This window comes from Parasteatoda tepidariorum, chromosome 5 (genome assembly GCF_043381705.1).
Source record: "Parasteatoda tepidariorum isolate YZ-2023 chromosome 5, CAS_Ptep_4.0, whole genome shotgun sequence".
Classification (NCBI taxonomy): domain Eukaryota; kingdom Metazoa; phylum Arthropoda; class Arachnida; order Araneae; family Theridiidae; genus Parasteatoda; species Parasteatoda tepidariorum.
Genome location: NC_092208.1, coordinates 31,286,788 through 31,358,876, shown reverse-complemented (window position 1 = coordinate 31,358,876; position 72,089 = coordinate 31,286,788). Strand labels below are relative to the sequence as shown.

Genomic DNA, 72,089 nt, shown 5'->3' with positions numbered 1-72,089 from the left:
TAAACAAACAATTTTGAAAAAAAAATCACAGTTCTTCGTAAAAAAAAAAGCTTCTATTCATTAAAATTTACAAGTTCTACTTTTTTAAAGTTTCTATAGAAGGTGTTATAAAAGTTTGAAAACGAACAAATATCTCGAGAAATATACATTGGATCGAAAAAATGAAAAATGATGTCAATCAATATTTTAAAAGTCATTCAATAATTCTAAACTCGATTTTTTAACTTTAAATATAAACCTCTATTTTTTATTGCTGGTTTTGATTCTCCAGAAAAAATTAACCCTATTTGAGTTTAAGGTTTATGCATTTTGCTTCCCAGATGGCGCTGTAACCAAAAAAAAATTAAATGGGGTACAAGCTGTTTAAAATGATGAATCTCAAGACTAATCGGTTTAGATAAAAATACATGTTAAAAATAATTTTGTATCGATTTTTTAATTTTTTTTCTTTCAAAAAAGTATACAGAAACATTTTTGGTTTTATTTATTTCTATTTTCAATCTTGAGAAGGCGTCACGAAAAGATAGACTAAGAAGATTAATATAAAATCGTTTTTTTTTTAATTGATTTTAAAAAAAAATACCGATATAATTTTATTTTTATTTTCAAACTGAGGGGCCCCGAGCTACCACCATTTTAAACAGTTTTCACTCTTTTTAATTTTCTCTTAAGAAGTGCCATATGTGAAGTAAAATGCGAAAAAACTGTAACTCAAATAAGGTTAGTCTTTTCTGAAGAATCCGAATTTGCAACAAAAAAAAGAGGTTTATAGAGATTTCAGTGTTGCATCCGGCCTTAGAATATTAAATCGATGGTGTTCTATTACTTCGAAATTTAATTTTTTCCCTTATTTAACAGCGTTTATAATGTAGGAACGCTAACTTCGTATCACCAAGGGATGCAGCAGATGGTTCCACCATGCAGACAGGATGAGCTCTATTAAATTATTCAATCAATAAAGGTACTTAGAAAAAATCACAGCTCCCCTCAAAAAATACAAATTGCAAGCTCTACTTTTTAATTATTAAATTTTTAATTAGCGTGGAAAAAAGTAATTGAAATCTAATAAACTGAGTTAACATTGTTGTCGAATTTACGGACCAAAAATGAAAGAACGTAGAGAAAAATTGTAACTGTTTCATAAAGGGCAGTTTTTTTAATCATAAATCTCTTCATAACATGCTAAATCGTACTCACCGAAGCGATTCACTAAAACAAACAGTCCGTGCCTTAAGTCACTCATGCATATAACTCTCGAAGAGTAATAACTAATTATGAGATTTTCATATTCCAAAAGAAACATATTTTATTTAAGTTACATCCTTCTTCAAAAAATGATACAATGTAGTCGTTTGCTAGACACGATAATAAATGATAAAAGTCAAGGGCTCAGAATTTATTAAAGAATGAAGTATTTTCAGAGAACTTAAAATGGACGATTGACTGTTTGAAATTAATTTTAGTAAAAGCGGGAATACTTTTAATAACTATTATTAAACCTAAAGGTATTGTAATTTAATACAAGTATTAATTTTATTTTTTAATTTATATTGAAAATTATTTGTCAAACAAACCTTGTAGAGTATCATAAAATAAGATAACGTAAAATGATTTTATTATTTTTTTTAATTGCTTCAACTTTATAAAAAAAATTTTTTTCTTTCCAAACAAGAAATAGATGTTGACAAAACAAGGATAGAAATGAGTTCTTTAACTTGAGGGACATGAGTGCAACAAGTAGCTGTAATAAATAAGTTTTAGGGGTCAGTATCACATTCATTATAGCTTAAACGGGTCCACTTCTTGAAACTTTTTCTATTAAAAATGCAGCAGTTTCGTTCTTAATTATTTCTATATTTAAACTTAGAATATTAAACATACAGAATTTTTATTTGTATAACTACATTAGGAAAGTTTTTTTTTCTTCTGATGAATGAAATTTTTCAACTGATGTTAGATACTTTAGTATTGCTGATTTCAAATCTGAAATCAGTTTCTCTCTCCAAGATAAAGATTTTTTTAAAATGACATTTTTATTTTGTCGAAATGTGCAAGTTTAACGACGTTATATAAAACTGGGAGGGGGGCAGCGAAAATATTGTGACAAACGTCTAGGGGAGAGGGTATATTACCAGAATTAAAATTGCATAGAAACCCATACCCGGAAATGTCGTCATACGCCTCTAGGGGAGCCTCTCTATTATGATTTGTTCCTTCGTTAGCAATTGAACAGATTCTAATAGGGGAAGTGCCCATAGCCGCGCATGACGACATTTCCAGGCATGGGCTCCTATGCAATTTTAATCCTGATGATGCGTCCTAACACCGCTAGAATTTTACCGCAACATTTACGGGGGCTTCTTGTGCTATATAATATTTTTAAACTTGTAAATTTCCACAAAGAATAGATTAAAAATGCCACTTAAAAAAATTATAGCTTTAGGAGCAAAATGTATTTCAATTTTGAAATCCCAACAGCCGAATTAGGCAAGATCAAGTATTTGTATTAACGCCGTAAAGAAAATTGTTCCCAGTGTTAGTAAGAAACATACACAAGTTGTTCCAAAATGTTCTACGATGTGTTTAGTTTTCTTAAAACATAAAAATTTAAAGAAATAAACGTTTTTTGTATTCGGTGTAACTGAAAACCTTATACTTTAATATTAATAATTTGCAATACACTTAATTCAGAGAACAAAGTGCGTAATTTTCAAGATTTTCTTGTCTTTTAAGAAAAATTGGCTTTGATCCATAAAACTGAAGAATAAAATGGAAAATTTAATAAAAATACGAAGAATTCAAAATAGAAAATAAATTTTTTTTTTTCTTCTTTATTTTATCTTTCAATTTAAAATAGCATTATTTATTATTATCTTGGTATTTTAATAAGGGTCATAAATTTATTTCCTTAGATACAAGAAAATGCCCTTAAAATAAAAAAGAACCACTAGGTTAATAATGGCAACTATTCTACCATTGAAAACGATACTATATATTCATGCGTCCAGATGCTAATTCTTAAAAAAATATAAAAATATATTGTGATTAACAGTTACTTATTTTTGATTAAAATAAAATTGAATTTCGATTTCCAAATTAAATAAGTATCTAGAAAAAGTAATTTTCACTTGGTTATTAAGTTAATTTACTTTTATATTCCTTAATTAATTTAATTTAATTCGCTTAAAGCTTAATGCTTTTAATTATTAGAATTTCATTATTGTTAACTATAAAAAATCAAACTTCCTTATTTCTTAAAAAAAATCACAGCTTCAAATTTTCTAATTTTATTTACTTACTTTAATTACTTTACTTACTTTACTTACTTTTTATTTACTTACTTTTTTTATTTACTTACTTTATTTACTTACTTTACTTTTTCTAATTTTATTTAACTAATTCAGCATTATTTTTTTTAAAAAAATCTATAATGTAATGTCCAATTATTCTTGATTCATACTTTTCGTAGTAATGGCTGTTCTACGAATTCCATCAATATTTTTCTCAGAACTATCTCTTTCAGCTTCTACTTAAAATGTAACTTTTTTGCAAGTTTATACAAGTTAAAAAACATTTCTCTGCGTACATAAAAGATAATATAAGAGCTCATTTAATGCATAGTTTTAAAGCTGTGTTTCATTCCATTTACAATATTTAAAATGCTTCAACGTATAATCTAAAACTTTATTTATAAATTACAAAAACTTTAATTTTTTAAATTTCATAAATTTATTTATCCTTTCTAAAAATTATTATAAATGTGTAGGTCCTTTTAAAATCAAATATTCATACAGTTTTATTACATATTTACTTTTAAATTTTCTCTCTAAACAGTAGATGGCAGCACAATAATTTCTACGTCGTTAGTTCCTAATACTTCGAAACATTTTCGATGCTCAAGACCATGATAGTACCGTAGAAATGAACTGGACTCCGTAAATTCCATTTCTATTAGAACTGGTTTTAAATTTTCTTCATCTAAACTGAAAAATGTTCTCTTTTTTTATCATTTAAAACATACATATTACAGAAACTTTTTATTAAACTAACTATTTAAAAAATTTGATTATTGATTTAAATTTTTTCTTATTTTCTTTCCGTTTGTTCAAAAGGTTTTATTTTTAAATAAAATATAATTATTATAATTATGATATTAGACTGCGATTGCTTTAAAAATCAAAATTCTTACTAAAATGAATGGATTAATTTTATTTTTAAAAATTAAAAAGATTTTTATTATTATTTTTTTTTTAAATTTTACTTTCCATAAAATTATTTCGTTCATTTCTTTTTTAAATTAAAATAAAAACTTTTTCCAACTGAAAAAACTAAATTTTATAAATATTTTTTCTTAGTATTTATTTATGTCAGTTATAAAAGAAAAACGAACGTTTATCAGGAGAAAAATTAAAAAAATTCTTTAAATAATTTTCCCAACTATATATATACGTATATAAACAAACACAAATGTTTTTAAGTAAAAAATATTCATACAAATTAAGATTTTTATAAATAAACTAGTGGGCTGTGCCCCCTGCTCGCTAACGCTCGCCAACCCCCGAAAATTGCTACGCAATCTTATATAGTTTGCTTCGCACACCAAGCTCGCTTCGCTCGCTACTAACTTAGGTACATTGCAAATGCACAAAATTCTAAGAATTCAAAACAATAATTCAAATCCATATAACAACTTTTTTTTAAAAAAAAAATTACATCTTTTTAGTAAATACTAAGTCATTAAAATAAATTTGAATTCAAATAAATGACATGTAATTCGTTAAACCTATTAGAAATGTGCTATAGTATAAAATCTTAAGATAAAATTTCTAAAACTGATATCTCTTTAAAAAGGTTAAAATTTTGGCTATAATTAAGTCTATTAAAAATTTAAATAAGAGAAATTGCAATGGAAAAACCCTGCATAAACAAAACATTGAATTTCGGAAGAAATCTCGTTTGGTGAGAATGCTCTCTCTTGTCAAAAAATACAAAATAAACTGACCTCAAATAAAACTCCAAGGACTTCGAATCAAATAATTAAGGAAACTACTATCACGTTTAATATAAAAGGAAGATTTATTAACTAAACAATAAAATTACAGCATCGCAGTTCCAAAAAACAAATCTCACACTCACTCAAAAAAACAATTTACCTTCTAATTAGTCACCATAGCAACCACAAAACTCTTCTCGTTACCATCTATAAACTGATATATAATAAATAAATTATTTAACAAAAAATACGATGCGCATAAGCACATAATATTTTACACTCTGGTTATTTCAGTTTCCGTTTTTAGAAGCGCTATATGTTGAGCCACCCAATCTAGATTTGGCATGTGACATTTTTAGCGGCAATTATTGGTTGATTTTCTAGCGTTGCCATTCCGAGAGTTGTAATGAGGCTTTTTTTTATCGCCGTGTAAGAGAAATATATATATAGATTGTCTTGAATTATTCACGTGTTTCATCTTAAAATATTTTTTAATTTACAAACGAAAAAAAAAAAAACTTGTTTCATATTAGATAAAAGAAACTACCCTACAGACGAATAAGACAGAGCAGAAAACGTCAGCAAGAACTAAGAAGACTCTTCAGAAAGGATGGTTTGTGAGACCTATTAATTACAAGACGGATATCTTAACGCAGCATTTCCTAAAGTTGTGGCTTTTGTGTACCCTTTCTAAATTTTTCATAACGCTGTGTACCATGAATAAGAAAAATTTTATTTTTTGCTATAAAAAATTGCACAAAAGTTAAAACACCACTAATTAGTAACTGTTAACTCTGCAAAAATAGTCAATAGAAAAATACGTAATACAGTAAGGAACCGATTATCCGGAACGATCGGGACCATTGCTATTCCGGATAACTGGTTTTTCCGGTTTTCTGAATCACTACAAAAAGCCGTTTTTTTATTGTTAAACTCCACTAAAAGAAAATATTTGGAAATAATCTTAAAAAGAAAAAAAAACGATGAAGTAATACGGAAATGATTACTTCTAAAATGATGGTATTGTAAACATCTTTCAAAAAAGAAAGAAAAATCCTAAAATCTTATGAGGAAAAAAAAGTTTTTTTTTTTAAAAATGGCGGGAAAATTTATCGAATTTTGTTCCGGTTTTTTGGTTTTCTGATTTCCGGATAACGGGTTCTGCACTGTAGTAAATTTTCATGGATAGCTTTCTTTTTAAATAAAATTTTTTGAAATCTTCGTTTGGTGCAAGCTATTTCGTATAAGAACGCGTACCCCCGCTAAACTGTTCCCGTACCCCTGGGGGTACGCATAACACACTTTGTGAAACGCTGTCTTAACCATTGCACCACTCCTCCATATTTATTGAGTAGATTATTGATTAAATGTTAAATGAATGAAACCTTTGGTGATCTTATCTGAACACAAAAGCTGCATTTCGCAAAAATTTTGTTTAATCTTGTGTTTTCTTTCATGTGTTTGATTTTAAGTTTGGTTTCGTTTCTATAAGAGTTTTGCAGATTCATACTTTTCTGTCAATTTCAACATTTGCATTTGTTAATATCGCATTCGCAGAACCGTGATAAGCTTAAGCTGTTGTCCAAAGTAGAGGGTCGCAAAATTTTATATGCTGATTAGTTACCCTGCTGATTACCATAATGTATATTGCTTTCTATTTCTTTTAAACAAGTATTTATTGTGTATGCATGTTTTTTATTTTATGACTTTTTCATAGTTCGTCGCGATTTCGAAATTGATTGTTAAATGAAAATATATTCAATTACCGAAAATGATTTAACATTCATAATTCGTTCATACTTTTTAAATGTTTTTCTTGCAGTTTTTTTCCCTCAATTGCTTTGAGTTGACACTTTTTTGGCCAGATACTATCATGAAAACTACCATGTCTGTTAATGCAACTCAATTTTTTTCTCTCACATTTTCAAGAGCTACTTTCAACAAGACATTAATTTGATAATGAGTAAATTCAAATTTTTAGAAGAAAAGCTTGTAAATTCCTATTTATGCCTGCGATCAAATTTTTAATTTTTATAACCAGATAGAGTAACAGATACGACTTTTTAAAGAATAAAAATTTAAGAAACTAAATATTACTAAAAATTCTTAACTAAACATAATGCTATGTTTCCAATAATTTAAACTGCATTGTTCAAAATGATTTCTAGATTATCTTTTTAATGGTTAAAAAAAATAGTTTGAGTTTTAAAATTTGTAAATTTTTATTTTCCTATTTTTGACAGTCATGCTCTACTCAAAAGCGAAAAATATAGTTCAATCGAACCCTGTTATTGCGAATTGTCTGCGGAATCAGCAATAAGTTCACTGTGAACGNCTTTCATCCCTTCAGTGGGTCCATAAATGAGTACCAAGCATGTTTGGGAACTAAACACTGGGGGTTCGGCGGACCACCTGACCGGAACATCTACTCCTGCACACCAGAGCCCAAGGTCAAGAAAACTGAGATGGGCACAGTAGGCCTTGGCCCTCTATGGGCTGTCGCGCTACTGAGTTTAGTTTAAATATTACTAAAAATCCTTAACTAAACATAATGCTATCGTTCCAATAATTTAAACTGCATTGTTCAAAATGATTTCTTGATTATCTTTTTAATGGTTAAAAACAATAGTTGGAATTTTAAAATTTGCAAATTTTTATTTTTCTATTTTTGCCAGTCCTCCTCTACTTAAAAGCGAAATATATAGTTCAATCGAACCCTGTTATTGCGAATTGTCTGCGGAATCAGCAATAAGTTCACTGTGAACGATGCTTCACTATATCCTAATTATCAAAAAAAAATTTTTTTTTTAGCATAAGATAGTAGGAAACAGTGATTACGACGTACATAATTATTAACTGACTAAATATTTATCAAATTAAATAGGATACTGGCTTGATTAATTTTTACATTCTATGGAAGAAATTAGCGATTTTCGATTGACTACGATTCTATTTAAATATAGTTCACCAATTTTCGTATCAACAGTTTTATTTTATTACCGTCGTTGAAGAGTCGACCCAATTTTTTGGGTTTACGACCACTAATGTTCAACTCCGTAGCTATGTAATTTTAAACCCAATCCAGAAGACAAAGGAACTCCTGAATAAAGTAATGGGAGAAATTTGCCTTCATGGAGGACTTTTTGATGGAACTAACCAGCATTTGTGTTACATGGAGGGAAAAACAACAAAAACATCCCAAGGTTAGCCTGGCGGCACGGGGAATCTAACCCTTGATCCGTCTACCACTGAGGATATTTTAAGTCAGCAGCCCTGTGGCAGAATCGCGGCGACACGGCGACAATGTCGCAGAACGTTACAGAGTTCTCGCAGAAAGAATTTTTCTTTAGAAAGTAAAAAATTTTGGTTTTCTCTCTGCAAAAATTTTCGAATTTTTTTTCTTTAAAATTATATTTAAAAGATTACTTTTTTGAGCATCGGAAGGGAAAGGAATGTTCGTAATTTTTCGATTCTTATTTGTGAAAAATAAAGAATATTGAAGCAAAAAATTTCTTTTCGGCAGAAATTATTTTTCCCTTCCAGAGGGGAAGAAATGATTAATTTTAGCATGAATGATTAATTTCAACGTGATTTTTTTATTACGCACCTTACAAAATGTGACAATATCGCCCGAGATGATTAGAAGAAAAAAAATATTGCATATTCATTTTTAAAAAAATACATACAATTTTATTACACCCAAATAGGCTTTTCTTTGTGAATACAACGTTTCTGTTACTTTAAATTTAATTAATAACATATATATTAGTTATTGTTAAAAGTATCTTGCAGAAAGATATTAGTGCTAGAGAGGTTTGTTGCAGAAAGCCACAGTGTGGTCGGTGCAAGCCAGATGCGGAATTCATATCGACCTGTCATCCCTGGGATTCGAACCCGGTTTACCTCAGTGGAAGGCGATTGCTCTATTCCCTGAACCATTATGGCTCCGTAGCAGCAATTAGCAAAAACCCATTATTTTCCAGTTCTCAATTTCTGCAAGAAAAAAATTTCAGAATATTTAACGCTTATTTCACTTCGGGAAGATGCCATACGGCAGGGAAAACTTTTCATTGCAAATTTTTGTTTACCTCCTTAACTAAATTAAAGTATAGAAAAAATTACTTCAGGCAAACCTAGAGTAATCGATAATTCTTCAAATGCTGAAAAAAAAAATTCAAAATATTGGAAGAGAACTTCCTCATTGCGTAATTCTAGGTTATCTTCTCATAATTTATTTTCCTTTCGATATTTTAAAAATTCTATTCAGTATTTCAAACATCATCTAGGTTTGTCTGAACTCACTTTTTCTATACTATAAATTTTAAATTACTTTTGGAAGTTAAGGTTGTTGTTAATTTACGTCGAACTAGAGCTGTACAATGGGCTATTGGTGACGGTCTGGGAAACATCCCGGAGGATGATCCGAAGACATGCCATCACAATTTTGATCCTCTGCGGAGGGGATGGCACCCCCGCTTCGGTAGCCCGACGACCTGCACGCGAAGTCGAGCACTTTACGGTAGAACAGTTTAACAAGGACCAATACCGCACACCCTACGCAGGCTGATCCAAGTGGTCACCCACCCGCACACTGACCGTAGCCAGTGATGCCTGACTTTGGGAAACAAATTAGAATGAAGCGAGTTAAGGAAGTGACATAGTTTTAAATTTAGGATTCTACCTTCTTGGTTGAAGGTTCTAAAATTTATCCAAAGTATTCGACCTATCACTTACTGACAGCTAAATCAGAATTGAGTGTCTCTACTCTAGAGAATCATGGTCATGTATGACACCATTCATAAGTAAAGTAGTCTCCGCTGCGAGTTGTGGTGGCTTAGGGGATAGAGCATTCGTCTTGCAATGGGAAGAACCGGGTTCGAAACCAAGCGATGGCTGGTCGATACGAATTCCGCATCCGGCTCGCACCGACCACTATGCTGATGTAAAATATTCTCAGTGCAAGAAGGATCATGGGTTTGAGTCCCCTAGCTATCAAGCTACCCGTGGGAGGTTTTTCTCTGCATGTAACGCAGATACGGGTTAGTTCCATCAAAAAGTCCTCCTTGAAGGCAAATTTCTCCCAATACCTGATCTAGGAGTTCCCTTGTCTTCTGGATTGAGTTCAAAATTACAAGGCTACGAAGTGGAACAAAAAAAAAAAAAAAAACTAAGTCGTAAACCCAAAAAATTGGGTCGGCTGTTCAATGACAGTTATGAAATAAAATATTTCGCTGCTTAGTAATGAAAGAATGTGACAACTTGGAAATTTTCTGAGCTAGGGAAAGCGAAATGTGTTTTTTTTTTGAGGCTGGTAGCATAGAAATTATTGCAGGCTTTGAGTATTTATCTAGATGTCAAAGATTTTATATTTTAATTTGTGGAACTTGAACTTGTGAAAAATGGCTGGTTAAAAAACAATGTCACGCTGATTGGATTCTTTAAAGCGCTTTTTCCAGAATAAGCTGCCATTTTTAAAGCTTTGCAATTTTTATCTTTAAATTTAATATATTTTTATTTCCTGATTATATATTGTTAGAAAAATCTTTATGTTTTTTTCGTAAACTTTTTGCGTTTCATTATTTTTAAAGCCAGAGTTTCTATTCATATGACCAATGTGATGATTTTATTATAGAATTTGATTCAGATGAATTAAGACTCGATACTAGGAGAGAAAAAGATTGCGTAGAAAAAAATATCCACAGTTCTCTCTTCTGAATCTAAAGTTCCTTTATTTTCGGAATTTGATTTTTCTCAGAAGAATCAGTGTCCTTATCTGCTCAATTAAAATTTCTTATGTAAATAGGAAAAGAAACTTTTTTATTTAAATTTTGTGGTAAATACATACACCTATAATTATAATTACAAAGAATCTGTTCAGAATATAGAGTCAAACGCTTTGAGAACGCAATAGATTAAGTAGGGAGTTCTGTAATCACCACGTTTAATACTTACAATTTTTAAAACCAGTGTCAATAANCACACTTGTGAGAATAAAAACATAACATCGAAATCGATTGAATGCTGCTTTGTCGAAAACCATCCCCTAATTCAATTTATTAATTAAGGAAAAGCAGCAGCAACCTTCACATTAAAAATTTTAATTTTAAAAATTTTGTATACTATTAAAATAATAAAATTAAATGTTTTCTAATAATTGATGTTTTTAGCAATTATTTTTTTCACAGGGGGGTGATCCGCGACTTCTTAAAAATTTTTAAAAGGGGTCCATTACATCAAAAAGGTTAAGAAACACTGATTTGGAAGCTACGGGTTAGTTTCAAAGGAGGACGGGTACATTGTTAAACAAGCCGTCCTCGGGGACGGGTAAAATTTCTGGTTTTTTTTCGAGCCCTGAATTAAAGTATAGAAAAAATTACTTCAGGCAAACCTAGAGTAATCGATAATGCTTCAAATGCTTAAAAAAAAAAAAAATTGAAAATATCAAAAAGCAAACAAAATATTGGAAGTGAACTTCCTCATTGCGTAATTCTTGCTTATCTTCTCATAATTTATTTTCCTTCCGATATTTTAAAAATTCTATTTAGTATTTCAAACATCATGGTTTATTCTAGGTTTGTCTGAACGACAAATTTTAAATTACTTTTGGAAGTTCAAGAGAATTTGCGATGAAAAGTTTCTTCCGCGGTATAGCATCCATTTTTGTACTTTAGTTTAAAAGCGAAGAGAAAGTAGAGTTATTTCACGCTATGTAAAGAAGGACCATCTTTTGCAATTGTAACTTCTGCAAATTTAAAGTTAGAGTAATGTTAAAAAAAAAATAATTCAGGAAATGAAATTATACTTTACTGTAAACGAACTTTACACTGTAAACATATAAAAGAACATTGGTTAAATAGGGAGCACTGAAAAAATTTAATTACAACCATAAGTTAACTATATCCCAAATTCGTTATTCCGGGTTACGACTATAAAGAAAAAAAATATTTTCAACTGATTGTTAGAACACAAGCATCGCGTTTAAAGCATGTTAGTTGGTTATTTTAGTGTTGTCCAACTGTTTAACAGGCTTTATTTAATCATGATTTGAAACAAATGAAGCGAGTTAAAGAAATGACATAGTTTTAAATTTAGGATTCTAACTTCTTGGTTGAAGGTTCTAAAAGTTTTCCAAAGTATTGGACCTATCACTTTCTGAGAGCTAATTGCACCGACCACTTTGCTGATGTAAAATATTCTCAGTGCAAGACGGATCATGGGTTAGAGTCCTCTTGGCAAACCGTGAGAGGTTTTCCTCTTCATGTAACGCAAATGCTGGTTAGTTCCATCAAAAAGTCCTCCTTGAAGGCAAATTTCTTCCATCTAGGAGTTCCCTTTTCATCTGGATTGAGTTCAAAATTACAAGGCTACAAAGTTGAACCCAAAAACCGAAGTCTTAAACCTAAAAAATTGGGTCGGCTGTTCAACGACGGTTATAAAATAAAATACTTCGCTGCTTTGTAGTGAAAGAATGTGATAACTTGGAAATTTTCTGAGCTAGGGAAAGCGATTTTTTTTTTTTGAGGCTGGTAGTATAGAAATTATTGCACGCTTTGAGTATTTATCTAGATGTCAAAGATTTGATATTGTAATTTGTGTGAAAATTGGTTGGCTAAAAAATGACAATGTCACGCTGATTAGATTCTTTAAAGCGCTTTACCCAGTATAAGCTGCCATTTTTAAAACTTTGCAATTTTCATCTTTAAATTTAATGCATTTTTATTTCCTGATTATATATTGTTAGAAAAATCTTTATGTTTTTTTCGTAAACTTTTTGCGTTTCATTATTTTTAAAGCCAGAGTTTCTATTCATATGACCAATGTGATGATTTTATTATAGAATTTGATTCAGATGAATTAAGACTCGATACTAGGAGAGAAAAAGATTGCGTAGAAAAAAATATCCACAGTTCTCTCTTCTGAATCTAAAGTTCCTTTATTTTCGGAATTTGATTTTTCTCAGAAGAATCAGTGTCCTTATCTGCTCAATTAAAATTTCTTATGTAAATAGGAAAAGAAACTTTTTTATTTAAATTTTGTGGTAAATACATACACCTATAATTATAATTACAAAGAATCTGTTCAGAATATAGAGTCAAACGCTTTGAGAACGCAATAGATTAAGTAGGGAGTTCTGTAATCACCACGTTTAATACTTACAATTTTTAAAACCAGTGTCAATAACTAAATTAAAAAATGTACAACTGGGATTTCAATATAAATATTTAAACAAGGTAAATATAAGAATTCTATCAAAATCTTATGAAACAATTCCCACCAGCGCCAATATAAAATCATATAGACATTTGTTGCCAGGTCATTACTAAATGCCATTAAAACCATATGTATTGAAAACAAATTTGCTGCTTGAAATATTTATATATTCTATCATTAACATTACCGTATTTTCTTAGAAAAATATCAAGACTAAAAAAACAACAGTTTCTTATTTAATTTAAGGACAATAAAAATATTTTTGAACTATAAGATATTAACTTCAATACTTTAATTTTAACTGCATGCCAAAATACGAAATCGGAAATTTATCAGTCGAGTAACAACTAGTTTTTTTTGCATAAAATATTAAAACGATTAGTATCAAACTACATATGAGAAGTATTAATAAGTTAATACAAACAAGTATTTTAGCGAAATTATTTATGAATAATTTAATTTTCTATAAAGACTCAAGCAAATATGCAAAAGTTGAATAAATGGTAGGAAGGTATAAGATACTTATGATCAATTCCCCGATAATAAGTTGGGCACATAATATCTTGTTAATTAGAACGTCAGAAAGAAATATATAAAGACGGACACCAGTGTTACATCTACACCGAAGGGTAAATTGCAGGAAATTTATTTTATGCCCTTCAAATATTGTGTGCAGGTGATTCTGGCAAATCTAACCTCATTATTTTAAATGTATTCTTTCAAATGTAAATTAATAATTTCAAATTTAGGAAGGACATATGAAAATAAAAGGTAATTAAGTTCATTACAGAAGCATTCTGCTGCCTGAGTAGTATTCTACATACCACTTAAACAGTTCTTTTGGTGAAGTTCGAAACATATAAAAAAAGAAAGAAAACTTATAAATTCAATAAATTTTAAAACAGAATTTACTCATTTAAAATCAAATTCTTTTAATAATAAAAAACTCAAACAAACAAACTTGATATGATTTTTTACTGTACAAAAGAAATTTACAATTCCTTTTTACATAATGATTTCATAGATTTGACATAGGTAATTATAGGACACTTAAGCTCACTCATATTTCATAATTCTTACAGTATCAATTTTACATCTTATCGCATTTGCTAGACGAACACAAGAAAATATTGATTACAAATGGTCCCGAAAATTGAACTTACAACATTAGTGTCTTAATTAATTTATATACAATATATTACTTTAAATCAGGAACTATGTATAAATAATAATTGAAAGATTAACATAATGAAGATAACTCATTTCCAAACTTTAACAACACCATCTTTTGAGGCTGATATGACAAGGTGCTGGGAGGTTTGAATGGTGGAAATAGCACTAATGATGTCATAGTGTCCGGGTTGAGGAGTTTCTGGGTAACGACGGACAACCACATCTTCTGAAGATGTTTTTCCACTCGAAGATGAGTTCTTATCTTTTTCATTTTCTAATGGATGATGTTCACATAATACTTCCGTTCCATCAATCACTCTAAGACTGAAAAATAATTGACAAATAATGCATGGATAAAGTACAGGATGTTTGCAATAAATACAGAAATATTTGCAAATAATACAGGATGTTATAGTATTAATTACAAGATATATTATAATATTTAAGGATGTTTGCAATTACCTACAATTAAATTGTATTTATAGAAATGAATTAAAAAAATATACACATTAGTGCTCACACAATAATATTTAAAAGAGTAAACAATAAAATTTTTTAGAATATTACCAATTACTATTATAAAAAGCATGTATAAAAATATCATAACATATTTTATTGCCAAAAGAAAAAAGAAAGTTTAACATGGAAGAAGCTCCTATTTCTACCAGGCAATCAAATGTTTTAATGTTTATCATCTAGTCTTCCTTCCTCGTAATTCAGATTTTGATAATATTATTCATTTTTTCCTTGCTCAAAAAGTAATTTAAGATTCCTAATGCATAAACCTTTTTAGTTTCTGTTTTAACTGGATTCTAAAGAAGCACATATAAAGGTGTTTGATGAAGGAACACCCTGCTTAAATTATATCAGGGTTATTTATGGTTTAGTAGTTTTAATACCTTTTAACATTGAGCTTGTTTTAAATAACTTATACATCAAAAACTTTTATTTAATCTTTAAGAACACATTTGTGGTTATTAATAATATAAGAAAATTAGAGGCACATTTTATACACCAACCACCTTCAAAGTAAATACAGTGACCTATTGTTAATACAAGAAAAAATTCAAGTAAAATTAACAAAATATTCTAAATTAACCAGTGTAATTAAATTGAATGCAGATAACATTAATGTAATTAAATTAAATGCCAATAAAAATGTAGTGAAGTAATATCTAATTAAAAGGTAAAGAATTAAAATAAAAACAAATGGAAAATTCACCAACATTTGCATTTTTGAGCAATAATAAAATTTTAACTTTATAACTGTCTTTATGGTTTGCTTATTAAAATTTTTAACCGTGAGATCTTCTATGCTAATTTTTTGAAAACTTTAAGCAGTAGTAAACTTTTTGCTGCAAAGAACAAGGTTTCTTTTATTTTATTGTATGCAAAAATAGCACATAGAAAGAAAAATTCTGCACTAATTTGCCCAACGTAGAATTATCATGATAAAGTTAGCTTTTATAAGTGTGTTTATTTTTATATGAATAAAAATACCATAGGGTAGAAAGAACCAACAAATTTTAATTCTTTTAAATTAAAACCAATTTTATAACTGAGAGTTATAAGTCATATGTCAGAAACAGGATTATACTTCAATTAATGGCTATTTTTTTTATAATTGGCATCTCTGTACATACCATCCAAGTTCTTTTAGGTTAATAAAAATTTAAGATAACTACGAACATCAATGATATAACAATACTTTGAAGGCTTTATAGCTGAAACCGTTTAATATTTTTAATTAAACATTCTAGAATACTTATACTTTTATTAAAATTTCTGGAACATTTCATATTAAAATTTTTTCTTATAGTTTATTACATTTAAATGTATCAATTTTATCTATATATTATTTTGAAATCTTCATTAAAGTTTTTAAAATATTTTTCTGAAAAAATTTTTAGTAAAATTTTTAGAATACGCACACTATTAACATTATTCTGCAGAAATGAATGACACCAAATACAAAGTCTGAATTGGATGATGATAACATAAAAAACGAAAATCAAATGAAGCATTTACATATTATGTCTGGATGACTATGCGTGTATACTGTATAAAAGCTTGAGTGTTAAATAAACAAAGTATAGCAAATGTATATAAATAAAAGGGATAATTTTAAATAATAAAAAAAAATGTATAGATATTTTTTCATCATAATTGAATTTTAAGTTATTTCATTCCTGTAAAAAATTCAGGGCAAAATCTATAAAACAAAACTAAAATAAATTTAACATCATTAGTATTTTAATACAATATAATTCATCAAAATATTTTAAAGTAAACTACTTCTATATAGAATTTGGATAAGTAATGGATAATCTAAGGAAAATAATAAATACTTTAATAAATTCTAATAGAATTAGAAGCAATTTAAGTAACATTTATAATTAAATTAATTTTGGTGTAGAAATACACAAAAAGGTTTATAAGTGAATTAATTTGGGTTTAAAAATATACAAAATTTATTAAAAACTTTTTTTTTTAGGAATATAAGTGATAGCATGGAAAAAATAAATTAATTTCAAATTAGAAATATAAGTAATAAATTACAGAGTTAATTATTTTGAATAAATTAATTTAGACAAATTTAAACTATCTTGTTATTATTATTATTTAAAAATTTTAAACGATTCTGATCAAAATTAATGAACTTTAAAAAAAATGTTTAAAATATTTACAGCTAGACATTTGATTCCGTTTCAGTATTTTAAAATGTATAAATTTCACTGGCAGGAAACTCAATTCTGTAAAAATGATTTTGTTATAAAAATGAAAGTAAGTGATTTGAACCTGTAAAATAAATTTTAGTTTTATTATGCTGAGTAGAAGAATATTTCATCACATAAATTAGTTAAAAAGTTTTTTTTTTCATCTGAAATCAATTAAAATGACAATTTAAAAGTGAAGCAAAATTTTGTAAAATATTAGTAAGTGGAAAAAATATTTTATAAACAGTCGTTGAACGGCTGACTCCTTTTTTCGGGGGGGGGGGGAGTANATTAGTCTTCCTTGAGTGGCTAATACTACTAATGTTCAACTTTGTAGCCTTGTAATTTTGAACTCTATCAGGAAGACAAGAGAAATTCTGGATCAAGTATTGGGCGAAATTTTGCCTTTGTCAGGGGTGATTGTGAGCCCAAGTCAAAATTCCAGAAAATTTCTTGAGTTAAAAAAAAAAAAGTTCACATCTAAAAATTAGAAAAAAATATAAACAAGGTTTTTTCCTTTTTCTCAATATTTCTTAGTCAACTTAAGATATATTTAAAACTTTACACATACCTATAATGACCTGGAGAAGTAATTAAAATTTAAAAATATGTCTTTCTTTCTCGAGTTTATGATTATAATTACTATTTACTGATAAAAAATGAATAATAATCTTGAATATAAGCTTATAAAGTAGCTTTCCTAACAAACAAATGATATAAACTGTGTTTTTTAAGTTCCACCTTTGAATTCCGAAAATCTTTGTGATCAATGATTTTTTTAAACATATGAACCTTCGATCTCGGGAAACTTCCGGATCACGGTTGGCAAAAAATCAGGATTTTTTCCGGAACACAATCAGCCCTGCTTTGTGGAGGATCTTTTGATGGAACTAACCTATTTTTGCATTACATAGAGAGGAAAACCTCTTATGGTAAGACTAACGACAAGAATATTCTAACCCATGTTCAGTCTACCACTGAGAATACTTTACATCATGAAAGCATTTAGTAAAAATAAAATGTAACTTATTTGAGTTACATTTTATTTGAGTTATTGTTTTCATCAATAGATTTTGAGTTACATACTATATGAGTTACTGTTTTCATCAATAGATTTTCACGCGAAAATACTAATTTGAAATAAAGTAATTAGCAAGCAATGCTATTTCACTCTGTAAAGTAAACAAAGAGAAATTAAATGTGATTACGTGTAGTTGAAGCTGGAGAGTGGCACAAAGCGATCATTAACAGCTCCCACAATCACACGAGAGGCAGTGGGATTTTTCAAATCCCAATAACGTATTCTTCTATCAGAGCCAGCTGTTAGAAGAGCTGAATTTTGTTCATGAGATGACCAGCACATGGAATAAATGGAATCGTCGGATGCCTGTACAAAGAAATACAAGTCATAAAAATATATATTTTATACAGAAAATATATGTCATGCACATAGAGTTTGATTTTATTTAAACATGTATTTATTCAATGCATTGACAGTAAATACATGCCACAGACATATACTTTGATTTTACATAAACACATATTTATTTGAGGCATTTAGTTTTAAAATTAGTTCTTCAAAACTTTACAGGGGTGGCAAACTACATTTTTCATTATGAAACAGAAAGTCCCTTTTTTAATTTTTCAAAAGACATTGATATTTTAACATAGTCTTTAATATAAACATTTTACTCTTTAAGTATTGAAATAGAAAAGCAATTGGTGGTTAGGAATTTTTTTTTCGTTTTTTTCAATAGAGGACTTAATTATATTTTTTTCACAATTTCACACTTAAGCCTCATAATCATTATATATTTAGGCAGCTTAGAAGGGCTTACTTGCAAAAACAGTTTGATTAATTCTATGAGGTAGTTTTTGGTTGGTGCCCTTTCAAATAATCAAAGGGACAAGCAGAATTTTTGGCATATTATATATTTTTTACTATCATAAAGGTAAGCAAGAAAAAAAATCTGGTGTTTATGGAAAAATAGACAGTACAGTGCAGTACAATTTGCAAAATTATAATTCGATGACATTTTGATTCAGATGTACAAAAATACAGCTCACTAATTTAAGCTGATGACGACACAATAAAGGCATTAATTGATGCTAACTGGCGAATATCAGTTCACAAGATCACAGAGAGATTAAATTTATCAAATTAGATGATTCATGATTATTTGAAAAGCTTAAGGTTTAATTTTAAAGCATGGTATATGTGTTTTTCATGTTCACATGGAAAGAAATTTATGCTGTTGTGCTGAGCTCTGTGATTTGCTTCTCAAACATCGAGAAAATTATTAAGTTTCGAATTGCGTCATCACTGGGAGCAAAAAAGCGGCTATCTACAACAATATTAAACTGTACTGATTTTAAGTTGGACGAGGTTATTTCGAAAATTTTTAGTGTACTAGCGACTTTCTAAAAGTTTATGGATTTATGGAATTGGTCTTATTGGATAAAACTTGGAGGTTAGAAAAAACAACAAAAGCAAAAGTAGTTTAATACAAACTTATGGATATTTGATCAATATATTTAGTAATATTTCCCTTTATATTATTCTTAGTAATATATCTAAGTTCTTCATTATGAAAGTTCAGTGACCTTCAACAGGTTCAATAGTGGGCCAAAGAAAAATTCAGGACATTATATTTTTAAAAAAAATCGGGACATTTTTCAGAACTATCTACTGTATACATATACACATACATGTTTAAAAAGGTAAATTGCTAATTAAAAAGTATAATTTACTCATCTTTAGAGTAATAAAAGCAATTTCTACTGCAAAAGAATAATAAAATAGACTATTTACTAGTTAAAATTTCATAATTACTTTGTTTAGAACGGAAAGTTTTAAATTACAGTTAACAGTTTCCAGAAATTTTTTTATCAATTCTGAACAAATCATGATAGTTTCAAATCAATACATGAAAACAATTTATTGAACTGTTGTGTTAAAAAATTACCAGCATCAATTACGTAATATTCCTTTTCATCAATATATAAATAAAATATATAATATAATTCAAAATATCCTTAATCAAATAATTTTAAAGTCAATTATTTAATTAAGGATCTTATTTTCAATAATCTCGAAATGAAAACACAGTGAATATGCTGCTTAGAAGTTTTGTACTAATTTAGTAGGAGATCCCTGAATTAATAATTTAAAAATGCTATAAAATGTTTACTGTATTGTATAAATGTTTACTGTATAGAATTTATTATTTCAAATATCGCACAAAACAGATGTATCAAAAACTCGAAACTGCAAAACTCTATCTTACAAGATTTTTTACTGCAGTTGCTGAAAATAATAAGTTAGCATATCACCCTTGAAATCATGATCATAAAAATTTGACAACATAAAATTGTTAATTCTGTTTTCATTTAATAGAATTTAATTCTTAAAGAGGTTGAAACAATGAATTCGACATGCAATGCTAAATACCTGAACCAATTTTAAAATCAATAGACAGTCCCTAAATCAGAACTATCGAATTTTGCGATTTCCACAAGCATTACTAAATAAAATAAAAAGATATTGGATCAAAAACCAAAATCAGTTGGCTCTACAAATCTACTTTTTTAAATCTGTATTTGGCATTCTCAGAAAATGGTATTTTCTGAACACATACAAAATCAGAAATTTCAGGACTAAATGCTAAAACTCTGAATTCTGCTTTAACAACTAATAGCCATTGCGACTCTTTGGACTACATCTGTAACTTATTGTAGTTTTCTGAATAATTAAATGCAGAAAGCAACAATTAACAAATTGTTCAACAAATTAAAGGAATCATATGAAGGACTAACCACCTCAGTTAAAGAAAGTGGAGCGGCTTTATTGATTGTCCACAAAGTCATTAGTCTTCCTTGAGTTTCCATATCCCATAAGCACACCTCATTATTTCCTTGGACTGATGTAAAGATAGAAGACTTCTTTTTGGGGTGGACTAACATATGACGAATACGAGAATCTAAAACAAACAAAACATATTTTGCTTAGTAAAGGCAATGGGAAGGGCAACAAATAATTCAAAAAAGATTTGAATTGTATTATCTTTATTATTTGTGTCTGTGTATGTCTCATAGATTAATTAAGTCCTATTGATTAACACCAATTTATTGATTATTTACTTTTTTTCTAACCTATAAGAAGAACAGGTATTCAGATAGTCCATTAAACAAACTAAGCAATATTTTTTGAGCGTCAAAAGACAATTAGAAAAAACAGCTGTAAAACAAGTAATTTAAAGATCAAAAACAGCAGTGGATAAGAAATTAAGAGTCAGTAATTTAGCAATGTTATTTCATCCAGCTGTACCTATAGGCCATTCAAAGAAATTGTGTTAATTAAGTAAGAGACCTTATGGAGTTTGGAAAAAATTGCTAGAGTGAATTTCAAAATTGCTCTTGTTGGGGATAGTGCTATGGACCAGATAGTGCATATTGGCAGCTTAGCAAAGTTGAAAAGTATCAGTTCTTTCCTCCTTTGCGGGAAGAAAGTTGAAAAACTCAATTCGAGTTAAGTCAGGAAGAAACTGAAATACCTTAAACTCAAAGAGTCCATAACGACATGCAAAAAAAAAATCCTTTAATTCAATGAGAAAAGTTATGTCACACGTATATAAACTTGAGACTAGGGCAACAAGGATTTGTGACATAGATAATATTGTTATTATGTAAATGTATGAAAATAACTTAGTTTTCTTTGTGCAAAAATGTTTTGTAAGCGATAAAATGCATTCATTAGAGATTACATAACTTTTTGAGAATGAGCCAGTTAATTTTATTTTATGTGAGATATAGTGTTAATGTATTTTATCTGGTTTTCTTGGTTATGTGAGTTTTATGGAGTTAGTTTGTTAGGCTGGCTTTGTTTATAATCGATGGTGATTTATTATGCAGCGGTGGTATGTGCGCAGTCTTCCTTACTGTGGTGATATTCTAAATATTTTGTCAGAATTTACGTCCTCAGGACTTAATGTAATACCTGTCACAATAAGGGGTTTGAGACTTGTGTTCTTTTCAGATGTCTCAGATTGCTTTTGGTATTATATCCTTGGGGTTTATTTTCTCATTAACAGTTTCAATAAGTTTGGCATTTCTAATATCTTCTGAAGACTCAATTGTTACTTTGATAATTATGTAATATACGTCATAATCCACAGCTCAATATCATAATTATGTGTAAATTCTTTTCAATCTTCTTGAAAAGTTCTTCAGATGTGGCAAAATATACAAAAAGTATAATTAACAATATGGGATCCAAACTTAGGACTGCTCTCTTGACCAAACTACTGGAATCATGTTTCCCAGATTGCATTTGGGTATCAGATTAGGTTGGGGATGGCAAATCATAATCCGTCATAAATAAGGTATGTTCAGTTAAAGAAAGTACACTTCTGTGTCTCATATTGCAATTTAAAATATCATCTGCGTTAACTAATTGGCATGCTTGAAGTCACCTCCTCGAAAGTTTAAGATGAAGTCCTAGTAAGTAAAAATCAAATTGTTAGATAAAAAGTTATACAAGGGTAATTTGTTTTTCCTTTTGTGCACCATATTCTTACATATATTCAAACACTCTTCAGGCATTTTCAAATATTTTGCAGTAATAGTTAATAAACTGCACAAAAAGTGAATGAAAAAAGGCTCAGTAAATATAAATTGGAAATATCAAAACAGATTTTGCTTTTTAACTTTAAAAATTGGAGGGAAAAACAGCAAACAAAGTATGTACAGAACATAAGGTAAAAAAATTGCAGTATTGCAAGATTATTTTATGATGGACATCTTTAAAAAAAATATTTTAAAGGAAAAAAAATAACATGATCAAGTTGAGATTAGCTAAGTACAAAAAATATATATATATAAAGGTACAAAACCTTATTTATTTTAAAAATAAATCAACACTTTTATAATAATTTAAGTTTTTAGGAAAAATATATTTTGAGAGATTTTAAGCTCACTGCATGTGCTGAAATTACAATAAAATCAGAATAGCTTACTTGTTGGATGCGTCACAGTAGTGATTGGAAGTTGAAAACGAAGATCCCAACAAATCATGTGACCTCGAGATGTACCAACAACAAGCCAACAGTGATGAGGATCAGTGCAAAATGATGTAATGACACCTATAAATATTTAAATTGATCTACAATTATTAATTAAATTTTTTATTAATTACAGAACAATAAAAATATTGTAAAAATTTCAATACATGCAAATAGAAAATAATGAGAGATGATTAAAAAGATAAAAAATTATAATTGACAAATTTGTCAATGAAAAACTGAAAGAATAACATAAGTATAACAAAAATAGCTAAAGGGAGTAATTATAATATACCATAAAATGATTGCAAAATTAGAAGAAAAAGAGTTAATTTTACATTGCTTAACACTTTAAAATCTTAGTAATTTTTCATATATAAGTGGTTGTTAAATAGTTGAATTGGAGAAATCGCAAAAAAGTAACACCCAATATTTGACAATTAATAATTATCGAAACAATCCAAGATATATATTTTTAGAATGCATGTCTTTTACTTTACAGACAATAAACAATGACCTTGGCGTGGGCTATTTTCCAATTTCCAGGCTGTTCCAGGAGAACGTAAGTCCCATCCAACAATTGATCCAGTTACTGTTGCATATGCCAAAACAGATTGGCTACCTATAAAAAAGTATTAAGTGAGAGTTTAGGAACAACTAATACAAACTTATTCTTAAATATAAGAACAAGACTTAAATGTAATAAAGATCACAACTATAAAGATATTTCACTCAGCTATACAGTTTAAAATTAATGATATTGTAAAATAAAAAAAAACCACGAATACATCAAAATATGACAATTAGGGATAAGATTCAAATCCTTCAAATAACAAGTACCCAGAATATTTAAATTATGGTAAGTGTACTAATATGTTTGAAAGTGTTGATTCTCTGTATTTCGTACTAAATTTAACAACAATTATGCATAAAATATGGTTTAAAACTGTTCTCAAATAAGTTATAGCATTTTAATTAGAATCATGATTGCTCTCTGCATTCTAGAACTCTATATTGATTCATATAACAGGGCTGAGTTTGGTAAAAAACCAAAAATGCTAAAAATAGAAATCCTAAATTGTTATGTGCAAAACAACTTTTTAAATAATAGGAAAAATACCTGACATTCGTACAAGAGAAAGTGTATGTAGGAAACATTTATCCACAGAATGCTATAAATGTTTTAAAAATATTGATGTGAGATTTTATTTATTACTTAAATTGTATGAATATGAATCTCAATGTGTGATTTTTAAATCACGTGAATACAAATCTCGACATTTAATTTCAAAATTGTGTAAATACGACTATAATGTTTAATTTAAAAATCGCTATAACATGAAAATCCATGTTTGATTTGCAAATCGCGCGAATACCAATCTCGATGTTTGATTTTAACATTGCGTGTATACAAATATCGTTGTTTGGGTTAAAAAATTGAGTGAATACAAATTCCTGTAAATAATTTATAAGTCACTTAAACACTAATTATAATAGTGGCTTTTAAATCTCGTGAATACATATCGCGATATTTGGAAAAAAAAACACACTTGAAAATTCAAAACATGATACGCGATCTTAAATCGCGTAAACAGGAATCACAATGTGAAATATTAAATCATGTGAATGTAATTTTAAATTTCACAATTGCATTATTTCAAAAAGTGCAAAGAAGAATCCTTTTTTTTCTTGGTAATTCGATAACGGACAAACTTTCTTTGAAGAGGCAGATTATTTTTTTTTTTTAGCAATAGTAAAAAAATTTCTGCGATGGTGACAAATTTTCCACGAACAACGTTCAGGTATGGTATACAGTTCTGGTAGACGGCGCACAATGCTCACAGCATAACCGATATCATGTGGTTGATTCATGTTCTGTTAGTGTAAAGGAACTTAATCCTTTAACACTAACAGAACATGAATAAAAATTTAATTACCAATTTGCCATACACAAAGCAAGTAATCTGATTGCTGTACTATTACAGATAACTTTAAATTTTGTGTTTAATAAACAACTGCTAAGTAAATCACAATACAACTACTGATTTTCTACATTAGATATGAAACTGAAAGATGAACTGAAAGAAAAATAAACCAGTCCTAAAATCATTAATTTATAATTGAGAACAAAAGTATTTTTTGCGTTTATTGAAGTGCATGAAAATTTAAATAAAGTTACTTGTTATTTATTGCAAAACATTATTTAATGAAGAGTAATATTGTTATTTAATAATAATCATTTTTAAACAAATTTGACCAAATTTTATTTTAGCCCAAATTTTATTTTAAGGGCTATTTGTTAAAATAGCCCTTTTCATATATATTACGAATGATGGCTCCCTAAATATATATTTTTTAATTAATCTTCAGTTGAGGCTTTTTGATAGCCAATCCTTAATTTTGATTTGTTTAAAGAAAAAAAGATTTAAGGCTTTTTAATTGTGGTTACTCATGTTATCTTGTTGAAAAGTCCAGTACTCTTCATCCCAAGTTTCTGTATAATATTATAAAATGTCGTATAGGAGTTAAATGTATTAAGTGGAATTCATTTGGGTTCATTTTCACCAAATTAAAGACATTCCAAAGCTATAAAAAGCTACCCCTACCATAACTGCCCCACCGCCAAAATTACGACTGAAAAAAAAATCCTTTTATTTCATATTCAAGGTGATGCTGATATGATCTAATTTCATCACTGAAATACGATCATATAGGCATGATCGTATTTAATTACTGATAACTACATTTTGCAAATCAGAGATCCAGCTCATTTACATTTAAAAAAATTCTAGATGTGCCTTCTTATGCTGCACACTTAACAAAGATTTATTTAATTTTTTTCTCTTTTATGACTCTAGACTGGTTATGCATTTGCCTTGCTCAAGAAAAAAGAGCAAGTAATTTTTTTTGAAAATAATACTAATTTTAAATTATTCTACATTAATTTCTGATAGTGGATTGATTGTTATACAAGAGTGCCAATAAATTATCAAAATCAAGCATTACTAGTTGCGGTAAGTGAGTGGTGGGTGACCACTTTGATCAGTCTGCGAGGGGTGAGGATGCACGATATCGATCCTCATTTAACTTTTGTACTGCGAAGTGCTCAACTTTGTATGTAGGTCACAGGGCTGTCAATCAAAATTGTGATGACACATCTGCTGATCATCCTCAGGAATGTTTTCCAGACCATCATCAATAGCCAATTGTGCTCTAGTACGAGTTAAAGTACTACTACTACTTTGCATTAAATTGATGGACATCTGTAGCATTATGAGATAGATTAAGTTAACATTTCAGTGGTCGTACACTATTTGTAGTTCTAAGTAGCTCTACAAAACAGTTTTCAAAAATTTCTTTTTTTAAACATTCAACGTATCAAAAAAATTTATAAATTTATTAACCTGTATCAAAGTAATCAATGTCAACCACACAGCCTTCCTCAACAGGATCTAGATTTCTTGTATAGAGTAGAGTTGATTTTGTGTTTTCATACTGAAATCTGAAAGATATACATCTTATTAGAAAAGAGAAGTAACATACTCAACAGTAATGTAGAAATTTTTTTTATTTTATCAGAATGTGAAACATTAGAAAAACTTTCTGTTTAAATTTTTCAAATGACAATATTGCAAGCAGCAAAAATTGAAAATAAAGTTTTGATACATTATAACTGAAAATAATTATGGCTGAAACTGATAAAACTCCGATTTTTAAAAATTAAGTTATAGTTTTTTTCTCCATATGCTGACAAACAAAATCGAAACTAGAAGTAAACTCTCTAAAACGGAATTAAAAGATTTTTTGTTGGGCTTTGAGTACTTTAATCTTAGTTTTTTTTATTAAATAAAGGTATATATTTAAGACAAATAAAATTCATATTCAAAAATTAATTTTCCAATAATTAATGTTTTGTTGTCAGAATTTTCTGATGTTTTAGAAAATGTATTTTCTGAAGAATGCTGATTTTGAAAAAATTTCTTTACGTTAACAAAAAAAGTTTTTACAGAATTTTTTGAAATTTTGTATCTCGATTTTGAATATTGTTATCAATTTTTGAACTAAAAGTTAAGGTCTAAATGTGAATTATCAAGTTTCTAAGTAAGAATGTTAAGAAACTTTCATTGAAATTTCAATCCATATTATAGTTTCATTTCATTGTTCTTTTGAAATTTTCTCAAGACATGAGTTTAAAACACAGGAACAAAACGTTAATGATCAAGAAAACAAAATATTATGAAATTTATGCATTACAATTTGTTGTAGATATCTTAGTATGGCATGAAAAATTTGTAGTTTTTAAGCTCCAATTTACTAAATAATTTTAAAAAATACTGTATAAATTTTTATACTTTAAATTCATTTAATTCCCCAATCATAAAATTAAAATTTTAATTAACCAGGCAGATATCTTAAATGCTTACAAAGAAGAGAAAACTTTTCCTTCAAGTTCTTAAGCAAAAACTAGTAAAATAGATTTTCCTTAAAATATTTATTATTCTTTAAAATAACAGTAGAAGAAAAATTGATAAATCTGAAAGTCAGTTTAGTTTAAAAATGCTAAAGAACATTGTTTTCTATAAATAATATAATTTAGTAGAAAAACTAAAAAAGATTAAAAAGCTAATTTACATAAGTAGTATTTATAAAAATTTTCCCATTACCTAAAAACATGGATGCTTCCATTATCGGATGCAGCAGCTATTGATTGCATATTTTGGCATAAAGTCATAGAAGATACTGGACTATCTGCAAACATAAACATATATTTGCAATATTAATTATGAATCCAAACTGACAAAATTTCACTGTTAAAGTGTCAGTAAAATGTTTAACAATCAAACATAAAACAGGGTGATTGGCAAACTTCTTAAAAAATTTCTCGACTTTTTTAGACCCTTTTTCCCCATAAACTTTTTTCTCAATATTTTATTAAATGTACAAGTTAGTAAAATAATAAAGTGATAAAATCAAATATACAAATTTAAAGAAAATTGCAATTAACTAAAGATCTGAATTTAAAAAATTGTTTAATTTAACTTTATTTATCACAAAATAAGTGAAAAAATATAACAAATACAAAAGAGAAGTAGACTTTTTTTCTATTATTAATATCTTTTTTTTTGTGTGTGCATTCACTACTATAACTTAATGCAGAAATACTTTTTCTAACTAAATACATACTAATTAAAGAAAGTAATTTGTCCAAATGTGTTTCTCAGAACTCATCCATTTTAAGTAAGGAGCTGTAAAACACACAGATTGCCCACCATTTTATTTATAGAGAATTGGTGTATTGATGTGAAAATGTAAAAAATTATCTGCAAAAGAGGATAAAAAACTGATTTGACTTTTGATTACCTAGCCTGTTGTAAGAGAGTCTTGATCGATTAGCTACATTTCTTCCTTCCATTTTTTCACAATCCCATATCTTGACTGTTCCATCGTTGGAGCAAGTGGCAAAAAGGCAAGTGCCAGTAATTACCTGAATCCTGAAAATAAGTAACCCAATAACATTAAACGATATATTTAAGGATATGAAATATTGTGCTTGTAATTTTTAAAACATATATATCAATACACCTTTACAAGTTTAGAACAATTTTTCCCCTATATTCTAAATCAAGTAGCCCCAAAGATTTCAAACACTATATACCAAATCAAATAAATAATTACCAGTGAGAATGCAGAAATAAATTAAAAGAGAAAAAGCAAAAAAAAAAAAAAAAAAAAAAAAAAAAAAAAAAAAAAAAAAAATTGAAGAAATAAAATGAATAGGGAAAAAAATAACTAATAAGTATTCAATTGTTTTTAAAAAACATGTAGATATGAAAAAAATGTTAAATTTGTTGAAAATAACAGCTGTTAATAGGATTGTAGTTAGAAGGTCTAAGTTAGTGACAACTGATTCTTTAAAATTAGTTCATATTGTTCTTCAATTGCTACAAAAAATAAATAAACTTTGACAAACAATTATGCTGTCAGGTTTAAAATAAAATAATTAGAGAGATGCATTAACAGTAGTTACTAAGTAATTTAAGGTTCTTTTGTCAGCTCCAACTGAATAAACATAATTTAACTTTCTGAAATCATTTCAATGTTAAATATCACATACATAAATTTTACTCTAAAATATAATAGGCAAAATTAAAGACTAAATTAAAAGAACAGTTTTGGCTCTGGTAAAGAAATTACAGCTAAAAAATATCAAACAAGATTTCCTAAGAAAAACTGAAAAGAAATTGGAAAATAAAGTAATCAAGATAAAATGAAAAATTATAAATCTGTGCATTATAAAGGTATGGTTAAATTCTGCATTTTTAATTAAACATGTTCTGGCCGTAAGAACCAAGGTAGTTGTTTATTCATTTGACATTCTAAAGTCATCCAGTAAGATTGTTTTTTAGAGAATATTGTTCACAAATATTACCAAACAAATTTCAACAATAAATTTAAAACAAATCTTACAGAATGATACAAAAACATCAAGTAAATTGATGCTGCTGATATCTTTTTGAATGAAAGTACTGCACAATTAGAAAAGAAAAAGATAAAAAGCAGAAAAGTGGTCTTACTTGTTGACAGAACCTCTATGTTCTTGGAGATGAGCTATAAGTGAACCAGCAGGAATTTTAACACTTTTTTTACTACTCTGTTGAGGCTTTTCATCTTTCAGTTTCACATCACTTGCTTCCCTAGCAATTTCATCACTAATCCACTCCTCTTGTTTCTTGTATATGAGTGCTGCTAACTCTTCCCTGCAGGGGGCACAGTGATCTAGGAAAAAACAAAAAATACCTTAAACTTACCCTCTATACAAGCAATAATAAATTTGTTTCAACATGAACTATTAGTAAGGCTGCAGGTTTGTCGCGGCGCGAATTTCAGCGAAATTGTCATCTTTTTCCCTAAAATCTGCAAATTTCTCAATATGTCTTGACTTGCGCGAAAATTGCTTAAAATGCGATTTTTTAAAAATTTATTATTTTTATTAAACAAAATTTTTATTTTCCTGAATCTTAAATTGAACATGTAAAATTGATTTAATTATTTAGGAGATTATTTATATAAATTATTTAGGAGAGTGGATCAATAGCAAAATGACATGAAAATAGTTCAGAGATAAGAGATAATCACAATCTTGTCAACTAAGGTGGTCTTTCTACACCTAAGGAGAGTAATTACCTTCCTGAAGTCAGTAAAAGTACAAAAGAAATTAGAATCACAAAAGAAGGAAAATATTATAAATCAAATCTTAGACAGAAAAATTGTTATACATGCTATTGCACTGGGCAATGAAATTTCTACTGCCTCTCTACATATCCAGTTAATTTTTCCTAGGCGACTTCTTGTGATTTCTTAAATATGGATCAGTTTCTAGATGAAGGGGGGGACTAGTAGTTACTAGGGACTTGTATCTAGTATTTTGAATGTAGAATGTTTGAGTTTTCACAGCAATTTCTTCTTACAAAGCAACGGTAAAGGAAGCGTTGGTGAAGGAAAATTGATCGAGTTTTGGAAATCAAAGACCGAAAGCTTCAAAAGTGGCAATTCGAAGTTTGTTGGTGCCTAAAAACAGCTTTTGACGCAGAAAGATCGTTTTCTAAGTATAAAAATGTATTAAGGTATGAAAGACGAAGGATAAATGAGAATAATCTGACAATGTACAATACATTGTACCAAAATTCTGTTCATTTGAATAAAAATATTAATATTGCTTGAAATTCAAAGAAATACTTTTGTTGTGTATTTTTAAGCTTTTTTTTATTACTTGCGCAATTTCTGTCTTTTGCATCATTTATGTAATAAATTTTTTTATGTTTAGAATTTGTGTAATTTTCAAAATTTCCCGTGATTTTTCCGCGAATTTGGGGTCTTTTTTTCCGCGACAAACTTGCAGCCCTAACTATTAGGTCAAGAAATAGCATCTAAAATAATAGTCTTAATTGAGACGATATTTCTTCCCTTGAAAGGGAGTTAAATATGAAGCAACGTCTAAAATAAAATACCCGTATGTGAAACAATTTAATTAAACATACATGAGGAATAATCTAGGAAAGAACCTGCATAGAGAAACTTTTGCAAAGGTAAATGAAAGGTGGTCATAGTATAGGAAAAGATTAAATGCTTAACATTATAACGTACAGATTTCAAAAACAGAGATTCTCCCAACTTTATTAACACAGATTTAAAACCTAAAAAGAAAACTCTTACATGATGTTTGAGGAATAAAAAGAAAAGGTTTAGCAAGACTAAACTCATCAATATAAATTCAAATTTTGGTTTATAAATTAAAATAAGTATAAACAGTTATAAATTTATGGTATTAATTTATCCTCTAATGCAAATCTCGTAGAACATCCAAAACTAGGTACATAGATCTGTGGATCTGAACACCGACCTGTTGGTAACAGAAAGTTTCATATAAAAAATAATTTTTTGCATGTCCAGCAGAAAAGAGAAAAATATAAATTTAGTAGAGGACTACAAATATTTAATCTAAGAATTGGAAAAACATAAACAAACTTACTTGGTTTCATGTCTTCAATAATATCTAACTGTAATGGAATGTTTTTATCATCAATAGGATTTATAAATTCCAAACCTTCTTCTGTTACTTTTCCACTGGTGACGAAAGAATTTAATGAAGGATCAGAATTTTGATGTGTTAGTTTTGGCGATGGAGGGCTTTTTACTTCACTAGATCCAAACATGTGCTGCCATTCTTCATTCTGAAACAAAGAAAATTTAATTTTAAAAATATTAAACCAATTTTTATAAATGCCACTACTCAAAACTAAAATTTTATACAGCAGCATAAAAACATAGTAAAATAATGTATAGCAGATAGAGGCTTAAATAACATTCAGTACTTCCAGTAGTTTATTTTGGATTTGAAGACTGCTTTTAGAATTATGTAAACTTGCTAGTATAAATAAGCTAAATATAGAACTTGATTTTTTTTGTAATACAATTAAAGTAACTTTTTTTTTCAATTAGAACTAAAAAAATAGTTTTTAATTTTGAATTAGTTGCTAATGTAGCATTAGAGGTACACAAATGGTCTAGTTGTAATGGTTTGACATCCTTAAGGAGCATTTCGAATTTTCTATTTTTGTTATTAAAGGATTGCTTACAAAGTTTGGATCAACAATTTCCTGGTAGCCTTAGGGTTCGAAAGTTGCAAGCTATGGAATTTGAGGCTCTTGAAGGGTATCAATTTTGTTATTTTCATGTAGTATATGTTAATAAGTGCTGAGTTTTCCCTAGGATTAAAAAGGGTAAGGAGCTTCCTCACAGAAAAGAGCACTTTCGAGTTTTAAAGGGGCATCTCTGAGCATAAATTATTTTCTTAAAATAAATAAATAAATAAACTAAAAAAATGTTTGATCAATAAACCTAATCATTTTTTTTTATATCAAACTTAATAATTTGAATTTTTTTCTTCTATAATTTAAACTGAAAATTATGAAAAAATAAACATATAAAGGTGAATTAAAAAAAAAAAAAAAAGGTATTTATTTAAAAAATAATTTTAGAATTTAAAACCACTTAGAAAATTCATTAATATACCTCCTGAAAAAAAAGAAACTTACAAAAATTAAACCAGTTGAGAATAATCCTAACAAAGTAAATATTTGTAAGAGTAATCAGAATTTAACCCATAAAAGCCGATAATTTTATCAGTATGTAATTATTATTTAAACAGTGACTTTATTTATTTTTTAAAAATGGAACTACTGGCACAAGGGCACACTACATTACCACAATTATGAGCATAGAGAAAAAAGGTGAGAATAATCACCAGTCTACGCATCATGCTTCCCAAATGCACACAGATTTTTATGAAGCAGAAAAAACCAGGGTCATTACTCTTAAATGGATTACAAACCACTATATAATCAGAGAATATAGGATCTGGTCAGACACCCAGCCTTTAGAACAAAGAATCATGCTGCAGCACAAGCTTTGGTAAGTAAAGGCTCTGCCCTCTACACCGACTTGGCAGCAAAATTTTTTGAAAAAAAAAAAAATAACTTGTTTGAAACAAATAATAAAGTTTTTTAAACTGATAAATCTAAATTTTGGTAATAGAGTTTTAAGGAGATGCTGCAGATTGGGCAATCACCTCTAGCCCCATAAGTTCATTTCCTGAATAAGAAATATCTTCTTCATATATATATATGTGAATTCAACTTAATCCATGTATTTTGGTGCACTTTATTTAGTAGTTTCCATGTAGCAGTTAATTATGACTTTATAAAACATACCAAGATTTTTTCAATACTCTGAGTATTTAAATTGAAATTTTCCCCCATTCAGCTACACTAATATTTTTTTTTTTTAAAAGAAAAACAAATTAAACGTTATCTATTTTATGTCACATAAGGTGAAAATTTTTTTTTCAGAGCCCGGCATTAAGAAAGTAAAAAAAAAATAATTGAACAGTTTAAAATTCATTCCCATACCCGCCAACATTAAAGAAATAAAATAACGGAGATTTTACTAACTGTCTCAATTTTAGGTTTATGACTAGTGTTGCTCAACTCCGGAGTCTTGTAATTTTGAACTTTTTTATGGAACTACCCCGCTTTTGAGTTACTTGGGGAGGAAACGTTTACGTTTTATTTTCCCAATTTTTAATAAATGAAATTAAGTTTAATTTTGGAGTTTATTCAATAAGTCCATATTCAATGAACTGCTGATGCTATATTAACTTAAGACACATCTGTTTATGCATTATTTTCCTAATTTTATAATAAATGCTATTAGGTTAATTTTGGAGTTTATTCAATAAGTCCATATTTAATGAACCGCTGATACTAGACTGACTTAAGACAAATCTGTTTACGTTTTGTTTTCCTAATTTTTAATAAATGTTATTAAGTTTAATTTTGGAATTTATTCAATAAGTCCATATTCAATCAACCACTGATGTTACATTTGGTATTGTCAAAACTGAATAGTTAGAGCTATTATTAAAATAGATAATAGCCGAAGTTACATAAATTGTATAATGTTTTTAAACTTATAACAATAAGTGTGTGAATAGAGATGCTATTTTGAAAATCTTCAGTACATACCATAACAGTAGGTGACTCTACAGTGGATTTTGCTTTTCTTGCTGGTTTTCTGCTGGAATAAAATACAGAACTTTTATGTCGTTAGTATAGAAGTAGTTTCTTTAAAAAAATACAAATAAAAGTTAAAGTTTCAGGAAAACATTAATACTTTTGAACAGCTTGCATTGGTTTGTCAAAATGATTTTCAACAAGAACCAAAGGAACAGAATAAGTCTGCGGAGGAAATGGATAACTTGAAAGATCGATTTCACCTTCATTCATATTGCTTGAAGAAACAAGATCACTAAGAACGAAAAGGATTATGAAATAACAGAAAAAATTAATGAAAGAGAGAAAATTTTTTTTCTAATTTCTTTTTCGATTAATGTCAGTCTTACACAATATGCTAGAGAGTTTAATTTATTAAATGAAGTTTCCTAAAAAAAATAGTAACTATTGTAAAGCTAAATTGAAAAGCTAACTATTCCAGTTATAAGTCATAAGAAATGGAAAATTAATAAACATTTTTAATGAATGTCAGTTTCAATATTTGATTAATTATTAAGATACTCTGAAAATAATATGATACACTGATGCTTGATGAACTGATAATATGACACTGCTAATTTTTTAAATCAAATTTCCAAATGCCTTGTAAGAAATTTTTATCTAATAATTTCAAAGCAGAACTTTCATTTTTAAAAACTGTTCACATAAATCTAAATCAGTACTTATGTGTAATTAATAATTAATTTTTAAATTTTTTTTTTTACTTATGGTTATAACAAACTTATTTTTTAAAAAAGAAAATTTTATTTTTGTCTTGGAAAAATGTAATAATACTTTTTTAATCAAATTATAAAAAAGAGATAATTGATTCTTAACACAAAATGTTACAGGACATAGAAATATATTTCAAAACTTAAAGTTCTAGTATCATGCCTAAATATATATATTTTTTTATTTACTTACCTGCATTGCCAAACAACTAAGCAATGCAGTAAATCCATAAAATTCTTATTAATTATTTTAGGTTTGTATAATTTTTAACTCAATGATAAAACGGATCTACTCAATTTAACTCAATTAAAAAACATTTACTGTTGCAAGCATCAAGAGTAAATTTGCTGTTATATAAAGACATTTTGAAACAAATCATTTGTACATATCCATATGATAAAAAACACTTAAACCTTCCACTCTGAGAGAAAGAGAGTAAAAAGGACTCTCACTGGTGATCTTCTTATCACGTGAAATACAACTTGACCAGTGATGTGTTTGGTATGTATTTTGGAGTAGTCTGGGACTTCAATTTTCAGTAACTTTAGAACTACTGAATCTTTTTTAGAGCAGTTAGAAGTGAAATTCGTTACACTTTTAAACGTGTTTGGAATACTATATTAAATCTAACTAGAATTGTGATTACAGGGTTCATAGTCAAATTATTCACCAAAAAATAAGCACCTTTTAAGCACTTTTCAAGCACTCTAATAATATTTTTAAGTACTTTAAAAGAATATCATAATTAGGAAGGGTTGGAAATTTTTGACAATTGACGATTTTATCTGGTTTTAACAGTCATGTCAAAAAAAATTCTTTTGGCATTGTTTTTGACAATTGTCAAAATTTTTGAATCATGTAAATCAAATGGCGTTTTCATAAGTTACAATCTGACGATGCTCCGAAATAGATTGGGGTTGAATTAATTGTGAAAACGTTGAATAACTCAATGTGAACAGTGTCCTTCTGCATAATTCGTAGCAAAAATCAGCATGGTAAAGGAAAAATCTCAATTTGGGAAAGGGAAAATTAAGCACTGTTTAAAAACACCCAATGAAAAAAGCACCTTTAAGGGCTTTTAAAACATGAAAATAAGCACCTTTAAGCACTTTTTAAAAACGGTACACACTCTGGATTGTAAAGCAGTGCTAAAAAGTAGGGAATCAGTAAAATTACTTATTTTTCAACTTCTACTACAAAACTCGTACATTATCATTTATTCTTCTACAATATTCATTTAAGGAATTGGTTGATATCCAGGTTAAAGAATGAATTTCAATGGACTTGATCTCTAGTACCCCCATCAATTGGAAGATCTAATCTAAAGCTAAATCTATCATTGCATCTTCTTGGGAATCTCCTCTGGCATTTGGTTGCAACAATGGTAAGCAACCAAGAGGTACTGCTATTAAGCAAGTCAAATTCAACAGACTGCTTTGTCAGTGCCCTAAATTGACACCTGAAATATCCCAAATTTCACTGGAGAAATAACTTCCCCTATTGCAGAAAAGGTAACATGGCTTACATCTTTTTTCGTACTCAGAATAACTTAAGGAGGATTTATTACAGAATCTTTTATTTGTTATGGATTTTGCATCAGTTTATGGCCTTGAGGATCTGGTTTAGTCTAATGGGTAACCAGTGAGGATTAACAACAACACAATAAAAATAATTTTAGAGCAGATTTAATTTATTTCTTCCTTTTTTAAAAAAAATGTTTTTAGTTCAGATAAGTTAAATTATATTAGATTTGGAGTTATTTCATAAAAAAATACATCTTTTAGAACAACTGCAACAAAATTTGCAACAGCAAATCTAAGATTATGATAAATTCAAGCTAGAACAACAAAGATATCCTTTATCGTAACTGAATATTAAACTCCAACTCGCAGAGTGAGAAATGAGTTCTTATTTCCTGAACATATCAAGCACAGTAAGATGTTATTTTAAAAATTGTTTGTATTGTTTGCAAGTGGGCAATAATATTGGTTATTGTTATTTATTACTGATTACTTATAGCTACATAAAAATCCACAATAAAAATAAAATTGACTAAAATAAAAAATAAAAGCAACATGAATGGAAAAAATCTAATTTGAATTTTCAGTTTCTGTTCACATCTACCTCTAATACCATCAATTAATATGATTTATTTAAGTAGCTGTTATAAAAAGTACTTGAAACAAGCTTTGAAATGTATAAACTATCATTAAAAGAAGAAGAAGAAAAATATGACAATTAATAATGTTTGATATCAATAGCACTAGTTGACCCCAATTATTTCATTAGACTTACTGCTTACTAAATGTTCATAACTATTATCAAATTAAATGTGCTATGTATCAGGAAAATACATTTAATTTTTTACAAAAAAGAATTTGAGGATTTAAGAAAAAAAAGGTTTAATTATGAATAATGGGAATCGACCTCTTCTGGCCTCGCTACATTCCTGGTTGCAGGGAGAGAGCTCCCAGAATATCTAAAAATTTGATAATCATACATGAAAGACTTTTGAATAATGGCTTAAATCCACTTTAAAAAATGTAGTTAGCCTTACATTCATGCTCATGCAAATTATTTCTATCTAATATTAAAATTAGTACACCCTTCAGCTTATTTTTACTACAGTACATATACCATGAATCAGAAAAGACAGTAAAAACAATTATATTTACATCACTTTAAGGCTCTGTAACTCAAAGTTGAAAAAAAAAAGTTAAGTTCCAATATTCAAATAATGATTTCATACACTGATAACCTCAAAAAATAATAAAAGTAATAAAAACCTTCATTATACATAAAAATTGTTATGCTTGGTTAAATATGCAGCCTTACGTAAAAAATGAAAAAAGAGAGAATGTTTCAGCACTGCAATGGAAGAGGATGGCAGACCACTATACTAATTTATTTGTATTATTTATTGTTATATCATTTCTTTTTAAAAATTTTTAAACAATAAATTGATTTCACAGATGACAATGTACTTTTTAAAACTTTACAAGGTAAAACTGCAGAGAGTTAGAAAAATAAATATCAAATTACTTACCCACACTTTTTAAGCTGAACTTTTAGTAAATGATCTTTCATTGCCTAAAAATATATACCCATATAAATGAAAACAAATTAATTTTCAAATATTTAACATGCAATATATATATATATATATATTAAGAGTTGGATTAATCATATTGCTTAGTGTTAAAAAAATGAGGAATGTACCAAAAATAAATAAAAAAGATAAAAAATGTATAGCACAAAAATGTATCGCAAGCTCTATGTATTACACAATTTATTATTAAAATATTTTATGCTTTATTTCTATTCACCATACTGTTTTTTAGAAACTTTATATAATATGATTAGAATAATAATTACAAATTAGTGGTGATAAATTTATTTAATTACTCTCATTTTAAACATAGTTATTTCAAGATTAAAATCTTTGTATGTATAAAAAAGTATACAGTATAGCAATTGTTAAAAAGTCGTACGAAGTTTTATTTTTAAACAGTCAGACAAATAGAAAATTCCATTTAGCTTGCAGTTTATACTACATAGAAAACCAGCTATTTTCAAGTTAATGATTAGGGAAACAGAATAAGAAGAAAAGAAAACATCCTGTCAAATTTTTCCATTTGAATAAGCATTAGGGTTAAAATATTAATTTTTATATACCACTAATAGAAAACAGTGATAAAGAAATTTTCTAATTCTACACAGACCTAAATAAATTATCAAAAATATGTTTTGAAATAAAATACATTTTTACCAATATTTCTTCTTCAACAAGTTCATTCATTCCATCAGATTGCAGGCGATTATAAACCTATAATTTTAATATATCAATAGCTATAAGAACGTATCTATTTACAAAAATATATTGACATAAATACTTTTTATTTTACATTACCATATTAAGATTTGGGTCCAGTTCTCGATAAGCAGGAAGATGACCTGGTCTGGCAACAGATCTTGAAATTTTCCTTTCACACAAACTTTCTAAAAGGTTTCTTAAAGTAGGCAGTCTAATAAGAAAATCAAAAATGCATCTGGGAACAGGATCTTGCAATGCATTCAGTAGCACAAGCTAAAAAATTAAAAGAAATTTATTCAGACTTGTTAATCTATGAAATTCTGTAAAAAAAAAACATTTTGAAGAGAACATTATTTAACAATTAAAAAAAAATTTATGAATGTGATACTGATAAAAATAATAGATATATAACAAAGGTTGAGACATCCTAGTTCCTAAGGCTTTTAAATATAAGCCCCATGACAATACTTTATAACCGTCGTTGAACAGTTGACCCAAATTTTAGTTTACGCCACCAATTCCTAAATATTTCTAATTATCTTAATATCTAATTACATTTTTTTTTATCCTAAATATTTCTATTAAAGTTTTTTTCCTTATACCCCAAACCAATAATGCAGCTAAGTTTTGATTATTTTTCAATAATGATGAAACTTAATTCTATAGAAAAAATAGTATTAATGATTTTTTCCCAAAAAAATGTTGCTGTTCAGCCGATTCCTTTTGGCTGAATATTCGGTATCGGCCAAATTGCTATGCATTACAGTCCTAATTTTAACATCTTTCTTTAATCTTAAAATGTGATAATTTTCATAATAGAAAAAAACCTGTTTTAATCTGTTAGTTTAATCTGTCTGTAAAAAACCTAATTTAATCTGTTAGTTTTAATTAATAGCATCTCAGAAAGTTTTTTCGAAACACAAAAGCAATTTTGCACTAGCAAATGACAAAATAAAAACAACCATGTATTGATATCATATCATGATTGAGTTACAAAAACAGATTAACGAAGTTAAAAGAATGCAGTTTTTTCTTTAAGTAAATATGGTTAGCAAAAGCACATTATTATTCAACATTTATTGTTACAGTAAAAGTTTTTGGCTGCGGACTAAATTTTCCGAAATTTTTTAGAATGAAAGTTAAAAACTTTACAGTAATGTGTTTCTAACACTCACAAGAAGGTTGGCACATTTTGTAGAAACATAATGAATAAACTTTTCTTTTGTAAAAAATATTTCTTTTAAGCTGTTAAGATAAAGATTTTAACTGTAGTTGTAACAGTACTTTTAACAGAAAGAAAGCATATTTGTTTATTAATTTATAACTTGCTTATATGAATCATTTAAGAATTTCATAGTGTTATAAACAAATTTGTAATCAAATTTATCTTCATAATGGTTAAAAAAAATTTGAAAACAAATATAATGAAAGAAAATTTAAATATTTCAATTTAATTTTAAAGATCAATGGTTTTATGGCAGTTATAAGGGATTAAGGAAGTTTCTATCCAAAATAATAATATTAATTTTCTTGAAAAAATTTTTTTTTTGGTAAAAAAGAAAACTAATGGTATGATGGGGGTTATAAACAAAATAATAAAGTTTCTGCCCCCCCCAAAAAAAAAAACAATCTTCATTTTTATGCATTAAATTTCCTTTTTTATTTTTTATAAAAAAGGAGACCCTGATCAGGGAATAATGAAGTGTCAGTCCAAAATATCAATATTCATTTGCATGCATTAAATTAAATTTCCTGTTTTATTTTTTTTTAAATTTTTTTCGTAAAAAAGGAAACTAATGGCATGATTGTGGTTATGAAGGAATAATGAAGTTTCTGTCCAAACCAAAAAATCTTCCTTCTCATGCATTAAATTGCCATTATTTATTATTATTATTTCTTTTGGTAAAAAAGATGGAAGGAAATCAAAGAATTTAAAATTACCCTGTTTCTTTTTCTTTTAATTTATTTAATGATTTTAATTTATAGCTTTTATTTTAGCTGTTTTTATGCATATCAATAAAAAAAAAGAATATAATAATTCGTCTTAATTATGCAAAAAAAAAACTTCTTTTATATGTTAACTTAATACATCCCTGACTTAAATAATGTCATAATGAAGTAAATGCATGTTTAAAACTAGTAAATACATTTTATATCATAACCAAAAAATAAGCAGTACGTACAAATAACAAGTTTGCTAATTATCGATATAAAGTGCAATATCGGCATATAATATGAAATATGTGCAATAACAAACTTATTCTGAAATCATCTGATTTATGTAAGCATATTTACACAGTTATAAACTTGAACAAAAAAAGAAAATAAGCATATAAAAATATTTCTACAATAAAACATTAAAAAAAAATTTTTTTGATGAGTTACCAATATTTTAATCTTTTATATTTATTTTTTTCGCAGAAATTAAAAATTTTTTAATTTCTGCCCCTCAGTAAAGCAAGTATGATATAGACAATAAAGAATAAAAATTAAGTAATACAACTAAACATTAAAAATAACACAATAAAAATAAAGAAGTAACCTTCTCAATTTTTACCTCTTTGTCAACTTGAATGACAGAATGTCTTAGAAAAGGTTGAAGTAAAGGAATCAGCCTGCACTGAACATCAGCTAAGTTTAAAGATTTGGCAACAACACAAACAAAGCCAACAGCAGACTGTTTAATCCATAAATTCTATAGTGAAAAAAAATCATAAAATAAAACTATCACTAATTACAATATATTAATACATAGGTTTCCAATATTCTTTTGACTCACCTCACAATTTGCAAGACATATTTTTTATCAATGACCCATAAAAAAAATTTGACAAAAATTTATAAACGAATTTAAATAAAACTTTTTTTACATTCAACATGGTACACTTTTAAACATATTTACTTAATTTATTAAAAATTTCTAGTGACTAATGATTTTATATTTGAACTTTTATAGCACTTATTAAAGAAACTAGCCTTTTTGCTAAAAAGAAATATATACAACAAATTTCTAAGCTGAGTGTAAAATAAATTAATTTTTTTTTTATAAATCCCAAACAACTGTTACATTATGTTCATGACATATTAATAAAAATTATTAAAATACGTTGTTAAAAATTCTTAAAAAATAGTTTGAATTTCGAAAAGAAAAAAAAATGTCTGCTTAAATAAAAAAGTTTGTGTAAAAAAAGTTTGGTTGGTAATTTTTTCAATATAAGCTTATGTTTGCTGAATTAATGAGTACTTTAATTACATGTATTGGTATGTCGTGATTTTTCAATGCAAAATAAACTATTAGTTCTTAAATGTACTCTATATTTAAAGTATTTCTTTTTCTTCTGCATATTATTTTTACACATCCTCTATAAAAATCAACAACACACAAGAAATATTCAATGCCCACTAAGAAGCAACAAACAGTCATGCTGGGAACCTATGAATTAACACATTAAAAATAAATAACAGCTACAAAAGATAATATATCAATAATGAGCATTAAGATAATTAATATAAGTATATAACAATAACCAAGCACTTAGAAGAATTAAAATATCAATTAGTCTATAATTTATGACAAAGCTGATTCAGTAAAGAAATTACACACCTTATTTATTAAATGGTACTTTTTTATTTTAGGAAAAATAAAAGAACCTATTACCACAGTACCTATGACCAATATTAATTAGGCATGAATAATTGTTTGGTAATTTTTCGTCGCCTGCCTTTCAAAAGTAATAAATACCCTCAAAATACTTGTCAGTGTACTAACAAAAATTTTATGATAAAATATATCGTTTGTCAGTAATTTTTTACAAGAAAAACAATAATAAGGAGAATAGTTGACATTAGATCTTGTAGAATTCCTATTAAATTGACTAATTATAATAAAAAATCTAGTTCTGATGAAAGCTAAATTGCTATATATGCACATGATATTAAAAAACAATTTTTAAAAGAACATTTTAAAAATAGAATTTTTTAAACTGTAATATGATTTATATCTATATATAGATAGAAAATTGATCATAATATTTGTATTATGTAAACAGCCTTTCTTCCAGCTGTAAAAGGGTTTGAAACATTTCATATGTTAAAAAATTAAACACACATAGAGAAAATATAATCAGCATTTCTTTGTTGTTATTTTTAAGGTTATCTTTTAAGTCTCCATTCATGATTTTAATTAGTAATATATCAACATTAGTCTTTAAAATTAGTATATCTTGCATACTTTTCATTTTTTCACTTTTATGTTATTTTTTATAAATAAAACCTTTTTGTTTACAAATTAACTTTGATTAATGGTTCATAAACTACTAGTGGGTTAAATCACAGTTCTGGCTTTTAAGTAATTATTAAGCTTATAGCTTTCAAAATTTCTTTTTTTTCTTTTTTTTTTTTACAATTTATAATTGAAAATAGGGCATTGCAAGAAAACTTTAAGCAATTTTGCATGGAGTCATTTGTTTCAGAAATAATTGAAGGGCTAATTTGAATAAATAAAATTTCGTACAACTAAAACAGAGACTAAATTTCAATAAAGCAACTATAAATATAGAATACTACAAATAATATTTACAGGATGAATTAATAGAGGGATGGCTTCAGTAACGAGATCATACAACATTTGCTTCTGAAGAAGTCCCAATTCAGTTAACTCAGATAAAGCTGCAAGGGCTTTACGTATCACAAAGTCTTCTGAATCAGTTAAACCCTAAAAGAACAGAAAAGAAATAGTATCCCAATACGATAATACAATATTTTGAGGGAATAAAACAAAACCTTTGATGGAAACATTACCTGTTGCAATAAAGGTTTCAATATTGGACAACATTGCCATCCAACATAAGAAGCCACTCCCACAATTGCATCAAAAAAAGCCCCACGCAAATGTCGGTCTTCCTAAAAATATACATTTTAAATTATAAGCAGTGGCTAGAACTATCGATTGCTGCTTTTTTAAAAAAATGCAGTGTAGTTTAGTAGTGTAATACAAACTAGTTTATAACGTTTTCTGATAATTGACTTTAATATTAGTTTAGTAATGATTCAAACATAACTAATTTTTTGAATCAGATTGATGTAAATCTTATGCAAGTTCAACAGTTCTTACTTTGTAACTCTCAGAGTACATTACTACTTAAAAAAAAGTTTTAGAGACATAACAAAAATCACAAATATATAATACTTCTTTTTCTTGAAATAAATATTCTCTGCCAAGAAAGATAGAACAAGGCATAAGAAATTGAAAGAAAAAAGAATTGTAAAAATGGTTTAGAATAATAAATAAGTTAACTAAACAAGGGTTAGATATTTTTTTAACAACTTCTTATGACAAAATAAGCCTGCTATTGTTTTAAATGATTTTTTAGGAACATTTTCATTCAATTTTCATTTTTTTTTAAAATTTTGAGCATGAATGTAAATTGTGTACCCCCAGCAAAGTTTGTCTCCTAAAAGTAATGGCTACATTTCAAAAATAATATTATAATGTCTTTCTGTAAAATACATGTTACAAGAGCATGAAATTGTTAGTTAAATCATTTATCCTCATGATCACAAGACTATCCTTAGTAGCAGATGAATCATGGGTTAAAATGTGTGTGCTCTTGGTTTATCTTGAAAAGTTGTTGTAGTAGTGCAAATGTAGATTCTTTTTCAACTATGCAATGTAGATGTGATATGTTTCACTGAAAATATTTTCTATCAAGACAAATTTGTCTCACTACATAACTCAGAAGTTTGTTTGTCGTCTGAGTTGTGATAAAATACATGCCTCAAATTTAATAATTATAGGCTGTTCATTGATGGCGATAAAACAAGATAATAGCTTTATAGAAACAAACTTTATAGAAGTATAAATAATAGGCTCTTATGAGTATTAACCTTTCTAAAAAATTAAGTACTAATTAACTAACTGAATTCGAAAAAACATTAACTCATAATAATTAAGTTTAATTTACAAAAATAGATGAAAAAAAAAGGCTTAACAGTTACCTTATCATTTAGGTAAGTAATCATGTGAGAAAGCAAAACATCATTTCCTGTAAAGAAAAAAAAATATATAAATAGTCAAAGTTAAAAAAAAAAACTTCTAAAATTCCTGGTGTATATTTCTTCAAAAGAACAAAATTAATCAACAAGATTTGTAACACAATTTTTCAATACCCTATTCAACCAGCATCAATATTATGTCCAAATGCACTAATAATCAAAGTAATTAGTTATTTTCTTGACAATATGTAAGATATACATAAGCGTAATAACAATTTTTGTTAATTCATTTTCAGCATTATAATTTTTACAAAATTAACTAATAACCAAGACAAAATTAAAATAGACATAGTAAAGTACTTAGGTGGAAATGAACTAAGTTAAATGTTGTTTGACTTTCATAAAATTTAAAATAAAAATCAGTGAATAGATTTAGTGTAGAAAAAATACTGAATCAAATATTTTTGTAGGTGAAGTCTAAAGCCAGACATTTTGATTAAATAAATAACTTACTCCTGATTAATTAGCCTATTCTGAAAATGTTTTACAATTTAACAAGTAGAAGGATTTAGTGTAGAAAAAATACTAATTTAAATTTATTGTTTTTAAATTCATTGGATTTTTATAGTACATTTTCCAGTTTTATATAAACATTTCTTCTTCTCAATTGAATCTGGCTAAGAAAGTGAACTTGTAGTTTCTTTTTTCGACTCTGTCACGATATCCATGGTAATTTTATTTACTGACTGTTGATTTAATATTTCACTAAGTAGTAAGTATATTAAAAGAAATATAGGTAGGTATCAATATTCGCAGCAAAATTCAGCAATTTGAAATGCAAGAACATATTAAAATTTAGCCTTACTGTCAGCTTTCCCCTTTGTACCCTTTCTACACTCTGTTACCTACCATTTATTAAACTTTATTTCTCTGTATAATTTAACAGAAAGCAATTTTAATAAGCTTTTTACAGTATAAATTTGACATGAGTTGAAACTGTTTACCATTTTAGGTAACCTATGTTTTTATTTAAACACTTTTGATCATTAGTAACAGAGAGAAACATAATACAAATATAAGTTAATGTTTTATTTTTTGTTCCAAATAAAAAAGTGCACTGCTGTTTTAAGTTTTATAAACAAAAAAAACATTCTAACTGCAGCTGAAATCTTTATCAGTAGTAATTTGAATATCTATTTATTTAAAAAAAAAAAATTCAAAATGCATCTTTATTTTGAAAATGAACTGTATAGCAGGATATTTATTTACTATTTTGTGGACTATCCACAGAATTCACTTAACTATCAATGCAACATCGTTCAATTTATGACATAACACAAATTTATTGAAAAAAATTTATTAAAATTAAATTAAATATGTTAGATTTTTTAACTATTATTTTACACATTAAAAAGTAGTCATAATAACCTTTTCGCCTTCCAAAAAAGACACAAAGTCTTTGTATTCCTCTTTCCAATAGAGTCTGTTTAACAGCATTAACTGGATCACTGAGTAATGTTGTCACACTTTGCTGTACCAACTCTTGCAAAGCTTGCAGTTCATGATCATAAGAAACCTTTAAAACAATAAATACAAACTATAATAACTACAGAAAATAAACCAAATCTCCATTGGATTGTAATACAATTCCAATACCGAATGTTTTTTTGATATACAAGAATTTCAACTAGAATTGATTTATATATTTTATCTCTCATTTAGTCATCATTTGAGACAATACACTTTTCTTTTATATTTCAATGCTAGCAGTAAAAAAATAATGTTTAATAGTGTAGTTAAAAATGATTTTTTTCATCATATTAAGAAATTTAAAAAATATCATGATAAGTCACAGATATGGACGAGGACATTTACTACAGTAATCTGACAGGTCGTTGGCACATTTATGTTTGGTAGAAAACATAGAAATTTTTATAAGCATAATTTTTTTTCTAAAAAATTGAGCAAAGACTTTCTAATAAGTGACAATAAATTTGAACTGCATAATCAACACCAAGTTTGTCTATAACAACAAAACTAAACAATATTGTTGGAGATTAGATATTATCAGGATTATTTAATTTGGGATCTAATACATAAATCTTTAAAAACCCTTATTTGTTTTGTTATTCTTATAACAAATTAAAGCCGATTAAACCCTAGAGTTTTTAGAAATTTAGAGTTGTTAATGTTTTATTTAGGTTTGAATTAAATTCTTTTATTTTTCTCAATAAATTTTTAAATTTATTAACTTTAATGCCAAACAGCAAGTTGTTGAATTTTAAATGCTTGATATAATAAATTATTTTCTTACTTTGTTATGGTGATTTCTTTCTTCATCACTCAGGAAAGTGCTGTCTGGATCAGGTTCCATATCAGAATGAGTCATTTCTAAAAACCTAATTATGCAAAGAAAAAAAATTAAGAGGTGCTATTCTTAAAATTATTCAGGTGAAAATAACAAATTCAATATTTTATATACAGTATATTTTCTTTCATTCAAAGGTTTCAAATCAGAGATATCTAATGGACCCTTAAATATTACTCGCAACCAATATATATATATATATATATGCTACTGCAAATGACCGAAATTGGTGGTTGCTGATTTCCACTGGTGAATGTTGATAATCACATAGTCGTTTTGGTAAATATCCAAAATATATACTAGGTCTAGTTAAGCGCCACTGCCTGGTATGACCTACATCACTGTTTTTTAAGGTTCAGTGCCACTGCCCCGTATACCCTACACCAGGGTGGCGAACCAATGGCACGTGACACAATGTTTTGGGCACACCACCGATCACAAAGTTCACTATGAAGCATATTAACAGTTATATTAAAATTCATAAATAATTAATAAAAAACAATTAATGTCAAAAAAGCAATTAATAACCATAAAAAACAAGCTAACAATAAATGACTAGCAAAAAAAATTATAAATAAACAGCTCTGCTTAAACTAATATCTTGTAACCCTAATATAAGTTATTTGTCATCTAATCTACAACAACAGAAGTCACGCTGATATTACTTTAAGTTGAATTACGCTTATAACTGAGACATTGTAAAATGTTTTTTTTTTCGTTGTAAATAAAGAATTTTGAGTTGACAGTGTTTAGTATTATAATTTATCCAATAACCACGAAGTCAAAACCATTTGTCGGCATGTCTATGACCTCATTAAACAATTTTTTTAAGGTTCGCCACCCCTGCCCTACACTGATAATTTTTTAAAGTTAACTGCCACTCCCCAGTATGCATTTAACCTATACTTTAAAAACTCATGTTTCTCCTAATCTACAGTTAGCAAATTTAAAAATATTGAATAAATATAATAATATTAACAAATAAATTAATATCAAATCTGATAAAACAAATATTTTGTACATTCAACAAAGCGACTACTCTGGTGAAAGTCGATCGACATTCTCTTGGTTTCGGCCATTCATAGTAACATATACATTACGTAGATTGTGAACAAAATTCAAGGTGAGATGAAAATGTAGTTGTGCTAATAGTAGTACAGAAAAATAACATTATAAAATGTAATTTTATTAAGAGCTACGAAGCCTTGAGAAACATAAACTTCACACCTCTATGAAAGAAAAATAGTTAACCTTGACAACAAAATATATAACTTTTCCAAATCTTAATCAGGCCTTTATAAATTATTTTACTGTTTTTTTAATATCATTTCATCTCATGATGCATTAATAAATAATGAATTAATTATAGATTAAGTTATACCAGTCTTGAGAAAAAGATAACTGGTTAGAAGAATAAACTATTTTTTATAGATTACTCATTTTTGGATAATGATATTTAATACTTTATAGTTTTTGCTATCGAATTATTTCTTATATTATATATGTATGACAGTCTGGTCAAGCAAGAACAAAAAAAAAAGCAGGCATACATGCAACAATCAAAACAGTTTTTATTTTGTAATCATAGCAAGAAACCAAATCATACAAAATCAAGCGCTTTTTAAAATGGTAAGGAAAATCTTTCAAATTTAACACGATGATTTCTCAAGTCACAAGCAAAAAGAGAATTACTATTTCTTAAAATTCATTTGAAAAATAGATTGAGGGATTTCTTCGGTTCTCATGTTAGTAAAAAAAATAAAAACTTAATTCTAGCATTCCTTAATTTAAATTTAGAATAAAAATGCCAAATACAAACAATGTTTTATTTTGAAGAATAAATTAAGAGAATTTAGATAAAGAATAGGTATATATTATTGGCTTCAATTTAAAAAACACAAAGTTTAGAAATAAAATCCTAGAAAAATAATTAAATATATGCACTACAAATGATACATAATTTAATACAGTAGTTTCATCATATTCAAGGTGGATTCGAAAAATGTCCATAAATTTCCAGGAATTCAGGCTTCTCATTGGTTTGCAATAATATTTTATTACTTGAATGTAACTAATCTCTTTTTCTTATCATAATAAAACACAGTATATAAGCTAACTTGCATGTAAAACATAGTATGTATTTGTACCATAAATTTTACTTAATAAATTTTTCCATATTAACAGAAAAACAATTTTAAGCATTAAATTGACCTATATATATATANATATTATAAATTCTTTTGTTAGACATACCTCAAAGCTGTTTCAGCTAATGAAGCAATATTTTCAGCATAGGCCATGCGTACTATCACAGCTTCGTCATGAGCAATATGAGACTAAAAAAAACATAATATTGTAGATAAATGTAATAAATTGCAATGCTTTTATTGGAAATAAAAATAGTAGTTAATTATAGGGACAACTATATTTAAAACAAATTTATACTAAGAAAGACTGCCATATAAAATACAGGGGTGATTGCATTCTGGGTTTTCCATATCATCTTTCCAAGTCTAATTGCAGAATTCTTTGTATCTCAAGACCACTGATTATTTCTGTGAATAAAAAACTTACAACCTGACGAAATTTTCATAGAGTTCCACAGTCTAAAATTTACGTTTCGAAACTTTTGCTTAATTCAGTAATGAGACATGTACATACACACGAATTTTTCACCAATTTGATTGTTCTGATTTAGCAGATTTTTACCATTTTGATAATTTGAAACCGTGAAAGCATTCGCTAATACTGTGATTTATATTCACATGATTTTAATATCAAACATTGATTTTCCTATTTTCCTGATATAAAAGCGACAGATTAAAATTTGTAACTTTCACACGATTTAAAGATCATGCATCACAACACTCATATTCACATGATTTAAAATTACAATATTGTGATTTGTTTTCACGCATTTTTAAAATCCATTATCGCAATTCATTTTTACGCACTTTCAAATTCCAGTTTCCCAACTCATCTTAATGTGAGTTTGAAAAACAATATTGTCATTCATATTCACGGGAGTTTAAAATTCAATGTTTCAATTCATATTTTTGTGATTTTAAAATCCAATGTCACGTATTGTATTCCTGGGAATTTAAAATCCAACACTACGATTCGTAATCCTGCAAATTTGAAATCCAATATTGCGTATTTTCGTGTTTTTAAAAGTCCAATATCACAATTCTTGTCTTGACTAAATTTTTTAATTTAGTTTTGTAAAGGTATATCATATTTTTTATTATTTGGTAATTTTAACGATATTCTTCACGGTTAGGTAAATTATTAGAAATCTAAACATTTTCTTAAACATTTATGGTACATAAACTGATATCCTGACACTGAGTTTCTGTACATAAAATTTACAGGGTTTTTTCAAACTGTGTCACAATTATCCATGAAATTACTAACTTTCACTTTTTAACCCTAAAGTTGAGGGGTATATTATGGTTGCTTTTTCACAGAGTACATAAGTTTTTTTTTTTTTAGTGGGGACATTGTTATAAGGATTCATACAAGTAAAAGCTAATGGGTGATTATTATCAACTTATACAAGTTGGCAACAAATATTCCGCGAAAGATATCTTCCTGATTTTCACAGGTTAACTTTTTTTAAACACCCTCTTATCACATCTAAAGACACAAAGTTTATTATTTATTTTCTAGTTCTGCCTTATTCCTAAACTAAAGTCCCCCCCCCCCCGTGGCAAAATTCCATCATAAAACAATTTTATCTAATACAAAGGTTCAAAACTTTACCTGGAAGGACTCAGTTATATAGTATTAACGAGACATAAAGAACAACCTATTATTTTTGAATTGATTTATAAAATATTGGTCCGTATAAGTATCTAAAATTGTCTTGTTAATATTGAAGACAAATAATTTTGTCAGTGCAACATTTTTCAATGAATACTAAATTAAATATTTTCCAAAATTAATATGATTTTTATAGATTTAATTAGAATCAATGCATCAATTAGGTAATAAAAAAGATTTGAGAAGATGCCTATTTAATAAGATAAATTTATCAAAAAGTAGGCATCAGAAAATTTCTCAGAGAAAAATTTATACCAATCTTTGATATTATTCCCAACAAGCAAAAATATTTAGTTTTCGTTTGAAGTAATTAATAATAGAAATTTTTAAATACTTCAAATCTGAACAAAGCCATTTTCTCGGAGTTTTAAGAAATAAAACAGAATTCCCTGAAAATTCTATAACTTGATTCATTACAATATAAAACTAACATTTTTTCTATAATAAATTAACATGAACTCCTTTTTAGAACTAAAACTATAAAATAGTATAGAATAAAAATAACTGATTGTAGAAGCTAAAAAGAATTAATGATTAAGCCATAAGTAACAAAATTAGACATAAATTTAAAAAGAAAAAAAAGAATTAAAATGCAAGCACACTATTATAATCAATGTTGGAAACTAAGAACAACCAAAATTTAAAATTTTAAGTACGGAGGTCATAAATATTTAATAAATATTAAAGAAATATACAATACATAAATTTAAAAAATCATGACTCACTAAAAATCAGGTTTTAAGCCGGACATACTTAATAACTTGTTTTTGAATGGGATATAATAAAAACATCAACAAATGTAATAATATATTTTAAATTTGATTGAAACATGTATTTTGAACAAAATACAATAAAAAGAAAATAGTTAAAAAGAGTAAAACGAATTACATAAAATACTTACTAAATTAGGCAGAATATATTCAGGGAAAACATTTCCATCACTAAAAATAAAATTAAGTTCAATTTATAGTTTTAAATTAGTTAACAGTAAAAAAGCTAAATAGTTGAGATATATTCATTAAAATACCTTCTAGGAATACTTTTAATAAGAGAAAGGCATTCAGTGAGAGTTTGAATAACTGCAACACGGACTTTAGGGTATTTGTCTTTAGCCAAGTACACCTAAAAATATCAATTTACAATCACAATAGCTTCATTATACACCTTTAAAATCAACAACAGAAAACTTTTATTATTTCTGAAATGAAAGAAAAATTGCCTTCAAAAATGAAATTTTAGATCTAAAGTGCTGTGGTAAAGAGAAACTTAATATATAAAAAGTAAAGACAGAGAAAGAATTTTTCATCTTTATTTTAAATAATTATTCTATTCAAACTTTACATACAGAAAAGAACAACATTTAAGAAGTATTTTTGGATAGCTTGGTCGAAAAATTTTGAAAATTTAGCTCTTGTGCAAAGAAATATGAGAAGAAGGATGCAAGCAGACAGGGGAAATTCATGAGACAGAGACAATACTAGGTCTAGCACATAGCCAATGCCAACAATAGGCCTAAGTTATATAAAAATAATAAAAGTTATGGAAATTTTTTTAAAAAGAAATTCAAATTACAAATTTAATACAGTCGAACCTGTTTATCTCGAATCTCACGGGAAAGTCGAAAAATTTGAGATAAAGAGGTTTCGAGTTATACAGGTACTGTAAAAAAATTAAATTAATTTTTTAAATTCTATTAAAAGTGCTTTGTTTTTAGTAGAAAAATATAGACATTTCATTAAATTAATTATACCACATACATCTTGTGATATCGTACTGTCCAAACAATAATTTCTCTGAGTCTTAGACTCCTACAAAAGAATGTCTTTACTTCACAGCCACTTCGTGCGAACTCTTACACATCTTTATTCACTACCTCTACACTTGATCACCGGGCCATCACAACACGGAGGCATAACATATTTATTTACATAACAGTTTTTTAACATTCATTCAACTCTGAAAATAATTTTCCCAGGATTTTTGACTAATAACCTTATTTGTTTCGATTTTCCTTTTGAGGTTAGAAAGATCGCAAATTCTTCATAGATCGCTTTCTATAACTCACTTTAAAACTCTTAATTATCCTTTGATCCATAGGTTGCAATTTTGAGGTCAAAATGAATTTCTATTCTTAGCTTTCTCATCTATGTTGAAAAGCTAACCCCTGGTGGTCACTACTGATTCACCCTTCACTTACTGCCAGAATCATTGTATTCCTTTCTAGTTAATGAAGTGCAGGGATAGTGATTGAAATTCTAAGTAATACCACCAACCTGTTCATCCCTACTTCCTGTGGATTAACGAAATTCATCTCTGTGATAAAGCTCAAGTGATAAGGAAAGTTTTGACATTTGTGCTCTATCATTGAAAATTCGAGAAACGGAGGTTTTGAAAAAAAAATTCGACATAAACATGCAAAATATATTGATTTTAGGCAGTAAATGTAGGGATTTTTAAAAATTTCGAGATATAGAGGTTTTCGAGATAAACAGGTTCAACTGTATATAAAAACATTAATAATTTTTATAATATAATAAACATATTTTAAATACCAAATATGGGAGAAGTCTGTCTAATATTACATCTGGACTTAAGTAACATGCCATGATTTTCAGGACATCTAAGGCATTAAGTTTGGCAGAGCAATGTTTTAAGGCCCTCAATAAAGAAGTCAACAGAGAAACAACAATGACAAGGCCTTCACTAATTACATTTTCCTTATTGTTAGATGACTCATTAACACTTAGTTGCTTTTCATATGTTGTTATAACATCAATTATGTTGTAAATATCCTTTTTCAATCTGAAAAAAAAGAAGAAAAAAAATCATTTTCATAATTCCTCATTATTAAATTAATCTTTGGGGATGGGTTTCAGAATTAACCCATTTGGAAATACAATAATAGAGCCGCATAAATATTTACTAACATAAATTAGTTATTACAAAGTTTTTGAGTTCTTTAGTTAAATTTAAAATATTTAATTTATATATATATATATATATATATACAGTGCAAAGTCCCATATCCAGACATTCATTTACCGGAAGTGTCATTTTTCCGGACACTTTTTAATAATCAAAATAAACAGAAAACTTTTTCAATTATCAAATTTGTTTTGCATTTGCGACTTGTTGGAAAAAAAGTATGCAGGGATGAGAATCTCCCACTTTCCGCTTCATTTTGATTCTAACTTGACTTCGATTTTTGTTAGATTTAAATCCAATTTCCACTACAATATGAAGAAAAAAAAATGTATACCAAAGAAACAAAATCTAGAAACAGAAAAACAAGTTTAACAATTTTTTTTAACTGTTTGCATGTATTCATCTTCTATCATCTTGCTATTTGAATATTGCAACATAAACATTTTCCTTGTTAAAATTTACATACAATTCTGAAAATCATGTAAATTTTTTTTGTTTTTTTGTTATTTGAGATGATTATACAAAAGTAAGATTTAAGGCAATTTTCCACAAAAATTAGTACCAGAAAATATACATCTTGCAAACTAGTACTGCAAAATAAGAACGTATTTTGAGAGAGCTCCTATTACTTCAAAATAGTATTTTAAAGTAAAAAGAAGAAAATGATTGTTAAAATAAAAAGGGTGCTATTAAAGTACACAGTTCCATTCTTATTTCTTAAATTTGTTTTTCAAATTGTTGAACAGCAATATTTTTATGTATTATAAAAAATATTTGTATTTATTAAAATTGTTTTTTCAATTAGCTTTTTATTGTAAGTTATATTAAAGTTAATAAAATAATATACATTTTCTATAAAAAAAATGGCTGCAGAGTTTGATTGCATCAAATTTATGAGCAGTAAACATTATGAAAAAAAAAAAGATCTGGAGTAAATTTGCAAATGATGGTAGTTCAGTTTTCATTTTCCTATTTAAAAATATTTTTTGAAACAGGCTTTATTTTTAAGCAATACACAGTATCTTACATTAAAAAAAATTAAACATCTGATTTAAATTTATGCATGTAAAAGTTCAGAAAAACATACCTGGGTAGAATTTTATAAATACTTCAAAAAATAAAAGAAATACATACTCAATTTAAATTAAAACAAAATAAATCAAAATTTTACAACATTTCAGCTAAACTACAATTGTATTTATTTATGTAACATAAATAAATACATAATAATTTATAAATGAAAAAACAAATTATAGATACATTTCATGTGACATAAACTGTGTATGTATATATAAAAAATTTAATGTTAAAATTGTTTTTATTAATTAATTTATTCATAAGTTTTTATAATAAGTTAATAAAATAATATACATTTTCTAAGAAAAAATGGCAACAGAGTTTAATTGCATTACATAAGGAAACAGTCAACATTGAAAAAAAAAGGACATCTTTCATAAAATTGCATATGATGGAAGTTGAGTTTTCATTTTCTTATTTTAAAATATTTTTTGCAACAGGTTTTATTTTTAAATCACAAGCTGTATCCTATATTAAAAAAAAATTTAACTTCTGTTTTCATTTCAAGTCAGGAAACATTTACCTCAATAGAATTTTAAAAGCACTTCAACGAATACGAGAAAAAATGCATACTAAATTTAAATTAAAACAAAATAAATCACATTTTTGCAACATTTCAGCTAAACTGTACTCATACTTATAAATTTTTTCATCAGGTGAACGAGGATAAGTTGAAAATATCTTGAAATAGTCATTAAGAAAGGAATAGAAATACTCAGGAAATGCCTTATCTCGTTGTAAGTCTAAATACTCTGCTGCACTCAAGCGAGCAGATGGATCTTTTTGCATCATACTTTGCACAAGTTTCTGAAAAATAATAAATAAGATATTAGACACATATTTATTTATCACCAAAAAATTCCATTATTCATAAAACTACAACACAGGGTATTGCTTAATCACGGACCTCAATGAATAGTTTTAGACACCCTTCCAAAAAGGAAATAAAAAAACATACTGCTTTAATATGAATAAGCATTTATGTGACGAAAAGATAAATACTATGAGATCATTTGACAAATCACTACCGAGGAAGAATGGTTAAAAACATCAAAACATGCCTGAGTGCCAGGTGAAACTTCAAGCTGCTTCAAGTAATGACATTTACAATTAAACAGATTTTGATAATCATACAAGGTTCACCAGGAGGATGCAAGGAGGTGCATTTGCACCCCCTGGCTTTTTTTAAACAAATAAAGAGATTGAGAAAAACAATTTTGTTATAAAATTTTTTTTATTAAAAACATTTTTATTCAAAAACAAATAATTAAGTAATTATTGATACATAACAATTAAAAAATTGTTTAATCAAACAAGAATTGTAATCGTCTTGTTTGCTGTCCAAATATGTATATAACTTTTTCAATGAATTCTGAGTCATCTTTGATTTTTTTCTTGCGCACATTGAGCATGCACAAACTACTTAATTGTAGACCGATTCCATGTTTTGATGCGTCGCATTGTACTTAAAGTACGTTCAATAGTGCACGTAGTAGCTGGAAGAGTTAGGCCAATTGTGATTGCCTCCGCTACAGCTGGATAAAACTGTATGGCTTCAATTACTAAATCGATGTATTCGAGGGATTCATAAGAATTTTCTCTATTCTACCACATTTTGTACCACTTTGTAGCTTCAGTGATGAAATTCGGTAAGGGCAGATCTTTATGCATAGTATATATATATCTTCTAAAACTCAATAAATATCAACACAACACAACAATCTTAAGCATGCACAAACCCGTTAGTATACGAAACTACTGTTTGTAGTTATTTGTGTTTCAAAGTCAGTAGCTATGCCAGCTCCATCAATACAGTTTCGCGTGGCAAAATTTGCAAGAACAAGAAATTCGTGCTTTTTTTAAAAATATCTTGTTAACAATGAAGAAATGTATCTTGAAAAAAATGAATAGATGAAAGTATATGTAATAACAGAATATTTGTAATTTTTTTTTTGGGGGGGGGGGGGTTAGTTTGTTAGAGGGTTGCAACCCCTTTTACATTATTCTGTCGGCGCCCTTGTAATCATAAAACCACCTTTGTCAATAGTATTTTGTCACTATTTGATACTCCATTTGTTTTTTCTTGCTTAACATTAGTTTTTTCCTTCAAATACATATTTCTTTTGACTTCATCTCTATTAACCCATTGTTAACGAGTTCTCTCATCTTTCCCTCCTCAAAAGTTGTAGATTCATGAAGAGATAACCCTCAATGCACTTGCATTAGTGATTTCAATTTATGAAATTCAGGGTAACATAAAATATTGCAAGAGTAATATAAGAGTAAAATATTGCATAATAAGAGTAAAATATTGCAATATTGTAACATAAAATATTGTACATCGTGTCTGATGAAGGAAGATATATTTTTTCAAGCAATATCTTCTTGTGTTTAGTAATGGTATAATTCAAGAAGTCTAAATAGAAATAATCTGAGTTTCAACTAGTTTTTATCTAAGTATCTCATGCCTGCATTTCATTAACATTAAAGAATAGGCTAATTTAATTTTCATATAAAATCCAAAATAAATAAATAAATAATAAATAGAATAAATAAACATAAAAAAAATATGAATAAAGCAGGTTCTTACAATATACAAAAAAGAAGAACAAAGCAAAATATATCTTTGCAAAACAGATGAAAGAGGAAGAGCTTTCCTATTTTTCTGATGAAGGAAGATATATTCTTTCAAACGATGTATATTTGTATTTAGAAATGGTATAATTTAAGAAGTCTATATAGAAATAATCTGTGTATTTCTAGTTTCTATCTAAGCATCTCATGTCTGTGTTTCACAAACATTTAAGAATGGGCAAATTAATTTTCATATAAATTACAAAAAAAAAGAAGCCTAATTTAAGTTTTACACCTCATAATTTTAAATATTTAACTAGTTCTAAAAGTAGCCTGCTAATAGTAACATTTTAGCAACTTCATTCAAATAAATACAATATCCAAAAATATTTATTTTCTTTAGTAAATAAATACCAGTTTAGAGGTGTATAAAATTTATATAATTAGAATAAAAATGAGTAAACACAATCATAATTACCTTCATATTAGTGTCTTCAATTTTCTCAAGAACTTTAGATGGTTCATATTCTCCTATCCTATATCGTAACAGTTGAGAAAAATCAAAAGGAGCAGAACCTTCAGTAAAGAGTTCTGTTAATGCACACCTGAAAATAAAATAAATTTAAATTACCACACATTTAAAAACAGAATTTTTACTCAACGATAGTATTCCATTTAAACTAGAAATTTTTATACAAGACTTATAAAATTTCATGAGGTGAATCGCTACAATGTGTAAATTAAAAACATGCATACCCTAAAGAAAAAATGTCCATTGCCCCAGTCAAATCACCAGTTTTTATTTCATCAGCGTGAATGATGAGAGATGGAGAAGGAGGAGCTATTGAACTTCCACTGGAAGAACTTACGGTTGAAGCCATGCTATACACACTCGATGAACTTATGGTTTTAATGAATCTCTCAGGAGCAACATAGCAAGTTCTTCGTCTTGAGGTATCAAAGAAGTACGAGAAATCAGCAGGGTTGTCCTATGAGATTACCATATATTACATGCAATAACAATATTGAAAATAATATAAAATACTGAAATTGTTTTTATTAGGTGAAGAAATTTTATTTAAAAAATAAATAAATAAAAAGGCGAAAGTATTTTCTAAAGTCATATTTGGTTATTGCAAGCCCTTGCTTAACAAAATCCTTAACTGAGTATAAAATATTGATTTATAATTATTACTTGACATGACAGTCTGGTTCATTAAAATCTCTTCGAAACCTGGCTGCTGTTTAGTAATTCAGTTATAGACATTGTGTGCCTCACTTTACCGCAACTGCACTTTGCTGATGAGCCAGAGAACTTTCAAGGCAATGACTTTCGTCATTTCTTTTAATTGAATTCTAATTCGCTATTTATTATTGTTTCTGCATTCTTTTTTGTGTTTATTCTTGCCTTGCCATTTGAAATATTTAAAAAAATGCTATCAAATGAAAAAATTAATTTTAAAAATAATGAAATTTTAACAAACAAATATGATTTCTAGTTATATTTGCTGATATACTTATCATGTATAATAATTTACAGTTATATAGTTTACAATTAGTTATATAATAATATAGTCCTTAATTTACAGTTGCAGTAATATTAATAGATATAAAATACTGGTTTCATTTTAATAAAATGAAAAAATTTATTATAAAAAGTAAAGAGATTTTAACAAACAAATGTAATGTTGACAGTTGTGTTTGTTCATTGAAAGTCATTACATAACACGATCCGAGACATATAGGAGAAAATTATAAGGAATGTTTAGTTTAATTTTTTTTTAAAAAATATGCTGTTAAAAAAAATATTACTTAGATTCAAATAATGCAAGGTCATTGCAAAGATCACCCACAATTTATTATTATCTCTTGTTGTGCTAATAGTCCCAAGGCACAACATTTTGTTACTCTTACTGCTTTTTCTTTTTGTAATTTTTGAACAACTTGAACTAAATGATTTTTATTTCAAACTTTTTCATAAGTAAAGAATCTTTCACGAACAGTCAGTTACTTTCTTTCAAACAGTTAAAAAATAAACAATTTAAAGTCTAGGCCAATAATAAAAAAATAGTGGGCCATGTTTAAGGGGCCACTGAATTGATTTAACAATATTTTAAAATATACTATCCTATGGAAAATATAAGAGATTTATATAATTACATCAAAGCATTTTTACAAAATTTAAGATTAAAATTTTAAAACGAGTTCACTGTGAATCAAGCTTAAAACCTTGAACAGGCAACCACACACTAAATTAAACTTGAAAATAGAAATGAAAAAATATTTAAGTTATAAATTTTTCTATATTACCTCAGCAAGATTTGTGGGCTTAAAACTTGCAAAATCTGTAAGAAGTAGCCAATTCCAACTGCTCACCATAACATTTTCAAGTTTAATATCACCATGATACACCTTAAATTAATAAAATTAGGTTAAAGAATTACACATGTTGAACAAAAATAAACTAAGATTAAAATTCAATATGAGTGAAGGAATATTTACACCAAGTTTGTGGCATTCACTGAGACACTGTAAGAGTTGAAATGCAATCCAGCGTTTTTCAATACTGTTCAAAAAAGGTCTTGTACTGATTCTATCATATAAATTATCTTTGACATACTGACGGATTAAAATACCAGCTTTATCAGTTATCTATAAATAAATATAAGAAATTTCAAATATGAGAATGTATTTTTATGATTCAAATAGGTATACCAAGAATAAATAAAATTTAAACATACCATAGCTTTTTGAAAAGGCAAGGCATTTGGCACATTTTTTAGGAGCTTTCTAATTTCTAAAATGAATAGAAAAATTAAATTAGATGATTGAGAATTTTGAAATTAGTATTATACTATTTGAAACATTGAAATGTCTGCACACATTAATCAAAAAGGGAGAGAGAGAGAGAGAGGCAGAAGAGAGAGATTAATTACCATCTAAGCGATCTCTGTGTGCTTTTAAAGGCAAGGAAGGATCCCTAATGGCAAATACTTTGACAACAATCAATCCTTCCCTAAACAAAGACAAATTATTAATTATTTTATTAAAAAGTGATTATATCTCATAGTAATTAAAAACTTATGAAAATGTACTTACTTGTGTTTTGCTCTAGCAACTTTAAAAAATCTCGTACTTCCCAAACTAAGAAGAAAAAAAAAGAATAAAATCTGTTTGAATTTGTGCCATTTACTATCTGTGCAGAAATATACATCAAAACTGAGCAAGCAAAACAGATAAAAAAAATTACCAACATATACTTGATATTAAAATTCTTATTTTTAGTTTATTAAAATTTTTAAGCTACTCCTATAATTAGAATGCAGTACAAAATGTTAAGGTATATTTATAAAATCATAATTCAAATAATTGGCAAAAGCAAAAAATAAATAAATAAAATAAATAAAAATGATAAGAAAAATAAGAATGACAGAAGAACTGTTTCTTTCAGAGCAGTCAAATAACTGAAGTAAAGCAAAAAAAATTTTTTTGACTAAAAACAGGGCCCGTGCAAAGAATTTTTTGAACAAATTCTGTAGTTTTTATATGATTACAGTAATTTCCATTAGATATGTTACATAACGAATTAGAATTATATTAAACCCAGATAATGTAAGTGTAAGCAACAAGAGAAATTAAGTAAGCATGAGACTGTGCAGAATATATGCTTTCTTGTGACAATAATTTATCAATAATGTGACAACGTGTTGCTTCAGATTTATCCCTCTAATACTACTCTAGTAAGAAATTATCAAAAATGAACCCCAACCCATTTCTATTTCTTTCACATTTAATCCTCATTTATCCTTCCCAACAGCAAAATGACTCTAGGTTTTAATTTGCATTTTATAAAATAATTTATAGTAAATTTGTATTTTGATTTGAAGTTTTTCAGGGAGAAAAATCAATCAAAAAAAATTTTAAGTTTTGCCCTTGGCGAGGAATTTTGAGAATTGGAAAATACTTTTGATATTTGGATGGTTTACTGGCTAATAATTTGAAGTCCTTAGCATGGGCCCTGTATAAAGAAAATGAAATATTTCCTCATAAACTGTGAAGGCATTGAGAAAGATTGTTTACTACAACTGTAATACAACTATGCTCATAATTTTCAATGTGTTTCTTAAGCCACTTTCTCTTTTATACAGTCAAGTGCAAAAGACCTGCCGTTTTACCTGAAAAAAATCTATTTTGAATGTAGTTAGAATTAATAAACTTAAAAAATGAGACAGTATTAAATTGAAGAAACAATGCACAAATATAAGCCAAAATTGTTTCCCTTCATTACAAAAGCCAAATCAATGGTAATATTATCTTTAGTTACTATTATTACCATTTTTGATTTTGGTAATTTAGTGAAGTATAAAAGAAAATAAATAAAATAAATTAAATTAAATTAAATTTTTTTTTAATAAACTTAGATTAATTAATAAATTTGATGAAATTATTTGCAAAGTAAAATACTCTCACAACAATCCATTGTGAGGTTAAAATCATGGAGGATAAAGCTTCAGTATGGCTATATTGTCAGCATTTTGCAAAAGTCACCTTTACTCCCCACATTCTTTTGAAACTGAATCAGCTTCAAGCTGCCATTGGGAAATAATGACAGCTTGAAAGGCAGTACAATGACAATGACAGATCAATGCCTTAACTAAGGCATTGTAGTTTAAATCAAGTTTTGGGCCTTTCTTTAATGTAAGCTTATGATGAACTGAAATAAAGTTTTTTTTTTTTTTGAAAAAATATCAACTGTATTATTTGCATTCCTTGTTATTTTTGTTAAATAATCAACACAAGGGAGCCACTCCAAAAAATGTTCACATTGAACTTTTTCAACTAACTAATAAGATCTAGCATTGTTTAGCAGAACTCTTAGAAATTAATAGCTCACTGACTGCAAAATGCACCATTCCATAAGAATGACCGGCCCACATATTATATCAATGACTCGTTCATATTTTTTTTTTTGAAGAAAATATTCGTTTTCCTTATTTTATTAGTTTATTTTTACAGCAAGCTAAGGAAATGTAACAATTAACTTAGTATATAATTTTATAATAATCACTGAATAAGCACAGCATTATATTTTTTCCTTGGAACTATTCATATCTATGCTTATTTTTCACTTCATCATCATTAATTTTTATCTCAGCTCTATAAGTTTCATTTAAAAAAATTCAATCCTAATTTAACTTTCCAAAGCATTTTGTAAAATCAGGAGGGGAATACAGCAATAACTATGAAAATGAATTTTTTATTTATTTATTTTTACCCGAAAATATTTGTTAGATTTTTTAAAAAAAATGGAAGTTTTTTAAAAAAAAATTTATTTAAAAATCAAATTGAAAATAGATATCAATTAGAGGACAAAATTTAGTCACTGACTTTTTCAGTTCTGAGGACTGAAGAGTGGCACAAATGAATCAACAGAATTGCTAAGCAAATATATCTGTGAATTACCACACATTTTTAAAAAAATGCATTTTAAGTCCTAAATAATTGAAACTTTTGAAGGAATTAGATGCCAGGTAATCATGGCAAGCGTAATTGTGAGCCCAAGTCAAAATTTTGGAAAATTTCTTGAGTAAAAAAAAAAGAAGTTTAAATCGAAAAATTTGAAAAGAATTTAAACAAGGTTTTTTCCTTTTTCTCAATATTTCTTAATTGACTTAAAATATATTTAAAATTTTACACATACCTATACCATTTACAAATACAGATGTCGACCTGGAGAAGTAATTAAAATTTACAAATACGTCTTTTTTTCTTGAGTTTATGATTATAATAACTATCTACTGATAAAAAATGAATATTAATCTTGAATATAAACTTATAAAGTATCTTCTGGCTCTCCCTTACAAATAAAATAAACTGTGTTTTTAAGTTCCACCTTTGAAAATTTGATTTCTGGAAACTTTTGTGATCAATGATTTTTTGAAACGTCTGAACCTTCGATCTCCGGAAACTTCTGGATCACGGTTAGCGAAAAATCTGGATTTTTTCCAGAGCACAATCAGCCCCTTCATGGGATCTGACAAGGAGCAAGGAGAACCAGTAAAGATGGGGCTCTACCTTTTAAAGCAACATAAAAAGATAAATAACTTAAACTGGTAAATATAAAACTAAATATAACAAAAAACAAGATATTACTTTAAATCAAAGCTGCATTCTGGAAGATCACTGAAATAGTATTCCACAGGAAAAATCTGTGAGGGAGCAATGCCAGTCAGTTGGTTTCCCATGGTTCAGCTCTACAATAACTAAAAATTGGATGAGGGGAAACATTACTGATGACTAATTAAAAATATAAGACTTAAAAAATGTATTGATTTACAATTTTTGAAACCTTACATTTCATTCGATGCAATAAACTAAAAATAATTCATGAACATGAGAGAAAATTATAAGGGGGGCATTCTTTGCAGATCTGTTTCCGAAATTGAAACAGTTAACTGATTACGAAAACAGATAATGGTAATCATTATTTAGTTTAGGTACATATTAAAATTTTTTTTTTCATTATTATAATTCACTATAAACCTAAAAAAATTTTTTTTGACATTTGATAACAATTTAATCTTAGTCCTAAAATTCATTATTCTATTTTAATTTTGATATTTAATTGTAAAAATCTGTTAAAAATGTGGTACAAAAGAAGATTTTTTTAAATTTAAACTCTTGAGGTAATAAATAATTCTTAACAATAAATATAACAGAACCATTTGTCTTGTAGCATTTAGTTTAGACACATAAATGATACCAAGTAGATGATGATTATTGATATTACCATGTCGTGGGAGACGTTTCATGTATTACTCTTGACATCGGTANCATGAGAGAAAATTATAAGGGGGGCATTCTTTGCAGATCTGTTTCCGAAATTGAAACAGTTAACTGATTACGAAAACAGATAATGGTAATCATTATTTAGTTTAGGTACATATTAAAATTTTTTTTTCTTCATTATTATAATTCACTATAAACCTAAAAAAAAAAAAATTGATTTGAGATTTGATAACAATTTAATTTCAGTCCTAAAATTCATAATTCTATTTTAATTTCGATATTTAATTGTAAAAATCTGTTTAAAATGTGGTACAAAGGAAGCATTTTTTTAAATTTAAACTCTTGAGGTAATAAATAATTCTTAACAAAAGCAATAAATGTAACAGAACCATTTGTCTTGCAGCATTTATTATGAAAGTTGCTTAAACACATAAATGATACAAAGTAGATGATGATTATTGATATTATCATATTGTGGGAGACGTTTCATGCATTACTCTTGACAATCGGTAATGTGTCACTATTGCCCCCCTCCCAGATTCCTTCTAATTGAAACATTATTAACACCTCATAAGTAAATGTACATTTTATTGAATTTACATATACAGTTACATATAAATATTTCAAAATAACAAATTAGAGATTAGGTATCCGAGATATTTATGTGTTACTTGCTAATTCATTAAAGAAAGTTATAACAGGCAAAAGTTATTAAAAACTGTGTTAATTTTAATTATCATTTAATTAACGCTGTTTGAATCCTTTTAAGGTTAAGAAAAAAAAGGTTATTCAAAGAGAAATTATTTGTAAAAAAAATTTTAAAATGCAACTTGACAAACTTAATTTGTTTAAAAAGGAAAATGGGTGCATATCGCGATGAAAATTATTAATTTCATACCTAACAAATTTAAAGACTGGCAATATTTTTCTAGTCACAGTTTAAACTAACAATGAATTTAAGTTTTGATTAAATTATTTTTATATTCAAATTGGAGAAGTATTATAAAAATGCATTACGACTTAAGGCAAACATCTCTGTAAAATTTCATTGTCACTCAAGTTCAATGAAAAAATATAAAAAATTATCAGCGGATGCCATAACCATTAATATATACTGAAAAGTGCAAATATATGAAAAATTGCTGGGACTGATTGAATCCTGTACTAGATTGGAACTTACTTGAAACAATAATGTACTTTCCATGCCAAATTCAAAAGAATAATCGAATAATCACAAAAGATGACTTTAAGTTCAACTGAACAATTAAAAACAATGATTTTTAAACAAAGTAAATTTTAATCCTACAAAACTTAAGTTTTTATTCTAGTTAAAAATAAATAAAAGCTAATTTGGATTTTAATTTAAACAATATTAAATTTTGACAATTTATTTAAATAGTTTTGATATTAAATATAACGTAATAGTATTTTTATAATCACAGTGCATGAATATACACATATAACTTTTAAATTCTTGCTTATTTTATAAAGAAATGAACTAACACTAGATATAAGTACATTATTGTTTCAAGTATGAAATCACGAACAGTAATTTCAAAAAACACTTTGGAAGTGCAAATACTAAATTTCTCTTAGCATTGGAATATGTAAAATTAAAACGATACGTAATATTGATCGAAGACAAAAAAAAAAGCGGTTTGAAACAGATTCATTGGTTTCTGTACGCTTCATATATAACATAAAAGTTAGAAGATAATATTCCAGAAAATTTTCTATACCTAATTATACTTCAAATGCTGTGATTTCCTTGATTTTTATTTCATATTAAATTTAGATTTTAAAAGTTACACAAATTCCACTTAATCATTACATTAAATTCAAGAACAATCCAAGCAAGCCTAGTTTCGAAATGACAATTAAACTTATCTTGAATAGCAACAGATTACGAAAAAATTATCAACTAACTTAAAAAAATAATTAGGAAGCGATTTATTTGATTGAAGACATTAATTACTTAAGGAAAGACTTAAATATCAGAGTCAAATTAAAAAGTTGCTCAGTTTCAAGCTTTATTTACAAATAAATCATCTGTTTTGGGCTTTGTCATTTGTTTATTATTAACGCTTCCAGCTCTCTATTTCTGGTTGATTCAAGAGTTAGAATGCGAGGATTTCAGGAAATTGGTCGAAATCGGCCTTGTCTTATTTTATTACATCATAAGTCACCTTTCGCTATCTGTTTCTATCCGTTTTGCATAGCACACATTTTTTTTTCTTGGAAAAAGTTCATGATCAGGAGGAAACATGATCAGTTTTTTCTTTTCGCAGTTAGAATTCGAATGTTTATCTTCATTTTGAATTTCATTAGCTTTGCATTGCCTGATTTTTGTTATAATTTTTTGTTTTGTGTATGATTTTTTTTAATCTGAATAGTTTTTTTTAAAACTTTTTTTATCCACGCTAGTCCTACACGAAATTGGTTTATCGTAAACAAGTCATAAATTTGATTGCTTAATCAATAGATAGTTATTTTAAAAACCATCTACCGAGAGTGGAAAGAAATTAAAAAATAATTAATTCACGTTAGCAACGATCTATAGGGAGCGCTGTTATTTGAGACGAATGACTGCTGGCAGTAATTCGTCTCACGATCATCAGTTGCACTGGAGACTATGCAAAGAGTATACACAGGCACATAATGTTATATAATTTAATCTTGAAAAAAAAAGTTTTTTGACCACAATTTTGATCAAGAAATTTAAAGTTTCGATAAAAAATCATTATTTATAAACTAAAAAACGTAAAATAAAAAATGCTTATGATTAAGAAAAAAAAAAACGATCCTGAAAATTCGTTATTTAGAAATAAAGAGTTTTCATAGTTTTTTTTTTTTCAGTCTTCTCAATCAGACGTAGATTACCATTCCGTTGAGAACTATCATCAAATTAGAAAACAAATTATTTGCAAGTAAATTTTTTATTACAAAAATCATAACACTCATCATTTGCCTTATAAATCCGGAGAAATACAAAATCAAATGTTCTAAGTTTGTAAGAAATTGTATTTTCAAATAATACATAGATTATCCCTTAACTTTAAGATGACAAACCACACAATAAAATTTAATAATTATATAATCTCGATATGAATTTCAATCATTCAAAATTAAAAAAATACTTACCAAAAAATAATTAAAATGCACATTAATAATCAACACAAATGATGCCATTTCAAGTAATTCGGATGATTCTTCACTGTTGTTCTCCGAATTATACAGATACAGAAATGTATAGTATTCTATAAAAAAAAGAATATTCTCTAACTATTACTGTTCTGCACGTTCTAAAATAGCATTTATTCATAGGAATGTTGTAAGCAATGTGGACGTAAATAATTTCATTTTAATTTTCATGAATTAAAGACAAAAAAAAAATGGATTTTACCTTAATTCGCATATCTTGAACAGAATGCGATCACGAAAACGGAAATCACTGGTTCAAGTTTGTTAGAAGAAGAATTATTGAGAAATCGTTCTTCAAATGTTGGGCCCGTTCTGTTTCCGAATGATTTACAAATGTTCTCGGTCGCTTCCTCAAGTTCTTCTGCCTTTTCCATAAGGGAATTTTGCTTTTTATTTGCAGCTGGGAAAAAATGCGTCCTACGTAGGACGCATTTTTTCATCATTGTAGGACGCATCAGAATCATTGGTAGAGTATACTCTACCAATGATTCTGATAGACTTAATAAATAAAACTCTGATAAACTTAATAAATATAAGCCTGAGAATATCATCCCCGCTAGAGGGCGTATTCAAGCTTTGCGATCGCGAATTATATTTAGGAATACAGACTTTGGAGGACATAAATAAATGCGAAATAATTTTATTTGTTAACTATTGGCAATCCAAATGGGCTACAGGTGTCGTAGAGTAGAACTTTCTACCTTTCACCATTATAATGATGAAAGGTAGGTAGTTCTATAGCCAGTGGAGAGTCATAGGAGAAGGAAATACATTAGTTTCTGTCTTGATTTTCAAATAGATTAAAAACTTTTAAGTTCGAAAACTATATGGAATAGAAAACTACAATGAACGCAGCTCTGAAAGAAAGTGTAGTGGAAGTTAAAAAAAAAAATTTTTTTGACAGTTAAATATGAAAAATATTAAGAAAGGAGGAAATATCGTAGTGCATTCCTATATCCTAGGAATATTCCTAGGATATATAGAGGAGGAAATATCCTATATAACTAAGAAGAGAGAAGGGGAGGGGAGGATAAAGACATATGCCGGTGCCATATGGCACCGGTCTTCTCCCCAGATGGTCTTCCTCCCAGATAACTTTTGAAATCAACGAGAGAGGGAGAGAGAAACAGAGAGAGAAAGAGAGAGAGAGAGATTCCTTACATCAATTGCTAAATAGATTTTAATTATTTGATGATATTACTGATGACTCTAAAAGAAAATTCGATATTGCACTCATTTTACGAGAAAATATATTACTTGAGCATATATTCTCAACTTCATTAAATTCGAACCAATTTGTTGGGAAACAATTCCACTCTGAAGACCCGAATATGATCGACATACAGGGATTATTTAATAATTTAGAAAAAAAAATGTTCATAGAATATTAATAGTTTAAGTTCATATTTAGGAAGAACATTCAGCTGTATAACAAATTTAATTTATGTTAAGGAATTTGATAATGCTTTTACTCAAATCATTAGCTTCGTAGCAAGCAGAATATAGATTGAAATTTATAGATTTATGAAATGTTTTAAAGACTATAAAGTTAGCGAGAGCTGAACTGAGGTGTAGATTGCAGGTTCATACCCTAAATTCACAGAAGTGTGCCAAAGCTTATAATCAAAAAGCCAGCCAAGCAGGTGATTTCAGAAACTACAAAATAGGACATACATTTATGTTATTCAAAAATTCAAAGCGAGCAATAATTATTATTTACTTCAAAAAATACTTTTAAGATGCTCATTTTATTTTAAAACTCATTCTTTCAATTTTATCAATTCTTTCACTTTTATAATCCATCTTGCATATAAACAACCAGCTGGTGACGAGGTTATTGGTCAAGTTTCTGTGTATCAGTGATCCTTTACTTGAGTTCCAAGCAAAGAATATAGAAATGAGATGAAGTCCAGCTTGAAGAAGACGTAATTAACGCTGGGAGCTGCTGCACGGTTCGTCTGGACATGTCTGGAAAACATAAAATGATCTATAGCCTGTTGCAATATATATATATATAACTTACAAGGTGAGCAAGATCCAACGCATGCCCAAAAGAAGCAAAGTGACTGTTAGAATGTACGTCACCTGACAACAGGTTGTTGGCTAACTCTACATGTATGATTGGGTACGCTGCCACTCGTATGCCATTTTATTATTTCTTTCTAAGACAAAATGTGGTAACAGATTTAATCAACATGATATAAATGCATTCTCAAAGGAATATCTTTATTAAGAGTACAGTAGCGTTTATCATGAGTAAGAATGCAGAGCAATAATAAATATAAAGGGAATTTTTCTTCTCCTCCCCAACTCCAGTAGTGGTTAGGAGGAGGGGAGCGTGAAAATCTGTTACAAGAATTTTGTTGTCAAGCTGTTGTACCCGTAAATGTTGTTTTTTCCATCAATAACCACACTAATTCATGGGGGACTGGTTTACATTATGCCTACGGAAGCTAACCTTCTTTCCCTATGTATATTCTTCGTTGCAAGTACATAACTTACGGGTTTCTGAGATCAGAAGAACAAAAAAGTGACTTAAAAAAAAAGGATTTTGATATGTAACAGTGCTTTAAAGACAATAACATGTATATAAATATAAAAATAAATAAATAAATAACGATACAGATCCAAATGATATAAAAAGGTCATTTCAAAATTAAAACTACTTTCAAAATTAAAACTTCTTTAAAAATTATTTCAAGAATCAGACGATATTTGATAATATTAATAATTTATTTTTTTAAAAATTAAAATGCAGACGATATCTTAGCAATAAATTTGTTTCTAGTAAATTATTTTTTAGAGGTGTCTTATTTAGATTTTTTTACCTTTAATAGAACATACACATTTTGTCAAATAAGAATATTACTATTATTCCTTAACATGCCCTTATTAGGTTTAGAACTGCATCAAGGAAACAGAATAACAGTTTCAATAAGCTCTTTAATTTGTTATACGTTACTTGGCAGAAGACGAACATTTCGTCGATTGCTTTACAGCAAATATGAAATAGCACAACTTGAATGCGAATTTGAAGATCGTTGTAAATCATGTTGGTAAGTAAAAGTTATAATTTTTAAAAAAGCTATTTGTTCGATGTTCAAATTAATTTTAAATTTATAAAGATAAAAGAAATCATTAAGAATTATTTTAGTAGAAATAGTTGACATAATTCAACTAATTTAAAAGTGAGCGTTTGTTCTATGCTTTAGTTATGCGTGTGCAGTTGTCCAATCAATGTTTAATTAAATTATTAATTCACCTTGAGTTTACTTAATATAAATAGATAAATTATTTAGTGTCTTGAATTCATGTGAAATTAAATATATTCGATAGTACAAATTTGATTACATACGCAAAAATGTCAAAATTCGTATAAAAATAAGATATTTTTAATTATAAAAATTGCCGTATTATATCGAATATTCCTTTTTATAAGAGGATATTTAATCGATAGTAAAATTTAATCTGAGGATTAAATTAATTAAAATTTGTTCTAAGCTTTAACTACACGTATGTACAAGTATAATTATTGAAAGTTGAATTAATGTCGTACTCATTTAATCAATAATGTCTAATTCATTCAATCTAATTGAACATTAATTCATTAGTTTGTTTGTGCCATGTGTTCAAGCAAAGTTAAGTCAATATGATGACATAAATTTGAAGACGCAACAAATAAAAATGTCGATATTTGTTAATTAAAATATTTTTTATTAAAATATTTGTGATTAAAATATTTGTAATTAAAATACTTGTAATTAAAATATTTGTAATTAAAATATTTATAATTAAAAATTTCTATTTAGAATAAAAATAAATAAATAAATAGCCTTATTATGCAGAATCGGAATATATTTAAAAATAAATAAAATTTATATTACATATAATGAGACTATTAATTAATATTACTTATTTTATTATCTAAGTAATGCAATATACATGTTAAACTTAAAATAACGTTCAGTGTTTGGAACTTATTGTTGGAAAACTACTGGTAAAATTATATTAAATATGGAAAAGGTATTTTTCCAGAACATGAGACATGATTTATAAAAAAATTATTATTATTGTTGCATAAATTAAGTCCTTGTAGTATTTAGAATACAGATCCCTGAACGGTGTTTTATTTTTTATAGTCACTTCCGTAATGTATAGAATGTAATTATGTTGTTATCAGGTCAATATTTCTCAGAACGAATCATTCGATCATCATATTAAATGTTTTCTTAGATTGTGATCGTTAAAGCATTCCCCCCATCATTGCCTCTAGTGCTGGATAAAAAATTTGAAAAAAAAAAAAAAAATTTAGATGAAGTTTCCAAAGAAACTGAGAAAAACTGAGAAGTTTTTTGTAAGACTGCGTCTGGGTCACATATGAAGTTAAAACCTCATTAAGAATTGACTTTTTGTTCTATTACTAAAAAGTTTTTGAGAGAAAAACATTTAGCAAGGTTTTGGCATAACCGAAAATTAAATAAAATTTGAAAAAAAAAATGTAGATGAAGTTTCCAAAGAAACTGAGAAAA

General features: G+C 27.4%; 1 protein-coding gene across 10 annotated transcripts; it reads right to left on the bottom strand.

Moving 5' to 3' along the window:
• Nucleotides 1–14,165: 14,165 nt before the first annotated feature.
• LOC107444174 (vacuolar protein sorting 15) lies at nt 14,166–66,444 on the bottom strand. 10 transcript variants are annotated; one of them, XM_071181241.1, is made up of 35 exons: nt 66,099–66,444; nt 63,724–63,833; nt 60,670–60,714; nt 60,507–60,586; nt 60,312–60,367; nt 60,073–60,222; nt 59,881–59,982; nt 58,327–58,559; nt 58,049–58,175; nt 55,634–55,803; nt 53,547–53,796; nt 52,022–52,116; nt 51,896–51,935; nt 49,426–49,508; nt 47,119–47,203; nt 46,233–46,380; nt 44,808–44,854; nt 43,611–43,712; nt 43,390–43,524; nt 41,368–41,505; nt 38,907–39,083; nt 38,766–38,822; nt 38,043–38,086; nt 34,386–34,520; nt 34,238–34,307; nt 31,684–31,885; nt 29,729–29,930; nt 28,515–28,645; nt 27,818–27,902; nt 26,558–26,655; nt 23,671–23,775; nt 23,109–23,234; nt 20,914–21,074; nt 18,303–18,481; nt 14,166–14,701 (listed from the first exon to the last, which is right to left on the bottom strand). In XM_071181241.1, exons 2-35 carry the CDS (start codon nt 63,813–63,815, stop codon nt 14,464–14,466), a joined length of 4,188 nt encoding a protein of 1,395 aa, XP_071037342.1. In that variant the 5' UTR covers nt 63,816–63,833; nt 66,099–66,444; the 3' UTR covers nt 14,166–14,463. The 10 variants fall into 10 exon arrangements, with proteins under 10 accessions (XP_071037342.1, XP_042898677.1, XP_071037345.1 ...); XM_043042743.2 differs by having other exon boundaries at nt 20,911–21,074; nt 66,099–66,436; XM_071181244.1 differs by having other exon boundaries at nt 20,911–21,074; nt 34,238–34,289; nt 66,099–66,436.
• Nucleotides 66,445–72,089: the final 5,645 nt, after the last annotated feature.

Bases quoted from the DNA above. Each gene is read 5' to 3' on its own strand.
- LOC107444174 (XM_043042743.2), bottom strand. From the start codon at position 63,815: ATGGGAAACCAACTGACTGGCATTGCTCCCTCACAGATTTTTCCTGTG. The intron at 53,797-55,633 runs GTATGAGTACAG...CTTTTTTTTCAG, and splicing joins CCTGATGAAAAAATTTATAA to ATTGAAAAAGGATATTTACA. The intron at 23,235-23,670 runs GTCATTGTTTAT...AAATATTTATAG, and splicing joins GGAAAATAGCCCACGCCAAG to GTGTCATTACATCATTTTGC.